Raw genomic sequence first — 60,948 nt, forward strand, 5'->3', positions numbered from 1 at the left:
ATTTGCAAGTATATCCACAATCTGTTTGTGAGCTAATTATCACCTACAACTTCTTAGATTTGCTATTAAGTGGAAGATTATGTGGAGCCCTAAGTGGATAGATGCTTCACCATGGTGTGAAGTTAGAGGAAGATTCAACAATGTGCAGGATCTTTTGAGTTAATTATACTTAAGGTATGTCTTAAATTTTAAGCTGGGGGAAACTAGCCCAAGGTGTTGCCATTTGCATGGGGTGTGACAGTCAGACCCCCACTTGCTTAAATAATTGTTAAGATTAAGGATGTAGAAATATTTCAAATTAGATTTTGTTTATGCTAGTTAAGCACTGAGTGGAAGAGACATTATATGTAACTTTACACAAATGCAATTAAGTATGAAAGAATTTAATTTTTTTTCATTAAAGTCCGATCTTGCAAAAGGTAAAGTAAATACATCTTAAAAAAGATAAACTACAAACTAAGTAGAAGGGAAAGTACATACATATATATATATATATATATATATATATATATATATATATATATATATATATATTCTAAGAGCTACTTAATTTTGAGGATGAGCTTGTCTTTTGCTAGGGCCTTGGTGGATTGGGCAGGTGCTGCTGCTGACGATGCTGGGCCTTTACCCTTGGAATCCTCTTTGGCAGGAATAGGAAGGTTGCTAGAACTAGCTCTTGGCTTTAGGAGACCACCTTCACCTCGGAGGAATCCTTAGGCACAGCTGGAGGCTTAGCAACCTCAGGAACCACTCCTTTGGTTACATCTTTTTTCTCCTCGATAGCTTTAACTTGTTCTACCTCCCTGGGAGGATCGGTGGAAGAAGGGAGGATTTTGGCAGGACTGTCCTTATCATCCTCTGCTTCTTTGGAGACAGTGTCAGCCTTGGGGTTTGAGGAGCTTGGAAGGACTGACTCTCGGATTGCGAGGGGATAGTAGACATTCTCTACTCTCCTAAGTGCAGAGGAGTCCTCAACCCCAGTCAGGTTGAGGGCCTCATTCCACACTTGAAAGCAGTGGGTTCTACACACCCCCAAGACCTCGGCCCTAAGTGCCTCTTCATTCTCTACTACCCCCACATCATAGCTGTCTTGTTTGACCTAGTCCTTAGCCTTCTCAGTCTTTTCCAGCTTCTTCTTTAGGACCTTTATGTGCTCTTTAGCTATAGCAAACTCATCCTTAGCCTGACGAAGTTGCTTGCGCTGAGTCTCTGCCTGCTTTTTCGCCCCTTACAAAACAGCCTCAGCGTTCTTCTTCTCCCTATCAGCCTCGGTGATCTTAGTATTCAGCTCTTGGATCTTCTTCTCTGCCACCTTAAAGGCGTCCACAGCAGCAATAAGCCTAGCCTCTTCATTCTTCATCTACCTGTGGGAGCTGTTCACCAACTCCTCAGCTCTGTGTGTAGCTTGGACAGCCTTTCAAGGATGGAAGTATAATGGTTAAAAAAAACAGTTATAATTTTGAATATGAGAAAGCTAGTTAATAGACTTACCATAGCAAGATCCCTCTTCAAGCTAAGGAACACTTCGTGTTTCCTTATTGACCTCAGGTCGGCTATATCTCCAAGCAGCAGAAGGGCCTGCTCTACGGCAACGGCCACATACCTGGCCTTCCCCTGTTGGAAGTCCACTATGGAAGCATTAGCTAGAAAGGGAGATCCATCCAGCACGAAAGAGGGGTTCTAGGCTGGCACCATGATTTGGTGGTCTTGCCCCCTCCCCACTATTGATCCTTCACTTGAAGACCTTGTGTGGGTAGTTTTAGCCGCTTTGGCCCCCTTTTGGGGCTCGGCCTCCTTGAGGAGATGGCCTTTTCCCTCTTTTACTACCTCTTTTCCCTTCGGATCCCTCTTTCTCTTCTTATTAGCAGGGTTGGGTTGGAGAGCTTGGGTGGATGGAGGAGTAGGAGGCTTAGTCTGGGTTGCCTTTCTTGGCACGTTGCCTCTAGCATGGGACCCCAGCAGCTCGTGAAGGCTTGATCTTGTTTTGCGTTGTAGCACCATGGCGTCTAAGATAGTGGGATCTTCCTAGGAATGGCTTACTTGGGCTGGAAGAAGGTGGCTAAAGTCACCAGCTGGAGCTTCTAGAATGGGACCTGGATTAAGGAAACCCGGTACGACGACGTTTATCAGATGTAGACGCCGGTTTTTGACCTTGATCACGCACTTTGGCGCCTAGAAGCTAGATGATATTAGATCGTAGCCGAGGATGAGATGAGCCGCCCTAAGTTGCCCGTCCCTATGGATAAAGACCTCAGCCTTGAGTATTTTTTCTAAATCTGGTTGGTTGACATGGTTTAGGTTCGGGACAGTAGAGTGCTTATCTACAAAATCATCAAAAACAGAAAAACACTGTTAAGAAAGCAGCACAAATCAAAGGAAAATTAAATTACAAGTACAAATAGAAGAAATGAGCATGGAAGATATTGGCAAGGAGAAGGGGTGTTATTAGAACAATAAACCTAGACCTAAGAACCCCACCTGGTGTCCCTTCTCTCGTCGGACAATGAAGGCCATCGTGCCACTTCCCTGAGACAATTAGGTAACCTTTATTCATGCCTTTGTTGGACTCAGGGAGGCACGAAATGAGTCTGACCTCAGGAACCCTAGTTTTGAGGTAGTACCCCTGCCCCCTTTTAAGTGATGACGGTTGTAAATCCAATTGACGTAGTGGTGGGTGCAGTTCACGCCCATCTTCTCATTGAGGGCGTCTACACTACCTAAAATTCTAAACATATTGGGGGCACACTGGGTGGGGGAAAGCATATGAGCTATTAGATAATCCCTAGTAACTCTACCCATGGGAATTCTCATCCCTCCCTCTATAAAGGCAATCATAGGGATTACTACTTCTCCCTCCTGTCTCATGATATGCCACTCCCCCTGTTTGTAATACCTAATAGAAACTCCTGCTGGGATTCGGTATTGAGCTTTAAATTTTTCTATACCTTTTGGAGTGTCTACTAGGTAAGCAAATCTACCCATGGAAGAGAAAAGGTAAGGATAATATGTGGACAGGGTGAAGTTAGACGAGTCGAGGAAGAAAGGGTTCTGAGTAAAGAAAAAGACATAAGAGATAAACGAGAAGAAAGGAGGAAGAAATTGCTAGAAACAACTTATGGGATAGAAAGGAGGCTCCTCGGACCAGCTCTTGAGTTTTGAGAGTGCAAAAAGTGAGGTAGTTGAAGCTTTTGAGCAATATATATATGAGAGAGAAAAGCAAGTGGGAAAACTCCTGCTCAAGTTCCCATAAAATCTCCAGCTGTTGGATCTCCATCGTACTGCAGAACGTGGGGAACGTGGAGCCGTAGAAATTAATTGCAAGCATGCCCTGGATGCCGAAACGTTAGGAACGTGCTTCTAGGCAGTTGAAAAGACACCTACACAAACATAAATGATGTAAGGGAAGAGCAGAATTATTATTATAATATCGAAATCCCCTTTTTTTTTAGGAGCAAAAGAAGGGAATTTCGAGGGGCTATTGAAGGGATGAAAGGCCCAGAAATGTATATTGGGTCGTAGGTTGTGGGCCTTGTCCGAAGATTTTTAATAGTCTGAGGACAAGTAGATGTTAATGAAGAAGTACGAGGCAGAGAGTTACAGAAGGATTATGACCACGAAGGCTTGGGAAGGTAGTTTGAGGAGGAATGCCTCCTCGGCTAAGCAAGACAGAGGTCAGAAGGTTTGATCTGCCATCAAGAGCAACACTCTGGAGGATTCTACTGATAAGGATAAACATCAGGAGAGAATAGGACAAAGGGAAGCTAAGAAATATTTAAGAGAAAGTTGAGAAATATCTAAGAGAAAGCTGCTACCACCACATTAAAAGCTCTACAGCGAATCCTCTGGCCGCATTAATGTGGAGGTGATACCTGAATAATGGTATTCAGCCTTACAACTACTCCTAGAGATTTCAGGAAAGTGCTAATGAGACAAAGATCAAAGTCAGCAACTTGACCTAAACGTGGAGGGTGGAGATGAAGAAAAATAGCAGAATATAAGGAAGAAAGGCCTCCTTGATAAAGATCTATTTGAGAATCTGTAGGAGGAACATGGTAGCAAAAAGAACTGAAATTGTAATCAAGTCTAAAAGAAATATATTCAAGAACTATTCTCCTCGGACTTTGTCAAGAAATGATTTCTTTGCATAAAGCTTATTTTTCTTTACTTTCTTATTATCTTTAGTCCATTGTGTGTATTGTTCAATTCATTGAAGCCTAGTTTTTAGCCCATTCTTTACAAATTCATTGTGTTGGGCTCTTTAGTCCTTAATCCTATTATCGGTTGGGCTTAGAATCCAAAACTTCCTCTTACAAGTTGAATTTGGCAAAATTTTCCCAAACTTATTGCAACAAAAACTAAATTACATATTTATGATGAAAGTGAAAAAATCTAAGAAGGTTTATAATATGAATATCTTGACATTGGACAAGCTACAAGGTTTCATTCTACTTACTTTTTCTTAAAAATGAATGTGATAAACAAACATGTGAACTATTTGAAGTAAAATTTTGTAGTTTCTTTAATTTTTTTTCTTTCTGAAGTACCTCGACATGAGTGTGAAAGAGATTTAGGGTCCGTTTGGTTGAAGTTGAAATAGGGAGGATAGAAAATAGGGGAGAGAAAAGTAGAGAGAAAACTGATTTTATGGGCGTTTGGTTGAAGAGAAAGGGATGATGGAAAATTGGTAGAGCCTAGGTGTTTTCTTCCTTGGCCCACCAAAATTTTGTCTCTCCAATTTATGGAGAAAATAGAGGAGAGAGGAATAGTTGCATCAATGCATATGATTGAACTATCATCTCTTTTTTATTTTGCTTTCCTAGGCGTGGCAGTGTGGGACTTGCTTGTCATTTTTTTCCACTTTTTTTTTCCTTTCTTTCTTTGGGGTGGATATGCTGGTTGCTCTTTTCTTTTTTCTTTTTTTTTCTTCTTCTGAGTGTGATATAAGTTTTGCTCTTCTTATTTATTTATTTATTTATTTTTGGATTTAACTAAACATGGATTTTTTTTACATGATTTTTCTTTTTTAATAAATTTAGGTGATTGCTTTTTTTTTTTTTTTTTTGGTTGTTTGTCACTACTTTGTTTTAATTGGGCATTAATTTTTAACAATGGCATATGAGTAAATTTATACAAACTCATTTTTTTTAATCTCTAAACTTTTCCACTCCTAACAAAACACAAATGATAGAAACTAAAATTTCTTCTATCCTCTCACTTTTTTATTCCTTCTCTATTTTCTATCATCTTACTTTTTCACCCCTCCAACCAAATGGACTCTTAAAAATCAATTTCCTTTCTAAAAGGAATAAAATCAATCAATAATATATATTTGGCTTCATGTTTTCTTATTGTAAACATCTTAACTTTTTTTTTTAATATACAGAACATTCTACTCTTGGCTGAAGGTGAAATTCAAAACCAAAAAAATAAAGTGGAGGCTGGAGAGTGAGATACAATTTTCATTTTTTTTTTACTACTCCATCGGTTCCTCTATTAATTACCACATTGACGAATAATTCACATATTTACATGTATGCATGCAGTAAGTTTTATGTTGTGGACAGAATATTCTGGGTAAAAATTGTCTTATTTGAAGAAAAAAGACATATTACACTCATTGTTATTTCTGTCATTAACTTATGTAAGTACTAAATAGTAAGTAGTAATCTTTTTTAACAGAATGCACATTTTCACAAAGTTGCATTAATTGTTATAATAACTTAAGGGAGGTACAATATTATGGATGATGAAGCTATGGGATACTTGCAAGGGATTTTCACCACTCTATGGGCAATATGGAAGCACAGGAACCCGGTTATCCATGAAGGTAAAATACCAAATCCAATGGAAGTGGTTTTAATTGCTCAAAACTTGTCTTGCAGGTATAAAGAATCCTATACCAGCATTCCAGTCACCAGCAGACAGTGCTGAAGACCAATCCCAGAGCCAACCTCAGATGCAGGACAATGCCATTTGATCATCAAAATTGCAAGCGTAAGGAGGAAAAAAGCTAGGAGGAGTGCATATGCTTTTGAGGCAAAGAATGTGCAGGGAGATATCATGTTTTGGGGAGTTGCTAGCAGCACAGCAAAAATAGATCATGGGGCCACTTTGGAAGCTATGGTGGAGGCTACTCACAAGGCCAAACTCTATGGTTTCCAACGCATTTTGATTCTAAGTACTTGCAGAAGGCTTACCCAAGTTTTGAATAGGAAGATAGTTCCTGACTGGTAAGAAAGGACTTTTTTGGCTGATATAAGTCACTTACAGATGTGCGGTTTAACTTTTATAGTGTACTTAGTCCCTAACGTAGTTGTGGAGCAGGTTTTTTCTGTAGCCTATAAGGCAACAAGATTGCCTATGTACCAATACTGGCATAAATCCTCTCTTTTGTAGTGTGTATAACTTTGGTTTTCTCCCTTCAATGGTATCAAAAAAAAAAAAAAAACCCTTAAGGGAGGTACCACTAAACATAACACTGTTCCATCTTGACATCAATTCAACAATGTCTATACCTTCAAATCCCAAACAAAACCAAATTTTATAAACTCTAGGATTGAATGCACACTAAAACTGATCTATGTTAACTTAACTAGTAAAGTATTTGAAAGTTGAATAAGAGATTTAGGTTTGATTCTTGCCTACACCAAAAACTGATTGGTGTCTTGGTCAGATGATAAAGAGTTATCATCAAGAACAGACGCTATAAGTTGAAACTTTCTATAAAAAAAAAAAAACCGATCCAATTAATAAATACAGTCGGAGAAGTGTTGGGAAAATTGATTTGTTTATGAAAACGTCAACCCCATTTTCTGTAACATCTGATAGTCACAACGTATGTCTGATATATTTATATCATCATTTATAGTTCAGAGAGGTCTTAAGAATTTGGATGCATTTCATGGTGTTTAAATTTTAAAACCCACACTACGAATATAACCCTACAAATAAAAACTAATAAAACAGCACTGAGATAACAACAATAGGAAAAGGTGACAGTTGCAGCAGCTGAAGAACATTATATACAAAATTCCAAAAACGCAAAGATCAGATCTCAGGTACGGGGAGATTTATTTTTCCTTTATTTGAAAGCTTTGTTTCTGAATTGTTAGGTTCTTCCAATACTAATTTTTTGAAACGTGAAATCAACTTTTTGGATTTAATATTTAAAAAAATCATATTGCAAATGATATATTTTTTAAGAAATGAAAAAACTCAGGTTTTTGTTCACCAAGCCTGAGCCTAATAAGAAAGTTGGTCAGTCCTACATCGGCCATCATATGAGAGTTTTTATTTTTATTCATTTTTACAATAGGGAGGGAAATTTAAATACTAAATATTTTTATTAAAAACACAAAAAATTGCCGATCAATGAAGCTACAAATCTCTTGGTAGGCCATTGTGTGAGTTTGGTTTATTGGGGAACACGTTTTCTCTCTCACGTTTTGGAAAGATCAATTAGGTGTTCACCTTCTTTCCTATAGCAAGTGATTTATTGAAACAGAATCCCATACATCCTACTTCCTATTATCCCTTAATTTTGATTATTACCCAAGTGGATTCTTTTATTAAAAATTTTATCTCCTTTGTTGAGAAAAACTAAAAAGCACAAGGAGGAAAAAAAGAAATATTTAATTAAATTTTAAGTTAAACATATTTTTATTAAAATATATTTTAAAATGATTTTTTGTTAAAAATAAAATGTAGGGAGACAGAAAATTGAATTATTGGAATAAAAAATAATATAATTTACTTAACTATTTTATCTCTTTCTTGTTTGAATGTTTCAAAAGAAATGAATGTAATGCACAATTAATTATCTTATTTAGGAATTTTTTACTGGAAAAAGATTATGAATCCTATTTTGTCACTTCTTTAATAAGATAAGACATTGAAAAATAAAAGGTGCTTATTGAAAAAAATAAAGAAAAATAAAACAAGCATTCTTATGGCATTCAATATCTTTCTCTCAGATTCTCAAAAAAAAAAAAATATATATATATATATATATATATATATATATATATTCTTTTCATTCCATTTTATTTAACGTCTCTTCATTCAAAGTTTCAAACAATCTACTAAGGAGAAGAATGTAAGTAAGAATCTCCATTTGAAGATGGGAAGTTGACAGCACATTAGTAATCAGTATTCAATAATTTCATTTAGGCCTTATTCTTTGACAAACTATAGGTTTAATTGGCTTGATTTCATAGTTTGCCAAACACTCCACGTTCAAAATCATTTACCCATATTATTTTAAGGTTAATACTTGCTACACATAGCGAACGTTTTCAATTATAATGGACAGTGTGTGCAACAAATAGTGCCCTTATTTTAGATACATACTTGATGAAGGAATATATAATACATGTAAATTGAAGTTATTGAATTTGACTTATCGTGGGTTCTAGCTAGCTCATCTGGTAAAATTTATGATAGTTGAATAAGAGATTTAGGATTCAATCTCCGCTTACACCAAAAACTGATTGGTGTCTTGGTTTAATAATAAAGAGCTATCAGGAATGGAAACCATAGGTTGAAAATCTCTCTCAAAAAAAATTTTGACTTATTTTAATGTTGACACAAAAATTTTTGAAAGGCGACATTGTTTTTCGTATTATTATTCCCCATCATAGTATTGTCATTAATAAACAATCTCATATAAAAATAAAAACATATTAATAACTATCACAAATATCAAATTATATGTATTTTAAAAAATAAAATAAAGACAATTGTATTTACTACAAATTTTATTACTTACTAGTTTTTTTTGGGGGGGGGGGGGGGGGGGTAAGCAATATTACTTGCTAGTTACTATATATATTGCCTTTTATATTTTATTTATTTTAGGTTTGCAATGGGAAAAAGAACGGTCGGGTTGGTTTTGATGCTTTGTTTGGTGGTCGGAATTGTTGTGGGTCAGTTTACAGCAGATAATAGGGAAAGTTGCGTTGACAATTGCGTCCTGGATTGTTTACGTGGTAAATCCGATTCTAGTCGTGCTGCTGCTGCTAGAGTGTGCTACACAAAATGCTCTAACACTTGTCCCATGAATTCCAAACCCTGTATTCTCTTTTGGTGCTGGAAATAAAGTTAAATATCTATATTAAAAGATGGATCCCAAATTTGGTGAATTCACAAAATGAAGACATTTTTTTTTTTTTTCTCAAAAAAAAAAGACTTTTTTTTTTGGCGAAAACTTGTAATAAGACACGTGTCATCTTTTAGAGTAATGTAATATAGCAAACAATGTACAGGTTTTAATTATTTTACACATCTTAATAAATTCCTTTAGAATAATGTTCCCGAGTGATATATAAACTTACAATGTCGTAATAACAAATAATGACTTGTACACATCATAAATGTTCCCAATCGTCCTTGGGAACATCTTCTTTTTTTTTTTTCTTCTTTTTTTTTATGTTTGTACTTATGGTCCATGGATCCACCACTATGTCAGCAAAAGTGTGTTCGGTTTTGATTTGAGAGAAATGGGGCGAGTGAGTATTGGAGGTTCTGGACTGGTGCGGTTTGGTTGGATTCCTACGGTAAGTGCTTTACTTACACAATTCAATGGTTTGAACATTCATTCAACCATGGTTCTATGGATTTAATAACTATGCAATCTATTATTGTTTATAAATAATCAGTTAACAAGTTTAGTGACACAATAAAGTTCACATTTCTCTTTACCACAATTATTAGGGTGTAAGTGTATTCACTTATCTCATCCATCTTCTCCCATATATATGTGTGTGTGTGTGTGTTTCTCAACAAAAAAAAAATTTGTTAGGGTGGAATGTTTTGATTAAAGAGGTATCAATAGTAAATATTTGTCAAATTAATATTGTAGCAATCATAACTTATCATTTTAACAAATTATGAAAAAAAAAAAAATAGTATAGTAACTCTAATATTAGGAGGAAGTTCGGCTATAAATTTGGTTGTAACAAAGGACTACAACTCCCACTAAAAAAATTAATATTACTATATATTTTGAAAATCTAACCATTAAATTGCATGTTTTCTATATTATTAACACACACGTCAAATTTCATATTAATCAAATCTTATTTACTATTCGATCCATAAATTTATTTTTTATGTATAATTTTATACTACAAAAATTTGAAATTTAAAATTTTTGATTAATGACATAGTTATTGATATTTGATTTTCTAGAAATTTTGCAAGTATGGAAGATATAAAAATAAAATGTTATATGGATTTGCCAAAATTTCATCTAATAAAAAGATATTGAGTAGAATTGTAGCCAAACTTTGTCCCTCATTGTTCCTTTAGAGAAAGCGTTACCTCATAGTAACAAATTAAAATTAAAATTTTAGAAAAGGTAAAATATGAAATTCTTCTTTAATAATAAAATTTTTTATTTAAACCATTAATCTCTATTTTTTTTTTATTCAAACTAATGTATTAAAAATGTGGGGAGTGAAAGGACCCAAATGGGCATATGGGCCTTTGGACTGTAGCATGAAGGGCCGACCTGCTCCAGAATTAAACTCTACGAATTGGCCAATACGCCGAGAGTCCAAGGGTAGAGCCGAGGACGAACTTCTCCTCGGACAAGCCTAAGAGAATTCAAAACTTCATTATGAAGGTCAAAGCTCAACTCTAGAAAGACTAATGGTTAAAGGGGGAAACCCTGAACTTTCTTGATACACCAGTATTAAGGAAAATATCTAGAGCAAAGGCTGCCACCTTCGCATTAAAAACTCTGCACCTACCTCCCTGGCCGCATTAATGGGGAAGTGACCCCTAAAACAGTAGGGCAGAAACTTCTAGTCAGGGTCCCAAAAGTCATCTAAAAAAGGGGTATTTAAGGGGGAGGAATGAAAAAGAAAGGGGATCTCTCTCTTTTTGGCTCTCTCGCTTACTCTCTCTCTCTAAAGAACAAGAAAAGAAATTAAGGATTGTAACCTGTAAGAAAGAAAGAGAAATAATAAAGAGGTAGTCTCGGCTAGGGTCCGAGGAGATCTATTTGCAATTATCGTTCGTTATTTATCTGTATTTGTTTATAAAAGCCTGTTATCAAGCTCCCAGCACTTCTAACCTAGGTTTCAAGCCCACACTCTACGAATTTTATTGTTTAAGGCTCATTGGGCCTGAGCCCATAATCTTCTTTGGGTCCAGGTGCAATTGTGCACTTACAAAAAATATCTTCTTCTTTTTTTTTTCTTTTTTTTTTAATTTTCAATGTCTTAGGTTCAAACTTCAGACACTTCATACCCTACCAAATAAATATGAAAAAAAAAAAACCATAAAAATGTATTGTTGTGACCCCCCCCCCCCCCCCCAAAAAAAAGAGTAAAAAGCTAAACATATTTTATCTTTTAAATATGATATCACATTGTTTAAAAAAATTAACTATAAATTTTTTATAAGATGAGATTTTAAATTATGTGACATTTTTAGATTGATTAAAAGCATGTGAATATTTATTATGAAATGGCTATGTACGAAGAGGATTGGATTTTTAAAAAAAAAAAAAGGAGGAATCTTCAATCATAATTCCTTTGTCACGTGGAGAGAGGAATCACTAATGCAAAAATCATTATTTTCAAATTTCCAATCCATAAATACTATATTAAAAAAAATAAATCCATAGAAACGAGAATCTAAATAACATTATTTTATATTAAATTGGACTTGAAACTGAAGATTGCGTTCATAGGCCACATCCAATAATGGAGGCCCAATGTTTTGAACGATTCAGTTTGTAGACTAATTATTTAGGATGATGTAATCTTAGCATGAGTTAATTGACCCACTATGGCCCATGGCCCACACACTGGAGAGAGCCCGTATTAATGGCTCAAAAGTTTTTTCTTTTTTTTCGTTTTTTGGCCTAAAAGAGTTTTGAACTACGAAAAAGCTTTTTTTTTTTTCAAACTTCAAACATCATTGGGCTAAGTTTTTGACATTTTGTATCATTGTCCTAAATGATGATTCAGATGATTGTACAAACTGAGTATAGCATTCACCATAAAGTAGTCAAAATAATTAAAAAGCTAGTTTAGCAACAAACGCTAAAAATACTCTTGACATCAAAGTTGCAATACCTATAAATTTTTAACTTTTAGCTACAGTGAGCTGCTAAAGATGATAACTCACTGTAGCTAAAAGTTAAATTTTATTATTATTATTATCATCTGGCCTTCTTTTTTCTCTTTTTAGTTTTTTGTAGTGTTTATTGCGTATGATATATTAGTTTATTGTGTTGTTTATATTATTTTAATGTGTTGTATGGTAAAACAAAACTTTTGATGTTGAGTGTATTGTGAAGTGAGTTGTTAAAATAGATAAAGTGGTTTTTTGATTTGTTAAAAGCCTTTTTTTTTTTTTTTTTACATGTTTTGCTGTGAATGCTCAACTGCATTTGGATTTTGAATCCATAAATTTGAAATGCCTTCATTTCAAGTTCATTAATTTTATATATCATTTCAAATTCATTGATTGTAGAGGATTAAAATTCTTGGTAGATTTGGTTGAATTCAAATATTTTATATTTTAAAATTATCCAAATAAGGTACTTGAATTTTAGTCATTCAAATCCAAATTCTGCTATCCGAACTCACCATTAAGAGAATTGATAAATGCAAAAAGAACTAGTAGAAAGACACGTGTGTGACTTACAAGAAGGAAACAACTTACTTCTTAAACTTCATACCATCCAATGAGATGGGTGGAAGCACACCAAATTAGCTTAGCGATTCATATAAAAAATCTTAAGAGAAAAAAAAAAAATGAAGTGTGATCAAAAGTCAATACTTTTTAGTGATGGTTTGACAATGGTATATATAAAGTGTTGGTGGTGAGGATTAGTGATCACTTCCTCATAAGGTGAAAGATGTCATGATAACATATCATTCCCTTAGGTTGGTTAAAGGGACATACTGCCCCTTAATGTTCTAGAGTGATGGCTAATGTCTTGTTGCATTTAATACAAACGGGGCGACGATTAATGTAGACAGGATGGGAAAACTAACGTATTATATCATGTATCAGCTACATTATATACTTTCTCCTTAAAAATATGGAGGTGCTTTGTCAATGAGTTTCAAGTGTTCGATCTAACTGAGTTTTTGGTCATCTAGATGTTCAACCAATCCTCTTTAAGGATGTTTCTCGATATGGTGCCATGGGGTCACCTTCTAGACATGACCCTAGCCTAACGGGTTTGTTTCCGTTTGGCTTGAACTTACAAGCTTTTCCTCACTCCAATTCTCATTTTTATATCTTATCCTTTTACAATGTATTTTGAGAAGTTAAGTCAAAATGAAGTTAAATTAGTGTTTTTCTTAAATGTATTCGGTTCTCAGTTGATTTCTACCAATTATTTATAATAAATTCTAGATAAAATAACAAAGCTACGTAACATTTTCGAAAATAAATAAAAAGGATTCAATCAAAAGGTAACCTTACCAATTTACAAATTAAAAAGTGCATAACTAGAGCTAGTTTATTATTATCAAGAGGTAACATAGATATTGATTATTATAGCAAATTTGTGGTGAAAATTTTCCCCAGAATAATTTTTTAAAAATAAAATAAAAATATTTCCTTGAAACTTCCGAAAAAGTGATTATAAAAGGTCAATCCCAAGGGAGCAAAAGAAGAAGAGATAATCATGAGATTGTATGGTGAGATCAATCTTGGATTAATCTTGACAAAGTTATATTACAATGAAATTTCTGACACATTATTGGTAATGTGAAATTTCCATAATCGTTTTATCACATTTTCCCTCTAGCATGTGTGAGCCTAATTTAGAATATTAGGATAGCAGTAACAGCTATCTTGTTTCAAGTTATAATTTGACAAAGTAATACGAAAATCATCATAGTTTGCCTCTAACCTGATATTCCATTTCTCTTCTTGCATGTTATAATTGCCTACCTTCTTTAAGACCTAATTTGGAATTTCAATATTTCAAGGATATACAACTCTCAAAAATTCATCATGGATATATTTTTTAAATCATTATTGATCTAATAGTGAATGGTCACTAGATATGTTAATTTTATGAAAATCCATAGTTTTAAACTTTTTTTAATTTGCTTCATCTCTAGAGTAAATAAGATAAGGGAAACTTGTTTGAAATTCTCTAATTTTATAATGTTGGCTTTGTGGTAGCATACAAAAAAGAATACAAAGTGTGAAGAAAATTTTTAAATACAATTTTTTTTTGGTAAACAAAATATAATATTTTATCTCTCAAACTTAAATCTTCATAAAATATATAAGATTCGGAGATGCTACAAGTCATAAAGCATTGGGACCACATCATAATGTGTTAAGGTGCAATCTCAACAATGTCATCTTGCTGATCTAAAAATTCAACTTAGTTCAATCTCACATAATTACAATAATGTTACAAATACAAATTATTTATAAATTATTATTGTGGAAAATTTTTACTGGTTTTCATATGGATCCATTGCTAACTTTAATTTTTCATTTACCAATAAACTACTTATTACATTAACAGTTTGTAAAAAAAAAAAATATATTGTGAAAAAGTTTATTGCTCTAGCCATGCTCAATTATTAATATAACCCAAAAATACATCTCTCTCTCTCTCTCTCTCTCTCTGCGTGTGCTTGTGCGTGTGCGTGTGCATGCGCACGCGCGCGCTTTCAAGCTAGACTTCAGACAAGTTCTAAGGTTGGGTGGGGTTTGGAAGAATTATCAAGGTTGTGAAGGACTTGAGAATTGATTTGGAAAATGTAGCTAGCTAGAGGAGCCATTTGCATGAGATGCACTAGATGGTATAGACAATAGTGAGACAATCCAGTTCAACCTCCGCTTGTGTTAATCATCCTTGTGGTTAATGATTTGCAATTGTAGCTTCTTTTTAAAGAGCACCTTAGGGGAGATGTAGGGGGCTAATTTGCGACCTACCTCATCGTTCATCGTAGCTTTAAGGTTCTCTTTTTCCTTGTTGATGTGATAGGTCAACGAAAATGGACTTCTTTTGAGGGCTAAAAGAAGATGTATATGGCTTGTAAATGGACTAACGATATGAGAGAGAGCATTGATTGTGTTTTGTTAATAATTGGGTGAGGTGATGATATATAAGCTGAAATTTAATTGAAGCATTGGTCTCTAATTAAGCCAACTAGGTCACAATTTATGGATTGCACCTTAACACATTATATGTGATTTGGACCTAAAAACATTTATACATATCCATAAAATGTTTTATTGATGTAGTGACATTTTCATTGATGTCATTTATACATACTTGATCGAAGTTAAGAACTCTTTAAAATGCACAAATTTTGTTATTCGGGGAACTCTTTAAGACTGAACTTTGGAAGGCTTTTTTATTTTATTTTTAAAATATTTTTATTTTTAGAATTCAATAATTGGTGAGAAAAGATTTGAACTCTTAATGTGTCTATTAAAAATACCAAGAGATTCTAATTAAGTTATAAGGCTCTTGATGATTGAAAGCAGAAGTTATAAAAACACATAATGGCTTTAAATTGGTGCTTGAATCTAAGTTGGGACTTCTTGTATAATTTGAAAGATTAAAAGGAAAAAAAAAAAAACCCTTGTAATTTACTTATTGTCAAAATTTTATTTTTTAAAGCTCAATAACTTGCAAATTTTAATTATCACTTTTATGGAGGTTAAGAATTTTTTGTTGAGTGAACACATCTTTATATGGGTTAAAATGGCGGTAAACATGAATAAAATGTTTTTTTTTTAGAGAAATACTATGTCCACAATATTTTTACAACACTTTTACAACAAATCCTAAGTGGCAGGTTTTTATTATTTGTTATGTGTGAGGAAAAAAGTAATTTAAATTATGAATTCAAATTATAATCAATAACAACTTACTACCTATTATTTGTTGTAAAAATATTGTGAACATAGCACTACTCTTCTTTTTATTAATGAGTAATTTTTTTCCCTTTTCTGCAACACATTTACATCATTCATCTTAATAAAATAAGACATAAATTTTTACTATTAAATTAAGAAAAAATCATATATCATAATAAATTCCCATTCCCTTTGTATTTTTATAATTAGATAGTTACAATAATGGGGTGGGGATATGAACCATGAACATTTTCATTGGAAACATTAGAAAATATTAGTAGAATTTGGCAAAATTTTCCAAACTTATTGCAACAAAAACTAAATTACATTTTTATGATGAAAATGAAAAAAAAAATCTAAGAAGGTTTATAATATGAATATCTTGACACTAGATGAGATACAAGGTTTCATTCTACTTACTTTTCTTAAAAATGAATATGATTAACAAACATGCGAACTATTTGAAGTGAATTTTGTAGTTTCTTTAATTTTTTCTTTCTGTAGTACCTCAACATCAGCGTGAAAGAAATTTGGGGTCTATTTGGTTGGAGTTGAAACAAGGAGGATAGAAAATAGAGGAGAGAAAAGTATAGAAAAAACTAATTTGATGGGTGTTTGGTTGGAAAGAAAGGGAAGATGAAAAATTGGTAGAGTGTAGGTGTTTTCTTTCCTGACCCACCAAAATTCTATCTTTTTAATTTATGGATAAAATAGAGGAGAGAGGAACAGTTGCATCAATGACCGAACTATCATCTCTTTTTCTTTTTCTTTTTCTTTTTTTCTATTTTGCTTTCCTAGGCGTGGGACTCGCTCGTCGTTCTTTTTTCACCTTTTTTTTCTTTCTTTCTTGGATGTGGATATGCTAGTTGCTCTTTTTATTTCTTTTTTTTTTTTTTCCTGAGCGTGATACAATTTTTGCTCTTCTTATTTATTTATTTTTTGAATTCAACTAAACGTGAATTTTTTTTTAACTTTTTTTATACTATTTTTCTTTTTTAATAAATTTAGGCAATTGCATTTTTTTTTTGGGTTGTTTGTCACTCTTTTTTTTTAATTGGTCATTATTTTTTAACAATGGCATATGAGTAAATTTATACAAACTTTTTTTTTTTTTCAATCTCTCAACTTTTCCACCTCCAACCAAACACAAAAGAAAGAATCTAAAATCTCTTCTATTCTTTCACTTTTTTATTCTTTCTCAATTTTCTATCATTCTACTTTTTTGTCCCTCCAACCAAATGGACCCTTAAGAATTAGTTTCCTTTCTAAAAGGAATAAAATCAATCAAATATATATATATATATATATATATATATATATATATATATATATATATATATATATATATATATTACTTCATGTTTTCTTTAAATATGATGATGGGGTATAAAAAAGGATAAAATGTTTTTTTCTTTAAGAAACAGGATAAAATGTTTTTTTCTTTAAGAAACAGGATAAAATGTTTTGTACTACAATTTCTCTAATCATGATTATAATATGATTCTATGTTTTCATTTCCTTTTTTTCCATTTTAATGGTAGGACAATTAAAATTTATTAAAAATTTTATTGCTAGTTTACAGGGTAAAATATTATTTTGGTTCATAAACTTTATTAACAGTTTGTTTTTATCTCTAAACTTTAAGAAGTTCATTTTTCGTCTCTAAACTATTGAAAAATTCATCTTTCATCCCTAAACTATTGATAATGTTTTATTTATATCCTTAAACTTTATCAAAAGTTTGTGTTTCGTCCCTAAACTATTGAAAAAAATTCTTTTTTCATCCTTATTCTTATTTCTAAATTATTGCAAAAACTCTTTACAAAGTTTAGGGACAAAAAACAAACTTCTTAAAGTTTAGAAATGAAAAACAAACTTTTAATAAAATTTAAGGACTAAAATAGTATTTTACCCCGTCTATAACATGTTCTTGAATTAAGTGATATATTTGATATGTCATCCATAGAGGTAAACAATGTTACATTACAAATACCAATTTTTAGTATATATATATTTTGCATTTCTGCTACCATGTGTGCTATTGTATTATAAAACCTCTTAACAGCTACGATACAAAACAAACGCTACTACAAAATTACAAATAGATGCATGTCGCAATCCATCTATTTTTGGTGCCATCTATTTGCTAGTTTAGAGTGCAAATGTTTTCATATCATGGGAATCTCTCAATTTTTCATATTCTTCTTCCCCTTTAAACATTCAAATCTATTACATAAAATTTTGTTTCTAATGCCGCCCTTTGCCTCAATATTCAATCACTTCAAGTTTCACTTTTATTCAAACAAAAGCATTAGTTCCAAATCTCTAGTAACCAAATATAGCTTCTATATAAAGACCATTTTTTTATACAATACAAACTAGTTTTGACCTTTTGGCTTTTCAATCACTTCCTCACACTTATAGGACAAAATGATCTTTTAGAGCTATGTTTCTAATGCCGCCCTTTGCCTCAATATTCAATCACTTCACTTTCATTCGAACAAAAGCATTAGTTCCAAGTCTCTAGTAACCAAATATAGCTTCTATATAAAGATCATTTTTTTTTTTTTATTCAATACAAACTAGTTTCAATTCATGACCTTTCGGCTTTTGAATCACTTCCTTACACTTACGGGACAAAAGGACCTTTTAGAACTATTTCGAAGACGGGGTCACCCTTTGTCACGTTTCTCCAATAAAATTGCTTACTTAATTAAGATAAGAGATAGGGGCTTTGCTTGACAACTTGTATTTTGTCTCTTTGAACCAGCTAATAGATGATGATGATGGTGCATTTGGGACTTTTAGGACACCCAGTTAAATACCAAAAAAAAAAACTAGTACTATATAATATCTTAAACTTTTATTATATTTTCCTCCTTCAAATAAGATATAGTTGACCTAATAAAATTATAATATTTAATTAAAATATATTTGACCAACGCTAATATCTAACTCTTAAGAATAATTTATATTTGACCAAAGAAACAGCCACTTGCAAAGAATCCAACAAGTTGAAATGTGAACAGACAAAAAAAGAGTATCTTGCGTTTGTCTCGTGATAAAAAAAATATTAAAGCAGCTTAACCGGAGCCTGTCACGGTGAGTAACTTATTATAAGGGCCTTCCAAACATGGATCCGACAACTGTCGTGCCCCACATGATGGGTCCAAAAAATTATTACAATATCTTTTTTTTTTTAAACTCCAATATTTATTTAAATGATAGAACATTTTTAGGCTATTTGTTTTGATAGAATAATTTTCGGCTATTATTATTTATTAGTGGATATGAAACTTTTGGGTTATGTGGAAATCAAGCCGTTAACCTGTTGAAGAGTCATCAATTAACAAAAAATGCACATTGGATACTCTAAAGTATGCCTTTTTTCTTTTTTTTTTTAAGTCGGCCATTCTAAAATATGCTAAGGAGACAGTTCTCTTAATTATTTGTTACAAACTACAAGGCAGTTTATATCAATTATTAGTATATTATATATATATATATATATTATAATTTGGAACCAGAAACAATAATCCACACTTTTCGCCCTCCCCAAAATAATAACCCCCAGTCTTGGAGAATATTTAGGAGATAAAATAGGCATCTTTATTGCAAAAGGAATTGTTCTTTTACCTTGCAATAAATATTTTTATATAATATAATAACATGAAAGTCCACAAATCAGACAAAAAATCTACTATCAAACTGGTAGTGATACGAATAATTTTCAACTATCTATTTCTTTCCCCAGTTAATTGAACTATCCTTTCCTTTTCCTTGCTACAATCCTCTAATTGGGGATTGTCTTAATCTTAATTATGATTTTAGCAATAATAATATTATAATTAATACATTAAGCCAGCAATAAAAAGCCGATTTCTCATGTTGTAGATTGGTGGGTGATGCAGCAAACTTATAGTACTCAAATTTGCTAGCTAATTATGGTACTGAATTTGGACTTTGGAGCATAAAGCTCAATAGCCTACGATAACAAGGACTAAAAAAAGCTGAAACTCAAAACGGTCTCATGATTTACCTTGGTAATCATAAAACCATCCAGACACCCATAAAATCATCATCACAGTATGCAGCAACACAACTCACATTAAGCTAGTAAAAGCTAAAAGGAAAAGTGCGAGCATAGGAATTGGATCACTCTAATTGTCTTTTACATTAACAAAAGGACTTAAAACAGAAACCTATGGATGAAAAGAGATTATTCCCTCCATCTTTTTTTTCTATGCTATGCTTGTTTGGTGGCCAAAAAGAAAAAAAGAAAAAAAGTACTATACAAGAAATTTCCATGCTCACTTCTAAAAAACCAAAAATTTAAATTATGAAAAATCCCAAATTTAGAAGCAAGTCTTGAGTTTAGTACTTTTGTGCACGCGATCCGATAAAATGCTGCTACGTGTCGAAATCTCAACACCCACCTACCGCTGCTGCGGATCCACACGGAGCCCAAGAAGAACCCGAACTCGCTCCTCCTCGAGGGGTAGAACCACCGGAGAAATTGTCCCCGGACCCTCCGCCAGGGCTGTTACCATAACCAAGTTCTTGAAACCCCATGAAGATGTCCTCATTCATCGCTATGTTTGGAATAAGAATGTCATCATCCTCATCATCATCAACCATTTCCTCACTCTCTTTATCGTTCCCGTCGATCATCTTATCAGTCTCTTCGTTGATGTTGTGGTTGGCTGCCTCTTCATCTGTTTGTAGCACTGTCAGTGGTGTTGTGGGAGAGAGGCATGAAGCTGACTGTGGAGAAAAGCATGAAGCAATATTACCATTGGTATTGGCAGCGTCTGTGGACTTAAATTTATTGCGCACACTGCCAGCTAGTGAGTTTCGATGAGTGGGACGAGGGTGAGTGTGTTCGCCTGTGTAGGTGATGATGAAAGTGTTGGGGTCAGTGTTGCTTCGCTCTACTTGTTTTCTTGCAGTACACCCTTTTGTGCTACTGCACCGGTAGTAGTTTCTGCGTTTTGAGAAAAAAAACAAAAACAAAACCGAATATTTAGGCCAAAATTGACGCAGACCAAAAAAACAAAGTAACCATCTTTAAGAAAAGAGCGAGAAAAGTGTGTTTATTGGAATTAAAAACCTTGGATATGGAGAGCCTTTGATGGGCTTTTGTCCGTATTTACGCCATGCCCACACATCCGCAGAGAGATTCTCTGCGGTTACATGTCTCACTGTTCTCTTCTGCTGGTTCTTCCTGCAAATCAAAACAAGGAAATTCAACCATTTTAGCCATTGGAGGCATAGACATAATGTAAAGTTTTCATTTTTTTTTTTTTTTGTTTCTTCCTTGTAAACAGAAACAACGTAATGGGAAAATTTTGAAATACCTTTTTCTTGCCCTGGGGACCTGAGATTGCATGGTTGGTAAAGACATGGAAGAGCTGGCTTGAGGCTTTAGAAATTCCTGTTGATAGACATGTTGTTGTTGTTGTTGCTGTTGTTGTTGAGGACCTTGCAGTCGTTGTTGATCTAGGATTCCCCGAAAACCAAAAGAGGAGGATCCATGTAAGCGATGTTGTAGATCAGAAATAGAGGAATTGGGTTTGATACCATGACTTGTTGTGGTGGTGGTGGTGGTGGTGGTGGTGGGGAAAAAGGGTTTGCAAAGTTCTTCTAATTCTTGGAAAGCAGTGGTTCTGGGCTCTACAAAGTGAGGAAAAGAAAATGAGTCACTTTCTTCCTTAAAAGTTTGAGAAGCCAAACAAGACAAAGGGTTTTCTGAAGCAGCAGTGGTGTTGGTGGTGGTGGTGGAGTATTTGCAACTACGCACCACCGCATTTAGATCCCAATCAGTCATTTGTGAGGGCACTATATACGGCGGAGTTCTCTCACCTAAATATTGTAACACACAAAATATAATTTTTTTTTTTTTCTAGGATTGTTGCTAGTTGTTATCCCCTTAATTCTCAGCCCATATGAAACAATTGGGTGAGTGAGCAACTAGGCAAGGCAGAGAGACAGGAAGAGTGGACAGCGCTGACTTCTGGGGCTAAAAAGAAAAAAATATATATTTAGAGAAAGAGAGAGAGAAGTGAGAGGAAATGAATCAAATGATGGAGTAGTGACTTGGTAATTGTAAATCACTAAAATTGTTTATATAAGGGAAGGAATAGTTATCAAGAGAAAGAGAGAGAGAGAGATAGAGATGTGTTTTTGGTGGGTGGGGTGGGGGTATGGTTTTAAGGGATCTGAGGTAGTACTTTCCATGTGTGAGAAAACCCACTTTAGGTTTGCTTTTTCATTGACTTTGAGAAATGTCAAAGTGGACCTAAGAAATGTGCCAAAGAAAAAGGGGGGAGAGAGAGCTTTGGTTCCCAAATTGCCTGTGAAATTTGCCTTATAGACATGCTTAACAATATTGTACTCGATATCATATTGGATTAGCTTGAGCGCAACTGATTCCGTCACGCACTTACCAAAAAAAAAAAAAAGTGATTCCGTCACGCGCTCTGTCTAGGCGTGCATACACTTTGCGGGTACATGTGGTGCATTGGCTTAGCATGTCGTACAACTGGGCTACATTCCATTTGTGTTTCAATCACTCTTTCGAGGGCGTGGGGCTGTCATTACATAGTGGTTGGAATAAAGAAAAGAAGCTTAGGAATAATGGAATGTGGAGCTAGTCCCGCACTACAATCCCACTCTCTTTACCAAGGGTTACAAAACACTAATATGGTTCACCGGTTTAAGATGGAGTTTCAATTTTGAGTTCAAAGGTTCTCAATTTTTTTTCTTTCAAAACTGATTGCTTAATCCAAATTAAGATACTTGATATATATTTATTGTGGAAAAAAGAATGAAGTGCAGAATTTTAAATACAATTACTACTAATGTTAAAGCCTCAGGTTGAGAGTACTTTCTCTTTAATTTTCTTTCTATTTTTTCATCTTTAATTAAAATCAGAGTTTTAATAAGCCTCTTCTCGTCATTTAAATAGTTTATATTTACATAATTGTAATGTATGGTTGCTTGAATGTTATAAATTGGGTAAGAGTTTTGTATTTCAATTAACACTTCTTAATTTTTCAACGAAGATATTCATAGATTAAATCTTCTATTTCTCATTGTAACTATTGAATTATTAATAAATAAATAAAATAAAGAAGGTTATAAATTAGAACAAGTTTAATTGTATCTCAACCATTAGTTTCCAGGGTTTTTATATCACCGAGTAATAAAATCTTAAAATTAACGGAAGCTTATATGGTAATATAAACATAACAGATGATAAATATCTTATCCATGTTTATAATGACATGTAGATTGATGTGTTCCGAGATCCACAACGACTACTACCAATGTCATGCCAAAATATTAGGCGCTTCATGACAAGTGTCGATTTGCCTTGTAAATGGGCACCATTTACATTTTTGTTGTTATTGTTGATGCCAATGTGATGATAGGATTTATATTACATACATCTAAGATCTCTTACCGTTAATTACCGTTAATAGGATATAATGTCACTTTTACCCCTTTTAAATATAAAAAAGTAGCACTTGTCTTTTACCTATCTTTTTGAAGTAAGGTTGATAATATGAGTTATGGGAATCTAACGGTAAGAACTTTAAGTGAGTAAAAGTGTAATTTGCACTAAAGTTTATATATGAGAAAAGTTAACGGATATCTTAATGACTTTTTTTTATGAAATATTTTTAGAAAATTTTTATAAAAAAATAAATTAAAAAATAAATAATTTGTTAACAACTTTTTATATTATTATAAAAATTGTATCAAATGGTCAATTACCAGCCCTTTATGTATTGGTAATATAAATTTTAGGGCTTAATATCACATTTATCAATGCCTAGTGCCTTCAAAGAAAAAAGTCAAAAGAAAAAAATGTCTACTGCTAATGCACGCGCTAAAGTGGAGCGTAAATATAGTTCTTGTTCAAGATTAATACGCGCGCGTCAAAGGTACAATACAACATAGGAGGGAGGAAACAGAGCCCAGCAGTGGGTATAAAGACCACACCTTCTGGCTTTTGGCAGTAAATTAATTTTCACATCTTAATTTTTTTTTTTTCAGAATCACGTCTTAAAAAAATGGTAATACTTTTTTTGATGAACAATGGTAATACTAAGATATAATTAAAGACATAATTTGTTAAATGACAAGTTATCAGTGATGAAATTATAAACTTATCACTTTCATTTGGTCACTTACAATGACAAGTTATGACTTTAGTTACAGTAATAGTATTTTTGAAAAAAAATACCTTGTTTTTTTTTTTTTTGATAAATCTCAATAATGCAAAAGCACTTTTTTGGTTCGCCACACCTATAGCCCAAGAAAAAGTCTACATAAGAAAATTTTGACAATTATTGATGTGATAATAAATAATGTAATGACAAGGTAAATAAGTAACGAGCCCAAATGAAAATAAGTATGAGCTATGGCAGCTCGACTATGGTAAATAATGTTTTCAAACTTTTGTGGACTCCAATTAACTCAATTAGCAAAATCTTGGATAGTTAGATGAAAAATCTAAGATTTAATTCCTACCAAAACCAAAAATCTATTAGCAACTTAATCTAATGACAAGTAGTACAATCGTCGTGGACCTTATATATTTAAAATTCTATACAATTTTCTAATAAGTTATAAAAAAAAAACTTTATAAATAAATAAAGAGTTTCAAACTTTTTTATTTTTTGGTACATAGCATTGTTTGTAGGTCCAAGGGCTTTTCTGTTGAGTTGTACCATGATTCCAATTAATTCAATTAGTAAAGTCTCTAATAATTAAATAAGAGATCTTGAGTTTAATCCCTACTTAAACCAAAAATCTATTAGTAATTTGATTTGATGACAAGAAGTATAATTAGGGATGGCAATAGGGTGGGACAGGTCCAAAGGATGGGGTATTCACCCCTGCCCTGCATGGTTTTGTCTTACTCCTTGCCCGCCCTGCCTCGCATGACGGGAAAATTTTTTTTGCCCTATCCCCCGCCCCTTAGGGCCCCGTGAAGCCCCGTCCCACCCTGTAAAACTCTACTTGTTAATTTGCCCACAACTATTGCAATTATTTTCAATAAAACTTGTTTATTAATAAAAATATACTTGAAATTAAAAATAAATTTAACCCATCAAATCAAACTAATTTTTAGCAAAAATTAAATAATATTATTAAAGTGTTTAATAAGACAATATCACAAAAAAAAAATCTGATGATACAAAATCAATGATTCAATATTATATACATTTGTTTATAATAAAGACAAAAGAAAATGTTAAAATTGGTATCTTATTTTCAACCTTGCTAGAGAAAAAAAATGCAAAAATCCTTGTTAGGTAGAATAAAATAAGTTGATGATATGTTTGTTTAAATAGCAGGGTTTCAGGGTATGAAAAGTTTACAATTTAACCTTTATTAATGCGGGGCGGGAATGAGGCGGGGATGGAGCGGGTTGAGTCTAAAAAATCTAAACCCATCCCTACTCCAGCCCCGTGATGCGGGGCTAAAATCCCACCCCATCTCCGCCCCATGACCTTTGTAGAGCGAAAAAAACTCGCGTGAGGCGAAGCGAGGAGAGACGGGTCATGTGGGGCAGGGCAAAATTATCATCCCTAAGTATAATCATTGCAGATGTTATATATTTAAAACTCTCTAAAATTTTCTAATCGGTTAAAAAAAAAAAAAAAACTTCATAATAAATAAATAAATAAAGAGTTTCAAACTTTTTTATTTTTTTATTTTTTTGGTACATAGCATCGTTGGTAGGTCCAAGGGCTTTCCGTTGTACCACGTGAAACAAGAGAATTCTGGCCGTTAGATACTACTACCTATGTCTCCAGTCGAGACAACTTTTTCTTTTGGTGGCCCCATATCATACCCGCAAAGAGACAGATTTGGGAAGAGAAAAATGTTCCTAAATTAGTTGCCTTGTAAAACAAGTTTTGTGATTCACAATTTTTTTTTTCTTTTTTAATATTACTTTCGGTTTTGATTTGTTGGTGGAAGCATACTGATCGCTAAAAATGCGTGTTATTATTATTATTATTAAAGTTACTTTTTTTTTCTCAATTTTAATTTTAAATTTTTTTACGTGGGAATCTTTTTTTAATCTTTTTACGGTGTGTGAATCAGAGGGTATTGTGTGACTGAAGATTGGTCATTTTGGGCCATGTTAACCTTTGGAATGGAGAATAATCAAGTTGGTGAGAAAGCAAAGACATATGGGAATGAGTGTCAGTGTGTGCTCAAAATTTGTTTTTTCATGAAATGCTAAATTCAAAAGAATGCTTCTGTGGCTGTGGCACCACCACCTAATCTGCATGAAGAGTCTATGCTTTTAAAAATATATATTATTAATAGAAAGAAGGTGAAGTGCTTTGCCTTGATAGATGGCATAAAATGAGTGGAAGGTATATCTTCTTTCCCACGTGAGCTTTTATTTATTATTTTTTGGGGCGGTTTTGTTGCTGAAAAGTCTTATGTTTGTAATATTTTGACAACAAATAATATATAGTTATATAGTTAGTTGTTATTTGTTTTAATTTAAATTTATTAAAAATTATTAATAATAACTTGTCACCTAAAATTTGTTATGAAAATATTGTGAATATTTTTTTTTTGGGCAAGTTTGGAGCTTTGGATTAAAGTTTTTGTTTTATGATTACCATCTATAAAATATTGAATTTTCCTAATTAGAGAAAATTTGAAATAAATTAAGAGAAATAATATGTTTACAACATTTTTTACAACAAATCTTATGTGACAAGTTGTTACAGGTTGTTATTAATGAAGTAGAAAAACAATTTCAGTAGTAGATTCAAATTAGAACCAATAACAACTAACTATTTATGATTTGTTGTGAAAATATTGTGGATATAACGCCTTTTATAAATTAAATATAGACAAAACCAATTAATTAAGGAAGGTTAATCATGTCTACATCTACATTTAAATATGGTATAAAATGAAAGTCCGTAACTTTTTGTTGACTTCTTGGTTTAAGTGATAACTCAATAGTAAATTAGTAATGGGTTAATGATAGCCTTATACTTTTTTAAAAAAAAGGGAAATGATAGCCTTATACTTTAGAGTTCCATACGTCCGTGAATCAAATCTCACTCTCCCACTCCCCTAACACCTACCTAATAAAATTGTTAACTTTCTTCTAATGTTATCATATGATAAAATTTTGAAAATCCAAATTTTCATATCATTATATATTATATATTATTAATTGATTTTATATCTATAAGCATTACTTATAATTTATAAAATATCATATAATTATACGTGCATTATAATATTGCAATATAATATTTTCTTTAAATGATATAACACACAATTCATGCAGTACAAACACAATGACAATAAATTCCAATTAATAATCTCCATTGCAAGTATATGGATTTAACTCTCATTTGCTTACCCCCACGAGTTGAATGGAATTTGATAATAATAATAATAATAATAATAATAATAATAATAATAATAATAATAATAATTGTAAGGTCACAATTTGCACCCAAACCCAACAGTAAGAAGAGGATAGGCCCAAAAAGCCCAATACAATGAAATTTGTAGAGAGTGGGCTTGAAATCTAGGTTATAGCGATGTTGGATAACAAAAATGATGGGTTAAATCACCACATCACATACAATGAACTGTTTATGTAACAGAATTTCTCCTCAGACACAAGCCAAGGATGATTTGTATTATCTATAGATTACAATTATGGATGATGGTGTGTATAGTGTTTTCTTTCTCTCCTCTCCGATCCCCTCTCCTGAACGTCTTCATTTCCTTTTATATCCTCCTTCTTCTTTTCCTCATCCTTCACGTATGGATCAGATTCTTAGTTTAGATACTTATCCCATCCACCTATCCCTGAAATCTTTGGAGGTAGCTGTAAGGCTGAACCATGATGCTCAGACATCACTTCCCTATTAATACGACCAAAGAAGTAGTTGCAGAGCATTCAATGCAGTGGTAACAGTTTTATCTTAGATATTTCATAGCTCTTCTTCTTATCTTATACATCCACCATGCCTGTTCTTACTTGTAAGATTTCTTAGAATATCGCCCTTGGATGCTAGACGGTCTTCTCCTACCTCAACTTTACATAGCCGAGGACATACTCCTCCTCGGACCACCTTCGTGTATATACTGGACCAAATATCACTTCTTTACATATTAGTATTGCTTAGTGGGTTGACGTTCCTACATCCTCAGACCATTCAGCGTCCTCGGATTGGGCCTTTAGCTAAACAAGAACTCTTGGGCCAACCCAACACGTATTCCTGGGCTCATTGAGCCTACAACAACAACAACAACAACAATAATAATAATAATAATGATTTTTAATAATAAAAAAATTAATAGAATTCGAGGATATGACAAATGTCACCATTCCTTATTATTATTATTATTATTATTATTATTATTATTATTATTATTATTATTATTGTAATGACGCAATTTGCACCTAAGCCAAAAACAAGATGGGTATAGGCCTAAAGAGCCCAATACAATAAATTTATAAAGAGTGGGCTCTAAATCTAGATTCTAATAAGTTGAGTTAATGATGATAATGGGCTAAAATTACAGTGGGATGAAGATGGAATAGTTTGTATAGTGAGATTTGTCCTCGGACTCAAGCCAAGGAGATTGATTCTTACATTTCTCTCTTCTAAAGACAAATTGCAGACATTGTTATTGAGTCTACAGTGTTTTTTCTCTTCTTTTTTCTGATCCCCCTTTCCATGGGGGACCTTTTATCTTATATAGACCATTTCAGATGATCCTGGCCTTCCACCTGTTGATTGCATAGGTCATTCCCCCAATTCCAGTCCAATCTAGGTCTTTCTTCAAGTTCCCGAGAGATGCAGCGCCCGATGCAATACTGTTCAAAGGTCTTCTCCACATAAATGCGGCCAGAAGGTTTGGTGGGATGCATTAAATGTGGTGGCAGTTTCTAGCTTTTCAATCACGTCAGTGCCATCGCCCCTCCCAAAACCCATTTTGTACAGTAGAGCCTCCTCTGATAGCGCATTGATGACGTGATCATAAAATCTAAGGACGTGACCTCCTCGGCTCACCAACTATCCTTCTCGGCCAAGCGTGACACGTGGTGCGATCACCTTACTCGAAATTCTCATACCCCACAATTATTATTATTATTATTATTATTATTATTATTATTATTATTATTATTATTATTATTATTATTATTATTATAACTGAAACTTCTGAAACTTTCACAATTTTTCACGTCAGCACAACATTTAAATAAAATTATCATTTTATTTAAATAAAATTATTTTTGTTTAGTTCAAACTTAGCAAGGAGTGAAACTCTATCTCTCAAACAAATCCAACTTAAACACAAACTCATCATTTTTTTTAAACAAAATTATTTTTGTTTAATCCAAACTTAACAATGATGTGGCATTTGGTATGGGGTAATGTTTTAGAATTTTCAGGAATGTTTAAAGATTCCCATGTTTGGTTGCAAATCACGCTAGGGAATTAGATGCCATGGGAATTTGAATTCCCCCCTTAAACCCCTCTCAGTAGGAATGTGGATTCCCTTTAAAATAGGTGGGAATCCAGATTCTCAAGCTTAAAGAAAATTGTGTTTTTTTATAAATTGACATTTTTAACCATTTTCCTTATCATTTAAGCAATTAAGATAAAATATAAAACAATCATCAATATCTTTTCCCTTGTCTTTATTCAAGTGCTCACAAATGTAGGGGCAAATACATTATATATGTAATAGATCGCATTTGTTTCATTGTTGATGAACTACTTTTACTTTTATTGCTACTTCTATGGTCTTATTGACCTAAACGTTGTCAGGTTGTTTTGTTATAGATTAAACTCTTCTAAAAATTATTATTAAGAATAAAAGCATTTGATAATTTAAATAGTTATTTTTATATTGTACTAGTTATTTTTATATTGTACTTGTCATTTTGAAATGTTATATTATAATTTTAATGAATTTGTCATAATTAATAGTTTATAATTGGGTTTTCATTATTTATTTAGAGGAATATTTTTTTTAAAAGGACTTGGTAGTTCATATTCAAATCTAAGGATAGAATAGGAAAAATAAATAATTCAATTAAGATTCCTGGGAATAAACTAAACATTATTATCTCACATTCCTACGAATCTTAAGAGATTCTCAATAAAACCAAATATAGGATTAGCTACATTTCTAGGAATTTGGATGCTAAGAGTAATGTGGATTCTCCCGTACCAAACGCCACATGAGTGAAACTCTAATTATCATTTTTATTTAAATAATTTTTTTTTAGTTCAAACTTTTAAAACCGAAGTCTCTAAAACTCTCGCAATTTTCCACGTTAGCACAATATTTAAATAAAATTATCATTTTATTTAAATAAAATAATTTTTGTTTAATTCAAACTTAACAAGGAGTGAAATTTTATCTCTCTAACAAGTCTAACATTAACTCAAACTCATCATTTTTTTTAAACAAAATTATTTTTATTTAATTCAAACTTAACAAGGAGTGAAACTCTAATTATCATATTATTTAAATAAAATTATTTTTGTTTAATTTAATCTTAACAAGGAGTGAAATTCTATCGCTCTAACAAGTCCAACTTTAACTCAAACTCATTATTTTTTTTAAACAAAATTATTTTTGTTTAATCCAAACTTAACAAGGATTGAAACTCTAATTATCATTTTATTTAAATAAAATTATTTTTGTTTAATTCAAACTTAACAAGGAGTGTGTGCGTACCCAAATTATGGTTATTGGGCTCACAATCTATTTGTATCGTGGGTTTAGGATTTTCTACTATGGGTGGTCCTGTGCTTGGTGACCCCCATGCTTTCCAGTTTCAGCAATCCCTCCTCTAACAAAGTTGCTTTCCTTTCTCTCTTAGTTTTGTCACTCTTTTCTCTTAGTTCTCCCTCCCTATTTTTCCAAAACCTGTGCTTCTCATCCTAGTCTCTTATTTATAGCGTAAGGTTAGTGGGAATGTCATGATTATTCCTGATTATTAGTGGAGATGGGGGTCCAATTCCATTGTTTTGAAGTGGATGTTTGATGGGAGTGGTAGTAGTGGCATTGGAACTGGTTCCCACCTCCTATAGGCTGTTTGGCGGTGATATGCCCCAAGGCTCTATTGGATAGCCAAGATGAGTTCCCCCAAGCAATCACGTTCCTATCTGAGACGCAGTTGATCGAGATCACAGGCCCAATGCGCCTTAGGCCAAGCATCACGACACGATGCTCGGGCCCACGGCTTTGTGGGCTTGAGGCCCTGCCTTGTACAAGGGGTTGGGCCAGAGACCGTTCCATAAGGCTAAGGTCGAAGGCCCAAAAGACTCAAGGATCTCGTACCGTACATTAGCCCCCCCTTGATCCGTGTCCAGCTACCGAGAACGAATCAAGGATGCTAAGAGCTGGAAGCTCTTTTGGAAGTTTAATAGTGATTTGCTGAACGGATGGGACATTCATTAATGCGCTCTTAAAAGATGCATTGTGCCAGACCGTCAGATCCAATCCTCATCATAACCTGACGATTCGTGAACTGAGGCGGCATGCATGGCAGTTAGCAAAAGAATTCGTAAAGTTTTCTCGCCCTCTGTTTTCATTAATTGCTCTTAACCCCCTCTGGACCCAATAAATAGTTGCCCCTGATCTCTCCCATCACTTTTTGCATCCTCTCTTCCTCAAATACTTTCTTTGTCGAGCATACCTCTCCCGTGCACATATTATCCAGCCTAGATCATTGTTTTCTAGAGCCACTAGTAAGTTTTCTTTTACTCTTCCATACTCGTTCAGTTTTTCTTCACTCCATAGTTTAGGAATGGGTTATTCTCATCTTTTTGCACCTGGGGCTGTCTTAGCTAACTTTAGAGCAGCCTATGGCATCCCTAAGGACATCGATATCACCTTTTGTAACGAGGGTGATATTGCTCTCGCGAGGGGCTCTAGTCCAAACGTAGCATTTTTCCCCTTAATGTCAATACTAGAGGGTGGGGTTAGGTTTCCCGTAGACCCTCTCATTGTAGGCACCCTTAAGTTCTATGGCCTGTGCCCCGACCAACTCCCCCCCAATTTTTACCGAGTGGTGAGTTGTGTCAGTAGACTAAACCAAATATTCAGTCTACAACTAAATCATCACAATATCAATTTTATGTATAGTTTGTGCGGCAATATTAAGACCGATTACAATTTAAAAGTTAGGGATGTGCGGTACGGCTCATATCATGCCTTCCTGACTCCAACAGAAACTCGATAAGAGAATTCGTCCCGGTGAGCGGCAATTGGCTTGCCGATGAGCTCCCCTGTCCGCTTTCGTCGCGTGATGTTGGTCGGTACTCAGTACTTTTACTTGTTTTAAAATTTGATAATTTTGCTCGGTTCACTTACTTAGGTACTAACCAGCCCATTTATTGACTCTTTGCAGAAGGGAAAAGATTTAGACCGAACCCTAGAGCTGTGCATGTGAGGGACCTCAACTTTGTACTAAGGTCAGAGATCTTTGTGCACACGGACGAACAGCTCCGAGCATCCCATCTAATACTCGGTTGTAACCCCGTGTACTCTACCTGGCAGCCGTTCAGCCAAGCCTTACTGGTGAACAGCCCACTTCTGTCATACATCAATGTTCGGCACGCCAATCTTCTTCCGCCCTCCTTAACAGTTGGTGAAGCTCGGGACCTCGGTCCCAGATATACTACGGCAAAGGATCTTGCACCGGTGAGGGACGAGTCAACTAAATGTGTGTCTCAAAGCCGTAAAGTCTCCACGTTCCTATTAAACAGCCCGAAGCTCAAGCTCGAGCAGTTGAGCCAGAAGCAGCCGAGGCTGATCAAGACGTAGACATGGTGACAAGGCGAAATATAACCGCTGACCGGTTCTTGCTCTGCACTCGTCCTACGACTCAACCTTAACAAACTCAAAGCAAGGAGCGAACTCCTCCTCCTCCTTCTACCGGTCGTGCCAAAAAGAAACAACAGGTTACAGATCAACCAACCTGGATTACAAGTGGTGCTCCTTCAAAGACCCCGCCTCCAATATCGAGCGGGATCACTATCCGGGAGTCAGGGGGTAATGTCCGACCACCTCCCTAGGTTGGCATTGATGTGGCGTCCTCGTCTCGACTAGAGGCGAGTTGGCAGCCCACCTTCAAACTCGGCGACGGGCCTCTGCCAGCGTCCACCAGCCTGAGGACCTAGGCCTAAGGCCAAGGGGGACGGATGGCCCAGAGCTTGGTGCACGTCCTTCTACTGCCCGAGGATGTTCACTTCTTCTTGAAGGGAGATAAGGAATCGCTCGCTAGGCGGTTACAGTGGCACACCATAGCGGTAATTTTCTTTCACATTTATTTTAATGCATGTGTATTCTTTTGACCTTCACACTGACCACTAGTACAATATCAGGCTGCGCAACTAACCTACGTCCTCAACGCGAGGCTGAAGGAGCTCGTCGAGGATGCTGAATGAGAGAAGGTCCTGAAGGACATCACTGCTGCCATTGCAAAGGAAAAGGGCAAAGCTGCTGAGGCCGCCGAGGACAAGGCTTAGTCTTTGGAGAAAGCCCGGTTGGCGTTAGAGAGAAAATTGGCTGAGGCGGAGGACAAGCTGGGGGAGGTCAAGCTTAAACTGGCGGAGGCAACTAGCCTAAACCTGGCCCAAGCTGACATTATGGCTGATCTGAAGGCGGCCCTGAAAGCTTGTGAGGATAAATGGTACGTCAAGGGCTTCGCGGATGTTGAGAACTTCATGGAGCCTGTTGTCCACCAAGCCCGGGTTCATGGGTTTGGGGAGGGATGGCTGGCAGCCCTTCAAGCAATGGGAGTGCTCGAAGATTCCCCACTGAGGAATCCAGAACAGATCCCGTACCCAGCTCCTAATCTCCCCATTCAAAGTCAAGCTGGTTGCTGACGAAGAAGATACCCCCAGTATGAGGGAGCTGGTCCAAGCGATTGACGCCCATGTGGAAAGTGTTGATCTCAAGGTCACTAGCAACCTTAATGTGGCTGAAGGAGCACAAGTCTAGCAACCACCAACTGAGGACATTCCAGGTCGGTAAGCCGATGATGTAGCTCATGTCCCTCCCACCGATCCTGCTGTTTGATAATTATGCTTGTAGCTTGCTTTTATTTTCTATCCATGTTTACTTCTCTTTTATTTGTTCGGTTTGCCTAAAGTCATCGGGTTGTGGTGACAAAATAATGATTTGACTCTTAATTTACTAAGCTTTATTTTCCTATAGTCACAGGGTTGTGGTGACAAAACATTGTTTCGATTTCTATTCGTTTGCTTTATTTGATCCGGGTATGATGACCAGACGTTTGTTTTGACTAGATTTGTGTATGATTACCTTATTGCTATTTAGTTGTTCGTTTGCCTCTGACCAGTGATTAAAACTACTCACTTGTTTCTAATAGGATAGGTTGTATCTTTGCATACATAATGACCGGGACTGATCTGGAAGAAGTTGTTTATACCTTAGGAGTTGACTTTCTGATAATAAGAACTGAATTTGATATATGCTAACTTAATGAAGATGAACATTCGGTGATTGAGCCTAGCCAGGACAGAGTTTCCTTTTGTTAGGAGAATTTAGTGTAAGTTTCTTACCTCCCCGATGATTAAGACCTGACCTAGGAGATCAGTTTTTGTTCTTAAAATAAGTGAATGTAAGGTTTCTGCCCTTATATCAAATCTGAAATTAGGTTTCCACCTGCCCAGTGATGGAGATCGAATTGGGAACAGGTTTTTGTCCTTAGATAAAATCTGAAATTAGGTTTCCACCTGTCTGGTGATGGAGATCGAACCGAGGACAGGATTCTATCCTTAGATAAAATTTGAAATTAGGTTTCCACTTGTCCAGTGATGAAGATCGAACCGAGGGTAGGTTTCTATCCTTAGATAAAATTTGAAGTTAGGTTTCCATTTGCCCGGTGATGGAGATCGAACCGGGAACAGGTTTCTGTCCTTAGATGAAATCTGAAATTAAATTTCCACCTATTCGGTGATGGAGATCGAACCGGGGACAAGTTTTTGCCCTTAGATAAAATTTGAAGTTAGGTTTCCACCTGCCTGGTGATGGAGATCGAACCGAGAACAGGTTTTCGTCCTTAGATAAAATCTGAAATTAGGTTTCCACCTGTCCAGTGATGGAGATCGAACTGGGAACAGGTTTCTATCCTTAGATAAAATCTAAAATTAAGTTTCCACCTGTCCGGTGATGGAGATCGAATCGAGAACAAGTTTCTGTCCTTACGATAATTAGACTCAATTCCCCTCACGTTCGTTGACTGGGTTAATGTTGGAAAAATACATGTTTGTATCGCATACAAAACATATGCAGGGATAATTTAACGAATCTACTTCACTCACAATTGATAACATGCACTATGTAAGTTTTAGAATTTAAGAACAAGAGAGCGTACCTTGGTGTAGTGAATTTCAAAACAAAGATCAGAAATACTTGGGAACACTTTTAATCTTCACTCCAATTCTACTTTACGCCCAATAAGTATGGTCTCTCAATCAGTTTTCAAGGGGAGAATTAGAGAGTGTCTCACATGCACATACACACCATTTCATACTCCTACATAAAATTCTATTTGTTTCTCCCTTTATAACTAACTGATTATCTAATTAGACTGGCCTATTAGGCTTTTTCAATTGGGCTTTAATGTGTGGCTTGAAGTGGGACCAAAAGGGACCAATAAGAAATTAGCTCCAATGGGCCTTGGGCTTTTCTGTCAACTCTTGACAAATCCAAAATTACCATTAATTATATTTAACACTATTATATAAATATAATTACACTCTACGCCTTATTTATAAATTATATCCCAAGACTTTATTATACATGTAACTCCTTCATAAAATATTCATAGCAATACAAAGTCATGAAAGTAGACTGTCACTTTGTAAACTACTACATCTTAATTTCTTGAGTACCCGATTTAATCCTTTAAAATTATTCATCATATATTTATGAAATCTAATTTCATAAATATATACTTAAGTAACTTCTTACCAAAGTGGTTAGGTCTAACTCTCTGAATAACTGAACCCATTAAACTTATCTCAATGAATTATTTTATATCTCCATTAAGAGACTATGAATTCCATCTTGAGAATATATGTTCCATCAACACTAAATGTGGCTGCCTAACATACTGAGGTTTTGACCGTTACTTTAGATCTCACTCCTGATATATTAAAGCAACTTACACCTCATGATCAGTCCATTATTCTCTCAGGATTAAGAGTTCATGCAAATAGAAGTCGTGAGTTTATTATTCATTTGACAGTCGTTAGGAGAATAATAAATCTCACAACGGTCTAGTTCAATATGTTTTAACTCTTAAAACATATCAACATACCAACTAGAAATCTCTATTTCCATGATTAAGACAAATCATCTTAGTTGATACGTTATAATCTTCGCAGATAAAATGCCCAATTTCATTACCGACTACAAACTACAATTTTGAGTTTACAAAGAACTTGTGATTTATATCTTCTGTGACTAAGTTACATAAATCACATATTATACATCTCATGGACTATATGATAATGTCTCATATTCATGTTACCATCATTTTAGATAATAATAAAACAACTTTATTAATCACAACATAATGTCATACATAATGTCATACATAGCATCATACAATAGGATTTAAGGGCACTAAACCTAACAGTTAATGAATTAACAAACAATGGTATTATGGGTATAGATAGACCTGCATGGATAAACATCACCTTCGTATTAATTAACAATATGCACATACAACATTATACTAAATCCGTGCCCCTGCGGACTAATAATCAATGGTAAAATTTCTTCAGATTGTGGGCATTCTATGGCCAGGGAAGTGGTCTTTTGTCCAAATCTTCTAGATAATATGCCCCTGCGCCCGCAATGGTGGTGACCTTATAGGGTCCCTCCGAAGTCGGTGCTAACTTCCCTGCGTTGACATCTTGCATATTCCCAACTGCCTTCCGAAGCACCAGATCTCCTGCTCCAAATTCCCTTTCCCTCACATCCCTATTGTATCTCCGGGCAAGTTTTTGTTGATATTTTGCAAGCCGTATAGTCATCGATTTCCAGCGCTTTTCCAACAAGTTCAGCTGCTTCAGCATCAATCTCGAGTTCTTAGCGGGGTTGAATTTCAAAACCCGAGCACTACACAAGTTTATCTCTGCCAATATAACTACTTCCGCTCCGTATGCTAGAGAGAACAGAGTTTCCCCTGTGGACCTTCTCGGAGTTGTTCGGTATACCTAAAGAACACTAGGTAACTCCTCTGCCCACCTGCCCTTAGCACCTTCTAATCTCCTCTTCAACCCGTTCACGATGGCCTTGTTGGTAGCCTTGGCTTGGCCATTGCTTTGCAAATATGCCGGAGTGGAATACCAGTTTGTGATGCCGAGACTGCTGCAAAACTCGCGGAAAGCTCTGCTATCGAATTGCAACCCATTGTCTGATATTAGAGACTTTGGTACCCTGAACCTCATCACTATATTTTTCCATACAAACTTCTTAACATCCACATCTCAAATGCTCGCCAACGCCTCGGCCTCCACCCACTTGGTGAAATAATCAATGGCTACTAAAACGAACTTCCGATTCTCTGTAGCTCGGGGGAATGGACCAACGATATCTAGCCCCCACTACGCAAAGGGCCAAGGGCTACCAATGGAATTTAAGCTCCCCGCCGGTTGGTGGATCAACGGGGCATGCTTCTAACATCACTTACATCTCCGTGTATACTTAGTAGCATCCCTTTGCATTCGCGACCACCAAAATCCCTGAGTCATTGCTCGGTGTGTTAATGAATGTCCTCTCACGTGACTACTGCACACTCCTTCACGTAGCTTGGCTAAGAGTTCCTCAATCTTGCTGGAGTGTAAACACTGTAGGTAGGGCCCCTCAAAAGATCTTTGATACATCTTACGATCAGCTGACAATAGGGGTGTGCAAAAAACCAACGAACTGAAAAAATCAGCCGAAACTGATCGAACCGATGTCAAAATTTCAGTTCGGTTTCGGTGCGGTTCGGTTTTAGTTTCATTTTTTACCCCGAAACCGAACCGACCCGACCGAAATATATATATATATATATATATATATATATATATATATATATATATATATATATTTATGTAATTTTAAAACATAACAAATCAGTGGCTTAGAGGTATGCTTCTTGTGGTTTGCCTACCTGATCCTAGGTTCGAGCCTTCGCGCATGGGACGTGGGTTTTTTTTAGCTATTTAATTCTTTAAAACCCTAGAGCATGTAAAGATTGAAATACCCCCTCTTATTTTCTTCCCTTTTCTTTTCTTCAACCGCCCCCTTCTCCAACTTCATCTCTCAATTTTTTCTATCTCTTTCTACCTTTCTCTCTCGTTCTAGCTTCAGTTGACACACACACACACACAGAGCAAAATGGAAGAAGAAGCTTTCTCAAGCTTTCTTCACTCAAATTATTCAGTCTCTCTGACTCTCTCTCTCTCTCTCTCTCTCTCTCTCCGAGTTTCATCTCTTCGCTTCAGATCGATAAAGACCAACGATAAGAGATCTCTACTTCCTTTTTCTTTCGAATATCTGAGATTCTTATATAATCGGTGAATTTTTTTTACACTTTAGGCTGTGTTTGTTTTGTTTCGTTTATACTGTGATTTTTTTTTCAAGTGAACGGTGATTTTCCTTGTGAGTGTGATTTTATATCCTTTGAACCCTCTCTCTTTTTTGTATTTTAGGTTTTGTTTAATACTGAATCAATGCTATTTTCTGTGAATCTGTGATTGTGATTTTGAGTTGTTATTTTCTTATTGAAAAATCGATAACCCCGTGTGATGTTGAGTTGTTTTTTTCTTTTTGTGACTGTGAATCTGTGATGTTGACTGAAACCGAATACCGATCGAAAAACTGACCGAAACCAAAACAACCAAAATTGACGGTGTTTCAACTATTTCGATCGGTTTCGGTTGACAATTTTGGAAACCGAAAATTTCGGTTTCAGTTGGCCAGTTAAAAAAACCGACCAAAACCGAACCAAAACACCCCTAGCTGACAACCAATACCGAGTAGCTGTCCAGCGTACTCTTTCCGCTTCCTTCTCATCAATAGGCAATTGATCTTCGGCTAAAAAGTCGATGATCGGATTCATCCAACATGGTTCAACTATTGTCACCTGTGAAACACCTACCCCTGCATTAATGCTTGGTTCTGCTACTAACTCTACTTTTATTAATCGAGGAATCTCCTCGGTTGATGATGACGCCAACGTGGCCAAGGAGTCAACGTGCCGATTTTGGCCCCTGGATACATGAACCACTCTAACGTTTAGGAAGCGGTCCATAATTTGTCTTACCGTCCGTAAGTACTCCACCATCTGGGGATCCTTGGCCTCAAAGCTCCCATGTACCTGATTAACTACCAACCAAGAGTCCAAGTAGACCTCTACTTCTTTGGCACCTAGGTTTGATACAACTCTTAGTTCGGCCAGCAAGGCCTCATACTCGGCTTTGTTATTAGAGGCCTTAAAGCCTAACCTAAAGGAATGCTCCAATTTTATTCCTTTTGGGGTGATGACTACTATCCTAGCTCCGGCCCTTAAAGCGCTGGACACACCGTCTACAAATACCTTCCACAGGATTACTTCTATAGAGCAAATGATCTCCCCCCTCTTCGGGGAAAACTCTGCAACAAAGTCGGCGAGGACCTGACCCTTCACCGAGCTTCTAGGCCTGTACCTAATGTCAAAAGAGCCCAGCTGAGTTCCCTACTTAGTTATTCTTCCCGTGAAATCAAATCTTCTCAATAGCAACTGTAGAGGATACTCGGTCAATACATAAACGGTATGAGCCTAAAAGTAGTAGGGTAGCTTCCTAGTGGCGTGGACTAATGCCAGTACTAACTTCTCCAAAGGCAAATACCTTATCTCGGCATTGACCAAGGTCTTGCTGATATAGTATATAGGCTAATGCACTCCCTGATCTCTCAGCAGCACGGCACTGACAGCATGCTCGGACACCGAGAGATACATGTATAAGTCCTCCCCAGGCTCTAGGGCTGTCAACATAGGGGCCCGCGTTAAATATTCTTTCAAGCCTTAGAAAACCCTTTCACACTCTTCGTTCCATTGGAATCCCTTTCATTTTTTTAGAAGTTGATAGAATGGACGACATTGATTGGCTAATTTGGAAATAAACCGGTTAAGGGCAGCTAACATACCGATCAGTACTTGGACTTCCTTTGGATTGCTCGGTGGTTTGAGGCATTTTACTGTTTCAATCTGGTCGGGGTTGACTTCTATTCCTCGGGTAGTGATCAAATACCCTAGGAACTTGCCGGCCCCTACTTTGAAAGCACATTTGTCGGCATTGAGGCGTAGCTTGTGCCGTCGAAGTACTTTAAACACCTCTTTGAGGTCACCAATATTTTGCGTCTCCTGTTTGCTTTTTACCACCATATCATCAATGTAAACCTCGACTGTGCGCCCAATCTTGTCTTTGAACATTCTCGTTATCATCCGTTGATATGTGGCTCCAGCATTCTTTAACCCAAATGGCATCACAGTATAATGGTAGTTAGCATCAGGGGAAATGAATGTCGTCTTCTCCTGATCCTCGGCAGCCAGGGCGATCATATAATAACCCTGAAAAGCGTCCAAAAAACTCATTCTCATGTGTCCATAGGTGGCATCTACCAGCTGATCAATCTTCGGCATGGGAAATGGATCCTTTGGACATGCTCGGTTCAGGTTAGTGAAATCAACACAAACCCTCCATTTGTCATTTTTCTTTTTCACCACCATGGTATCGCAAGCCACTCTGGAAAAAATATCTCCTTTATAACCCCGGCTTCCTTCGATTTCTTAACCTCTTGCCTAACAGCAACGACGTGCTCCTTAATCAATCTCCTTGGCCTTTGCTTCTTGGGAGGGTACAAAGGGTCCATGTTGTGCTTGTGAACTATGAACTCGGGGTCCACCCTGGGCACCTCTTATGGGCTCTAAGCAAACATGTCCACATTCTGCACAAGGAATAGCAGCATCCCCACCCCATTCTCGTCCTTCATACTTGCTCCTATCTAAAAACTTTTATCATAGTCCGGTAGTATCCTTACCTTTATTAATTCATCGGCACCATAAGCCCCCTTATCCTCTTAGGGCTCCAGTAATTGCTATAATGAAATTTCCTCAACTAACTCCTTCTGCTTGATTTCCCGGTTAATGGCGGCCACTAAGCATTACCTGGCCACTTGCTGACTTCCCCTTACTATGGTAATACCCTGCTTAGTACATAATTTGACTTTCACATGCAGGGTGGATGGAACTGCCCCCATTGCATGAATCCAAGGCCTTCCAAATATTGCCGTGTACGGCGAAAATAAGGCGACCACTATGAACGTCACCGTTATCTCCTTGCCTTCCATGTTCACAAGAAGTGAAATCTGCATCTCTAGGATCACCATCTGCCCATCGAACCCCACCAGAGGTGTGTTGTATTTCATGAGATCCTTGTTTTTCAACCTTAGCCCCCTAAATAGGTCGAGATACATCACTTCAACACCACTCCCTTGATCTATCAATACCCTCTTCACTATGAAGCCATTTATCCGGGCGGTGACCACTAGAGCATCATCGTGTGTTGGATTGTTCCTTCCAAATCATCATCATTGAAGGCAATGGGCTCCCAAGTGAGCTTTAACTTCTTCTTAGATGGTTGTTTTCCTAGGAAACCTTTTGTTGGGACCACAGCCAACACCCCTCTCCTTTCGAACACCATAATACCCCTTGAAGCGACATGAATGACCTCTATCACTCCCAACGGGGGTGGGAGAGGGTTTCCTTGAGGCCGAGCTCCCTATCCAGCGTCTTCATTTCTCGGGTCTACCACAAACTCTTTCAAGTATCCTGCTTTTACCAGCTGCTCTAGATGGTCTTTCAACACTCTGCATTGCTCAATGGTATGCCCCTTGTCCTTATGGTAAGTACAGTACGTGTTTTGGTTTCTCCTCAACGGGTTGCCTTCTATCTTATTCGGCCATCGAAAGTATGGCTCGTTTTTTTATCCGATCAACGATTTTGTGTACCGGCTCTTTGAACGTCATGTTTACCTCCCCAACCTGTGTGCTCGGCTCCCGAATCCTCAAATCCCTTGAAGGCCTTGATTGAAAACCCACCTGCTAAGGCTGGCTCACGATTAGAGCTTTGCCCTTGTTCTGTTGCCGGTTGTCCTCCAACCTCTTGTATTCCTCAATGCGCCTCATTAGTTGCCTCATATCCTCAAGTGGCCTCCTTGTCAAGTGGCCTCATTAGTTGCCTCATATCCTCAAGTGGCCTCCTTGTCAACGAGTCTTTTAGTTCGGAATCCTCTGGCAACCCTAACTGAAAGGTACTCACTGTGATTTTCTCATTACCTCTGCCAATTTCGTTATACAGTTCCTAATATCGGTTAGCATAGCTGCGGAGGGTTTCCCCTGCCCCCATCTTCATCGATAGTAATGCATCTACGGGTTGCTGAACTCAATTGCATGTCATGAACCGAACACTAAACTCTTGAATCAACTCAGAAAAACTGTGTATCAAGCTTTTCCTTAACCCATTGAACCACCTCAAAGTAGTGGGACCAAGACTTGAAGGAAATACCTTACACATCAGTGCATCATTATGAGTGTGTAAAGACATCATCTGAATGTAATGGCTTACATGTTCCATCGGGTCGGCCTTCCCATCGTAAGAATTGAACGGCGGCTGTGTAAATTTGCTTGGCATAAGGGCTCGTTTAATGTCCCTTGAAAATGGTGATCGGGCGGCAGGTTGGCGTAATCCGCGGCTCATAGCGTCCATGGCGGCATTTCGGGGTTGTCACTCCTCCAGGGAAATCGAGTCCCAGTCTGCATACTCCTGGGTACGATCTTGGTGTCGATGAGATCCGGACTAGTAGGACTCGGCCCCACAGCGACCTCCCACGCTATCCGACCCTTCTTCTCGCTCCTTATGGTCCCTTCTTTGGCACCTACCTCTCGCTTCGAACTTCAAATCCCTTACCAACCCACGTAAACGTTCAAGCTCCTCGTCCCTTCGCTCGAGCTCTTCATCCCTTCTGTCGAAACGATTGCACCCTGAAGCACCAGACATTGTTTGGTGCATTTGAAACAACCCTTCTCCGAGGCCAGACTGCCCTTCTTCCTCATACTCCTTATCTTCTCATCCTTTTTGCCTTCTTTCCCGCCAAGTGGATCCCCGAGAAGACCTCCCTAAGCCATTCTCAACATAACTCCTTGATTGACCTCCAGACATTTTCTTATTCACGTCTTGGCAGAACCACAACTTTGTAGGAAGGCCCCACTGTGGGCGCCAATTGTGCGTAACCAAATTATGGTTATTGGGCTCACAATCTATTTATATCATGAGCTTAGGATTTCCTACTATGGGTGGTCCTGTGCTTGGTGACCCCTATTTTTCCGACCCCTGTGCTTCTCATCCTAGTCTCTTATTTATAGCATAAGGTTAGTGGGAATGTCATGATTATTCCTGATTATTAGTGGAGATGAGGGTCCAATTCCATTGTTTCAAAGTCAATGTTTGTTAGGAGTGGTAGTAGTGGCATTGGAACTGGTTCCCACCTCCTATAGGTTATTCGGCGGCGATATTCCCCAAGACCCTACCGGACAGCCAAGATGTGTACCCCCGAGCAATCACGTTCCCATTTGAGACGCAGTTGACCGAGATCACAGGCCCAATGCGCCTTGGGCCAAGCATTGCGGCACGATGCTCGGGCCCACGGCTTTGTGGGCTTGGGGCCTTACCCCATACAAGGGGTTGGGCCAGGGACCATTCTATAGGGCCCGGGTCGAAGGCCCAAAGGGCTCGGGGATCCCGTACCGTACAGAGTGAAATTCTATCTCTAACAAGTCCAACTCAAACTCAAACTCATCATTTTTTTAATCAAAATTATTTTTGTTAAATCCAAACTTAATAAGGAGTGAAACTCTATCTCTCTAACAAGTTCATCTTAAACTCAAACTCAAACGTTGATAATTTATCTCCAAATTTGCAAAATTAATCATGAACACTATAAAATAGTGCAAAACCCAATATTTAAAAAAAAAAAGTGATTTTCATCTCCATACAACTATTACCCATCCCCATACGTTGGTTACACGCTACATTACCCTTTTAGATAAGAAGAAATAATATGTTTCAGCAATATATAAGCCAAATTTGCCGTTTATTCTCAAAAAGAAGAAGAAGAAGAAGAAGTATATAAGCCAACATGCATCAAGTTGCTTACTTTCATGGAGAGCAATACTTAAGAATAAGTAGGTTTAGAGTCAAATATACCATATGCATGATTTGAGAATTGTTTGTGATGCCTCAAGCTTCGCAGTGTTGTAATATGCACTCAATAATTAAGCTACACCTTTTCTTTTTTTTCTTTTTTTTTTTTGATAATGAAACCTGAAAACTATATAGTTTGATGTAATGTAATGTATGCAAAATAAATGAGCGACCGCAATATGTCTTTGACGTTTTATTTTGAATGATATTTGTGACTGTATATGATTTTTTTTTTTTTTTTTATCGTTTAAAGTTTAGACCTATTAAAGTTTAAAATTTTTTGTCTTATGAGTTCGTGTATTTTTTTTTTTTTTATTTATCATTTGAATAGTCATATATTTTTTAAATTGTTTCAACAACTTAATCTTTAATTATATATCTTTTTTGGCATTTTGAAAGTTTTAACGTATGAATTTATATTAGTTTTTGCAATATTTGAAATATCTGAATTTTTTATTTTTTTTATTGTTGATTCACCACCAATCTCCTCTTTGTACCTTCTTTTCTCTTTTTTTCTCTCTTTGGAACACTAGCCATTTAGGTTTTTCTCTCTCACTCTTTGGGTTTTCAGTTTTGGTAGATATATTAGATTCCAATTGCTTCTTAATTTTTTCGCTCCTACTTAGAGTTTTGATTTAGGTTTTTGAATTTTTTGATAACATTTGTAACATCTGAAACTGTCTGAAAATTTTTTTATAAGTCATTGGACGTTCAAGCAATGGCTTCTTCATCAAATTATAATACAAATTAAAGTCATACAAGAGCAAATCATGCAATGGTGTAATTTTTTAATCAATTTAAAATTTTATAAAATTAATTTTAGTTCATCTTACAAATAGGTAGATTTCCGTGTATAGCACGGGTTAGCGATTAGTTATTATTATTATTACTTCAATAGAGGGAAACAAAGTCATTGTCAGGCAAATTAGAGGGTTGGTTTGTACTGTATTCTTAAGAAAATTTTCATTTTGTGTCTTTAAGAAGAGGAAGTATTACAATTACTTGGGTATTTGATTTTTTTTTTCTTTTTTTTGAGAAACAAATACACGAGAGAGAGAGAGAGAGAGAGAGAAAGAGAGGTATCTGATACTTGATTAACAAGGCACTTGTAGTTAGCATAAGGGTAAATATGAATGCAAGCATATAGATTTAACTTTTTTTTTTAATAGATAAATAGATAGTATTTCAAAACCATATAGATTTTACTTTTAAGCACTTATCTTTGTTATTTTTCAATGTGATTATCTTTCTTAATTTATTATGGATGGGATTATAGGAACAAATCAATCTTGTTTGTCTATGACACACGGTTTAATTGAGGAGACTCGAAAATTGGGTAGCCTCTCGTACTAACAAGAAGTGTTTGGCATCAAAGACTTGATTATGATTTATGACCAAAGCTAAGTCAAAACGGAGTATTATAAAGGCAGAAGAAACAATAATGATGGTTGCCAAAATTATTCGAATCACCATCCTTACTTTCTCGACTGTATTTATTAGTTAAGGAAAAAATATTGACAGCAGGATTACCCACAAAATTATGGTATAAATGGATGAAAGAAGTTATTTCTGGGATAAAAAAAAAAAAAAACCACATTTAAAGAAATATGACACTAACCCCAAATAAATGAGAGGTGCTACGTCCACAATATTTTTACAACAAATCACAGGTAATTAGTTGTTATTGGTTCAAATTTGAACCTAATACTAAAATTACTTTTTTCCCTCAACAATAACAACCAGTAATAACCTAACACTTAAAATTTGTTGTAAAAATATTGTGGACATATCATTCCTTCAAATAATATGGAGATGTTTTTTTATTTAGTCAATTAAAATTTTCTACCAATATATAATTATCATACCTTATTTAAAGGATGTAGAGACCAATAACACTATTTATGACATATTGTATAGAGATTCTCCAATACCGGGTTTCCCAAACAAAAGCACAAGAGGGAAAAAGCAGAAGAAGCAATAAAGAGTGAATAAGAGCACTAATATTAGTGGTGCTAAAAAGTTATATGGCTATTTTTAGCACTACCAAATACAAAAATGAGGGCTAAAAAGAGAATACAAATTCGCTATACCATTTTTAGTATTCCACTTTATGTTCCACCAATCACAACTTACTACATTTTTTTTTTTTGGGGACAAAATGATAGAATACCATGTATTTGTTTAACTTTTTTTGTTAAATAGCCAAAGTTTAAAATGGAAAATAATAATAATAATAATAATAATAAACACATAACACGTTGTGATTAATGGAACATAAAATGGAACACTAAAAATGGTACAAAAGATTTGTATTCCTAAAGAGAGAGGAAACAACTAACAAGAAATGCTTCTAGAAATTAGGATAAAAGGTTAGAAAATAATTTTTTTTTTAATTTTAATTTCATTTATGGATTATGTTAAGATGAGAAAAAATAAAATTAACACAAATTTTTTTTTCTCAAATAGAATTTTACTCTAGCCTAATTTATATATATAAAACCGAAATCTCTGAATCTCCCATAATTTTCCACGTTAGCACAATATTTAAATAAAATTATTTTTATTTAGTCCAAACTTAACAAGGAGTAAACTTTATTTATCTAACAAGTCCAACTTAAATTCAAACTCATCATTTTTTTAAAACAAAATTATTTTTGTTTAGTCCAAACTTAACAAGGAGTAAAACTCTATCTCTCTGACAAGTTCAACTTAAACTCAAACTCATCATTTTTTTAAACAAAATTATTTTTATTTAATCCAAACTTAACAAGGAGCAAAGCTCTATCTCTCTGATAAGTCCAACTTAAACTCAAATTCATCATTTTTTTAAACAAAACTATTTTTGTTTAATCCAAACTTAACAATAAGTGAAACTCTATCTCTCTGACAAGTCCAACTTAAACTCAAACTCATCATTTTTTTTAAACAAAATTATTTTTGTTTAATCCAAACTTAATAAGGAGTGAAACTCTATCTCTTTAACTAGTCTAACTTAAATTCAAACTCAAACTCAAACTCAAACGTTGATAATTTTTCTTTAATATTTTTTGGTCTTTCAGAAGTTTTAATATCTAAATTATTGAGTAATTTTTTTGTAGTATCTGAAATTGTTAGACATATTTTTTGTAAGTCATTGTATGTTCAAGCAATGACTTCTTCATCAATTTGTAACATAAATTGAAATTATACAAGAACAAATCATGCAATAGTGTAGTTTCTTAATCAATTTAAGATTTTATAAAATTATTTTAGTTTACCTCACAAATAGGTAAGTTCCCGTGCATAGCACGGGTTAACGACTAGTATAAGTATATATACGAGTATGAAGCTCTCTCTTGGAAACTTGAATCTTGATCCTTACCCCTTATACCCCACAAACACTTATACTCATGGAATGACTATCACACAAAAAGTATGTTGTAATAAATTTTATTTTTTAATACATGTAACATGAGCTACCAAATTGTAATAGGAAACTATATATAATAATAATAATAATAATAATAATAATAATAATAGGCAACTCATGGTCTTGACTTGTGATTTATGGATTGTGAATTTGTGAGAGAGGAGATGGGCCCGTGGTACATTGATAATTAGACTTATATGCAAAAAAACAAAAAATTCTTTGTTGAAATAATGAAGCTAGATGGGTGGATTAAAAGGACGCTATATATATAATTTAGGGGCCACCACTACCACCTCTGATGCATACAACTCCTGTTCTTTACTTACGGAGGGTCCAAAATTTTAGTTTGGAGAATAAGATCTTTGATTGATTATTATTCATGCCTATTTATCTTTTGTTGGTTGGTTGGTTTTGTCAAACAAAAAGCCTATACCCAAAAACTCTCTCTCTCTCTCTCTCGGTCTAAGCTACCAATTTTAATTCAAACTCCCAGAATTTGCTTAAATGGCCATAATTATCTCATACATAATATATCTAATATATACATCATCATTCTAATAATGTATAGGATTCACACAAAAGTAAGACCCATACAATCTAATAAGAAATATGCATACACTAGATACATGAGATACTCTTAAATAGACGCATTTTCAACCTAATTGATAAGTTTGGATAACGTCAAAAATATTTATAAGATATTATTAATCCTCATTCTATATCATTTACTTTTTCTTGATCACGAATTTTATAAAGTTCTAGTATAAAATGATTATATGTCTCAAACCCGAAAACTTTATATGCTAAGACTCTTCTCACCGAGTAGGTCAGTACAAATAAATAGCTAGACTATACTTTTTTTTCTTTCTTTCTTTATTGAATTTGATAATTTTAGACAAAAATCTGAGTAATTTTGGTACCATATATAAAAAAAATAAAAAAATAAAAAACCATAATTTTTACTACAATTATTATTTTACATAACAGACTGTGATTGACTTATTATTATTTTTACATAGGCTCACAATTTTTTTTTCCACCATTTGCAATCCGTTTCGTGAACAATATTAGTTTTTACATGGTCTTAATTTTTTTTTTTTTGCTAGAAATATAGATGAAGGATAGCTTTTATGCCTTGATGTCTGGCTTAAAGGTGATAGAAGATATGATTGGCAACAATTTGTCATCATCATCATGTGATCTTCCAATTGAGAGAGAGAGAGAGAGAGGTGGGTTTGACAACATGAAGAGGGGGGGACGGGGTTGTATGGGTTTGGCAGGAGGGCATCTCAATGGTCATAAAAGAAATCCATGTTGTCCCAACTCATTCAAGCACTCTCTCTCTCTCTCTCTTTTGTTCTAGTACTTATTTTTATACATTTTGTTCAAACTATCTGGATGTATCTTCCTTTCTCATCAAATATGTTGAGACTTGAGAGAGAAAGAGAGAGAGAGGGGGGGACTCCCCCCACCTTTTTAGTGGGAGGGCCACACATAGAGGGCACCCGAAAAGCACCAAGAAACTATCAGTACCACTAACTATCGCGTAGTTCCAGATAGAAACAATTGCCACTATCACCAAGAAAACCATCTTCTTGCTCATGATTTGTTTTCTTTCTTGTAGCAGTAGCAGAAGTAGTTCACTTCTTGAGAGACATTATTGGTCTTCGTTTGTGCTTCTTACTTACATCATCAATTAGTCACAAAATTTGTTACCAGAAATGGAAAACCTTCTAGTCCCCCACAGCCCATGTGTTGCGCACCTTCCAGTCAAGTTGTGGTGGTGAATCTAGTGATCTCAAAATCCCATTTAAGTGAAAGCTCAATGCTACAAAATTACATAATGTTCCCTTAAGAAAATTTCAACATTATCATTATGAGTGTACATGCAACCCATCAGTCCGAAAAATTCAACTTAACCCGATGTTTCAAATTGGTTTTTGAGTTGGATTAGGTTGGATTCTTTTTTTAAGCCTTAGGTTGAGTCAAGTTTAAGTTGTTAGTGTTTTCAACCCAACCTCCCCTACTCACACATGTATATAAGCGTATTTTATCACTCTTATTTTATTTTATTTTTTATTTTTTTTATATTAAAATTTTTAGAATTAATTTCAATGAATTTGAAATTTTGAATATAATTTAGGTATATATTATAATATTTGTAATAATTTATAGGAAAAAAGTACTCGAATAATCAATTAAAGCCCAATTTTTTATAAGGTATAAAACATTAAAGCCCAACTCGTCAACCTAACTCAACCCAATCCAACCACGAGGTGGGTTGAGAATTTCTCAACTTGACAAAGTCAAATAATATTTTAAAAAACCATTCAAACCTTCAACTTAATCCATGTACACCTCTAAATCTAATTGTTATGGATCATCATGGATAGATCGAATTTAGCGTCAACTAGCCAGTTGGTCCAATAACATAAAATTTGAAAATATTCTAATATGACTTTTTGAAAATATCCAACCACATTGTGCTTAACTGCTTTAACGCTTATTAAGTGATATGAGCCGAGGTTTTAATTTGATAAATTTTCAAATCTTAGTGTTTAATTTATTACTTTTTTTGGGGGAGTGTTGTCCTCCTTTTTTTTTCTTTTTTTTCTTTTTTTTTTTCCAAATTGAGCTTAGCAATGGCGTCCAGAAGACCAAAGAAAACAATCACGTGGAGTTTGTAAATTAGATTGGGCCATGATTTGGAAGAGCCACCTGCAGAGAATAAATTTTGGTGATAGAGAAGATGACATTTATTTCCCTCGCTATACTATTGGTTAAGCCTCCGATTGGGAAGCGCGTTTTGCATTTTTCAGCTATGCGTTTTTTTTAGTATGTCCCGTACACTGTTCATGAGACCCGCAAACTACTTTTTTCAAAAAAAAAAAATTAAAACTAAATCTCACAACACTATTCACATGTTTAAAAATTATTTTACTACAATATTTTTGATTTTCAGCAATAAACAATACCTAAACAAACCCTAAGAAACCAAAACCTTGGGGGGCACTTCATCTCTGAAAAATAGGAGCAAAACCTATTTTTGACATGCACAAGCACAAGTCAAAATGATCAATTCTAGCTCATTTAAACTCTAATAAACTGCAATAATATCCAGCTCAATGTAGCATGGTAGAGATATACCCTATGTTTGGATGGAGGGAAACGAATACCACCCCCCCCCCCCCCCCACCTCTCCTATCCGTACGAATTGCAGAGTCTGAACAACTCCAACAACTTTGAAAAGAAGGTAAAACCGTAAAATGTCTAGCTAATTACTCAACTTTCTAACAAACACATTATAATACAATTAATCCTATTCTTCCCAAAAATACCTCACTTATATTCATGACCATGAATGCTCACCATGGCCATAAGAACAGCAGACATATAAATATTAATACTCTGTTATACAAGCATCTAACAATTTACTAGTATTTTTACCACATGAAAATTAATATCTATTTAGTCACTCTACACATTGATTAGATGGCAAAATGTGAATGCAGCCGCCCGAGAAGCTGGCATCCAAGCAAGAAATATGATGAATGGATTACCATATTAACCATTTTTTTCCTTGCCTTCCTTTTTGGTACGGGAGTATTTGCTCAAGAAATAAATATTCACAATTAACTCCAATAAAATCAGTTTTATCTCCTCAAGCAGTCCCTTTAATTGTTTCTACCACGAACCCAACGTGCTGAACCAGTCCTTGCCAAGCCAGAATAGTAATCGCCCACATTTGCCACAAATAGTGGATCCCTGTCTCCATTTTTGAACTCACTACTACTACCTGTGGCACTTCCCTGCTCTGTCTGCTCCAACTCTTTTGTTAGATCCTCCATTGTCTTCTTTAAACTGGCTTTGCTCATCTGACCTGCCTCCCCAGTTGAGATTCCTACCATTGTAATCTTTGGAAGAAACGGATTTGGCTGTAGGTTTTGAGTTATACATTCCCTTGATGATTCTTCTGTTTGGCGTGACTTTTTGGACCAGGGATGACTAAACAAATCTCCAAAAGGTAACCTGAAATCAGGATTGTGTCCTCGGTTTTCTTGAATATTATCTTTTAATGCAAGATCTGACCTCCCTTGGTGTTGAGAATCTTTACTATCATTTTCCATTTCAGAGTTGGGAAGACAGCCACTTGATCCATATGCTCTCAGAACAGAAGCTGCACTTCTGCAACAAAACAATGAAAAAGTTGCCATAAAGGTACTCAAGAGTTACAAAACCTGGTGCTACATAATAAAATGAATCTAAAAGTCACAGTTGCACATAGGTTTAGTTATGCCAATAGGTAAAATAGACAGCATTGCCCACCAAAAAAAACTTTGCAGAACAGATGGCATAGTTGGAAGTTGGAACAGTTTTTAGCCAGTTAATACAAACACAGACAAGGAAACTGACATGAGACACGAGGATTATTGATAATTTTGGACACATGGCAGGGACACAGCCATTAATGAAATGATATTTATATATTTTAGGTATGTTACACATTTTAAGCATACTATATGTTTATTTTAAGTTTGAGAATTTTTTTTTTTTTTGATAATTAAGATTGAAAAATAATTAGTAACCATTACAATGTTTGAAAACATATATATAATTAATTTACAAGCAATAATTGATTACAAAGGAGGTACATATATACCCATAAAGTGATTTTTAGTGGTCAAACTTTCAGTAGCCTTTTTTTTTTTTTTTCTTTTTTTTTTTGATACACCAATTGTTGGAGGTGGAGGGATTTGAATCCTGGTTGTCTTTGTTGGAAATACCATGGGATACCAATTGAGCTATACATTTTGGGCAAATTTTTAGAAGGCATTAAAAACTATAATTTTTTTAAGAGTAAACATTTTCTAGTCAAGTTTTCTTAATAACAGAATTTTCTTTAATACCAATAGAATTTTTTTAATTATAAAAACTTTTTGTCATTTTTTCTTAATAATAAACATTCTAAAAAATAAAGGATTCTGATGGCATACAATAACATAATAAAGAAGTTAAAAAGAAAGAAAAAAAAAATTACAATTGATATGTTTCTTTCTCTTCAGGGAAATAAGTTTATAATTTTAAATATTAAAGTTGCAAAACATAGATAATTTCATTTTAAACCCAATTGTTTAGGGCATGTAACAAATTAAACCTTTTTTTTTATATAAGAAAAAAAAATTAAACCTTGTAGTTTCAAAAGTAACAAACTAAACCATATAGTTTCCAAAATAACAAATAAAACCTTGAAATTTCAAAAAAGAACAAATTAAACCTCAACCCATTTAAGTCAAACAAAATTGTGCAGCTGAACCCCCCTCCTCAAATTAAACCTCAACCTCAACCTCAAATTAAACCTTTTTAAAACTTCAACGTTTAATCTGTTACCTTTGAAACAATAAGGTTTAAGTTATGACACCCCCAAACAATACGGTTTAAAATGATAATTCCCCCATCCACACACCCCCCCCCCCCCAAAAAAAAAAGGAAAACATAACAGTAAATATCGGTCAAAACTCAAAAGTGAGTGGAGAAACTGAAATATGATGAACTTTGGGCAGCTGATCCCATCCGAGAGAGAGAGGCATAGCTGGTTGAAAAACCACTAAAGAGCTTTGAGCAGCGCAGCCAATCTAAGCATTGATTTGAGGTGGAAGGGTTCTAAATGGTCGATGAAGTGGCTAGAGACCAGATCAACAAAGAGAGAGGGAGAGAGAGCAGACCTGGGGTTGATGGATAGCATTGACTGTGCCTAGTGATCAAAATCTATTTAGCTTATATATATTTTTGTGGTTGCGTTGCAATTGTGTCCCCACCATGTCTTGACCATTTCTAAAATAAAAGGCTAATTTTTTTGCGGAACACCACACAGAAACACATGCAATATCTTAGATGTGTTTGTCCATGTCAAACATGAACTCGCTGGGATTTTTGCCGTGCCTGTGCTTTATAGCAGTTACTTCAGACTCCGTTAAAATGGTGTTAAAATGATTTTATAGAAAGCAATAACAGAACTGCAATCACGAAAATTTCTTGTGTTGTTATGTAATCTTCGATTGTCAGAAATTTCTAATAATATATGCAATCAAAAGACATACTATTGCTTTGTATGCACAAGATGAAGGGTGCTGATTAAGTGACTAAAGAAGGAAGTCCCTGAAAGGTCCCAATACTAGAATTTACTTTCCAGCACCTTCTTGAGCACATCTAATGACGCAAAAGATCAAATGCTCTAGTGTTGTTGATGTTTGTATGTTTGTGCTTTTTTCCCCACTTCAAACGTGAGTGTCTTAAGCTTTTTGAGCATGTAACTTCCCCAGGATTAAGAAATTCCCTTGTCCCAAGCACACTCGGTATACAAGGAAAAATACCTTGGGGCCCAAGATGCTAGTTAGAAGTTTTGAACCTAGGACCTCATAGGTCTCATAAGGCCATGGGAACCACTAGACCAACCCCTTGGGGTTAATGCTCTAGGTTATTTAATCAGCTAAATATAAGCATTTAGAATCTATTGGCAGGGAAAATTGAGTGGTTAATTCTGCATAATCTACATATAATCTCTATCATTAAAACAATGGCCTTCAAGGAGTAAGGTTATACAATTATCTAACATGATAAACATTCATAAGCAATAGGTGAAGCCAAAGAATGGGAATAGACATACCTTTTCTCAAAAGAGTCAACCATATATGGAAACTTTGGTTGTATGCCTGTGGCTCTCCGCAACCACCTGTTACCGAGGATCACTTTGTCAACTGCATAAAGGAGCTGCATTTCTGCAGCCTTTGAAATAACACTTAAAGGAATTCCAGGATGGCCCATCTCATCCAGCAGTTCTTGGACCTATTAATATGCCAAAATAAAGAAAAGATAAGTTCTAGCTTTACATGATGACTCTATGCTCAACTCCTCCACCCCCCTTTCCCCCTCCCCTCGTTCCTTTTATATCTTTTTTCATTCAAATATAATTTCTATTTCAAAGCAAGTCTGGGTCACTTCTGGCAACCATATGTGTTGAGCATACACAACCAAATATAAACCTACAACAATAACTGAAATAGCTATCACATAAAGTGATTATAACTTTTTTCTGGGATAAGTAATATAATTACTGCAATCATTCATTAGTCACAAAGTTTGTGAAACAAAATAGTCATAGAATGACCACAAGATATACAGATCTCCCTGCCAATATGTTTACCACTACTTTTTTTGACATTTGATGCTATTCCAACAAGTAGTACCAGACCAAAGGATTTTGTACCTCTGGAGGCTCCCACAAGTTATCACCAATCTCTTCAATCACTTCTGCAGCCAAGTTGTCATCAACAACATCCCGTCGGCGCTGCATGTGCCGAGTTTGAATTAAAGAATGGAAATGTTGATCAACAGATTCTTCAAGAATGTTATCAAGCATGTTTTTGTCAAAGAAGTAGGGAGTATACCTGATGAAGAAACATCAAAACATCAGATATTCAAAAATACAGAAGAACCTATGGAAATAATGATGCAATAGAAAGGTTAGCCTAAAAAACAGATATCTTGAAGTTATCTTTATATAAATTAATTAAAGTAAATTACACTTTTCAAGCCTAAAATTCACTCCATTTACGATGCCACCCCCGCCCCCCCCAAAAAAAAAACTATTAATTTGCTCGATTGACACCCCAGTTTTAAAGAATTGTATCAATGTGCCCCCAGCTGTCTAGGTTGGGTGTTAAATTGGACGAAAATTAGGTTTAATCACAAAATTACTCTCATTGGCTGCATTGTAAAACCACAATGTCTGTTGAATTTAATTCTCAATTTCAAGAGTAAGGGGTGTATTGTGACAATTCTCTCAAAGTTGGGTCAATCAAGCAAATTGATAGTTTAGAGGGGACATTGTAATTGAGGTGAAAGTTTAGGGTGGAAAAGTATAATTTTCGCAAGTAATTATGGCAAAGGACTATCAGACAATAAAAAGAACAATCAGTATTTCTATTTCCTACAAGATAAAGGCTAATACACCTGTAATAATAAAGAGGGTGGGGGAAGGGGAGAACTAAGGTGGGACTAACTTTAGCCATCAAAATACTGGGACAATTTGTCAATTTGTATGAAAAGAAAAGATATTTATAGCATATCAATTGAACAAACGCTACTATTTTATTTTATTTTGATACATAGCACTACTATTTTATTAAACAAAATGAACAAGAAATAATCAAAATTTTCAGAAATTAAAAATTGAACAAGAAATACTCTAAAACTACATAATGGGCTCACAGATGGCAGAACTTACCACTTAATCCCATCCATTGTTGCTATCGCAATATCCAAGTTTTGAGCACTAAAAACTGGAACACCATCAACCTTTTTGCTTCCCCCATTCTGTGGGATTGTCTTCAAAAGCTTGTTTGCAGCCTTGACCTGCAGAAACAGAAAATTTTAAAGACAGAATGATAAATGCTACTTTGTAACAGTACATGAACTCCGTATAATACCTGCTTTTCATTTGGAACAAACTGGAACAAATGAGGCTTTTCCTGCATAGCACACAGTGAAAAAATTTTAAGAGCTAATCCAGAAGAAGACCACTATATGAAATTCTACACCAAAAAGAAACCCATTGGTGTCTTGGCCTGAGGGAAAAGAGCAATCATCATGAAGTAGACGCCATTGGTTCAAATCCTATCGTATCTATAAAAAAAAGATCATAAAATGAAATTCAACACAACAAGCTATGTCTAAAGACTTACGTTGAAAATTTAAACTCATTACTCCCACACCTTTGGTCTGACTCATTTATATGCATTCTATAAAACACACAAATATAATCTTCAAGAAAGAGCAGATTCAAAACAACAAAGCCTTGCTCCATCCATTTGGATTGGAAACATAAGCCTTGTTCCACAATTTTGATGAATAACCTAGTTTCTGTCAAAAGGCAACATAAGAAGTTTGCAGCATTATCAAGGTTCCAAATAGTGATATCATGAAGCTCACTAGGTGCAGGTGAAAAAGCATCCGGCATGTGTATATTTATATAAATATGAATATAGAAAGAGGAATAACAACAGGCTAATAAGAATAGATTTTCATTTCACACTCCGATTGGAAAAATACATTACGTAAACATAGTTAGTTCATTCAAAGCAAATGAGCAAGTACCTTGAAGTGTTCGTATGCTAAATCAAGTCGACAGGCACCCACCACACCACTTGGAATATTCAACCTTTTAACATATGACACTAGAACAGAAAGAAACAGAAAGAATCACTATGGAAGCAATCTCTAATAAGAAATAATTTCTTGTTAAGAAAATGGGGGAAAGAATGAAGTCAAGAAACATGAAAAATTTAAATCTGACGATTGAATAAAAAACGATTGAATTAAATTACGAAAACTAACAATGTGGTATTATTTGTGGAAACATGCCTTCCATTTAGTAAATTTTTTTTTTTTTTTTTTTTTACTCAAAATCCACAGAACCAATATAAACTAGAAGTTTCAACTTTCACTAATCAAGTTGAATACAATATAGCCGGTACCACAGAAGGCAGAAGGAAAAAAGAACAGAAAAAAGAAGAAGCTACAATCAATTATTAAAACATACCTGCATCACCTAAATCCATAAAAAAGCGGAATACAGGACCATTCCTTTCACTCTTAGTAACCGTCGCAAACATTTTCTTAAGCCACTCGGGTGTTCTACATATCAAAGAGAATCAGCTCAAATTATTTCTCTTCCTTCTCAAAACAAAAAGTTTCTTAATCGTTTATAGAGCGGACGCCAAAAAAAAAGGGGGGGCGGGGGTTAAGAGTGGTGTGTGTGTACCTTTTGGAGATGAAAGGGATGTCGAAGTGGGTGGAGACGGCCATGAGGCCGGTCCCAGAAAGGTCACACATACTGAAGACCTGGCCGACGAAGGCGGGCCCGCTGGCAGTGCTACCGTTGGAGTGGAGGCTGGAAATCCTGACCGTTGATGGGAAGGGGGAGGAGGAGGTGGTGGAGTCGGCAGATTGGACGGCGTTGATGGCGGAGGATTTTGAATTGGAATTGGAGATAGAGTCGGAGGAGTCGAAGTGTAAGAAGTGCATAGGGATAGGGAGGGCCAAAGGGACGCAGATTTTGGAGGCGGTTAGGGACGACGAGGAGGAGGAGATGGACGACGTCGTTTTGGGGGTGAAGATGGAGAGGAGATTGGATGTGGCGGATTGGAGGAAGTGGGATATGGGCTCGGTTGGGGAAGCCATGGGTTTTTGGATTTTGGGCGTGTCTGTCTATGACTCTATCTATTGTGTTCTCTCTTCAATCAGGTTTTGGATTTTTTTTTTTCTTCAGAGCTCCAGGTGGTGCAGTAGCAACTAGCAAGGCAAGTGGGTCTGTGCCTGTGGTGAGAGTGTGACCCGTTGATTTAACTTTTAATTTTAATAGCAATCCTATCCTACTCGTGGTTTTAAAACTTTTTGTCCTTCCTAGACAAGGTTTAGGAAAACGAAGCACCCAATACTCTTGCATTATTTCATTGGCACCGGTCGTTCCCCTTATTTATTTATTTATTTATTTTTGAAAAATTCAATAATAATTACAATAAGAGAGTGTGGTGATTTGAATGTCCAATGTTTCAATTTAAAATATCTAGACGTTGAACTACAAGACTTTTGGGGATCTCATTTATGAACTCTTGACGTTTTATTTTCAATCATAAAATTCTAAAATATTCTATTATGTGGCATTTGGTACGGGAAAATCCACATTACTCTTGGCATCTAGATTTTTAAGAATGTGATTTCTAGGAATGTAGTTATTCCTATGTTTGGTTTCATTGGAAGATTCTCAGGAATATGAGATGATAATGTTTGGTGTATTCCCAAGAATCTTAAATGAATTATTTGTTTTTCCCATTTTGTCCTTAGATTTGAATGTGAAGTACCAAGCCCATTAAAAAAAAAATCTTCCTTTAAATAAATAATGAAAAAATATATATAAACTATTAATTAGTCCTTTAAAAAAATATCTTACTCTAAATAGATAGATAAAAAACATTATATAAACTATCAATTAGCAACACATTCATTAAAACTGTGATCTAACATTTCAAAATGACAAAAATAATACAAAAATAACTATTAGCAGAGTTATTTATCCTGTTTATGTTATTTTGGCAGGAAAAGATAAAGACAAGAGAGAAGATATTGATAATTTGTTTTATAATTTATCTTAATTGCTTAAATGATAAAGGAAAATGGATAAAATTGTCAATTTATAAAAAATACAATTTCTTTTAAGTTTGAGAATCTGGATTCCCACCTGTTTTAAAAGGAATCCACATTCCTATTGAGAGGGGTTTAAGGATTCCCCTGGCATCTGATTCCCTAACATAATTTGCAACTAAACATGGGAATCTTTAAACATTCCTGGGAATTCTAAAACATTACCCCGTACCAAACGCCACCTTAGTACAAATACATTCTCTTATTCTTCGTAAATATTATTTAGGATTTGGGAAATCAAGTGTTTGTACAAAATGTGTGTTCTAATTTTATAGAAGAAGTGAAGTGATTTAAATAGACTGAATTGGACCAAATGAAACAAAGTGGATACAACGGAGAGAGTAGGACTGAATGGGATCAAGGTGGACCAAATAGGACCGAATAGATTAAATAATAATAATAAATTGACCAAATAGGATCGAAGTGGACAAAATGGACTGAATGAGACCAAAATGAACCAAATTGAATTGAATTGGATCAAAGTGGATAAAATGGACCGAAATGGAGCAATGTAGACTGAATAGGACCAAAGTGGATAGAATGGACCGAATTGAACCAAAGTGGACATAATGAACTGAATAGGACCAAAGTGGACCAAATGGCCCGAATATAACTGAAACGAATCAAAGTGGATAGAATGGACTGAATAGGACCAATGTGAACCGATTAGGGCCAAACAGAACCAAAGTAGTTAATGGACTGAATAGGACCAAAGTGGACAAAATAGAACCAATGTAGACCGTATAGGACGAATGTGGGCTGAATGGACTGAATTAGACTGAAGTGGACAGAATAGTGGACTGAATAAGATCTAATGGGCCGAATTGGACCGAATAGAACTTTAGTGGACAGAGTGGACTAAATAGGACCCAATGGACTGAATTGAACCAAATTAGACTGAAGGATAGAATGGACCGAATAGAACCAATGGACTAAATATGACTTTTTAATATTTTATCATTTTTATTGCATTTTTTCTTTTTTAGGGCTCATATTTCTAATTTATAATGTCTATTTTAGTATTTTTCTTTGTATTTTTCAACTCAAAACTAAAGAGTTTAGCCCAAATATAATAAAATTTCATAATTCTTAACCCAAAAAATGAAGAAAAAAAATGAATTTTTGAGCTAAACTTGAAAAAAAAAATACAAATAGAATCAATTTAAGACTCAATTAGTTAAAAATTGACTGAAGGAGACCAAAATTGACTGAGTGGACCGAATTAGACTGAAATAGACCTAATTGAACCAAATAAAAATTGTTCAATTTTTAGGAAAAACAAATTATCTTATAAAATTTTAGAGAAAGAATTATATATTATATTACAATACAAAATAATCATTTATTCGCACGTATCGCGTGTGTCTGCAACTAGTGTGTTAAAAAAAAGGATAGTTATGCCTGAAGTTATTTGCTAAGGAAAATATCTACATCACTTAATATGAAAATTTTGTTAGACTTAATTATAATTAAATAAAATTTCAAATCAAAATGCAGCTTGCATAGGACTAATTCATTATTATTATTCTTTAAAAAAAATTCCTGGATTACACACTCTTATGTACGCATATAATTGTAAAATAATTATGCATCTATGTACCATCCATTTTCAAAATGTAATTTGACATTATGGAAATGAGCATGAGATTACAATCCAGTTATATTTGGAAACCAACTAAGGAGTATCCATGCTGTTTTGGATACAAAGTGAACTAATTTAATCCTTCCAAGTTTGCAAATTTTCCATTTAGTGAGTTACTAAATTTGCATATTTACGTGTGTGGTGATACTTCATACACCAACCCCAAGGAATTTTTGCTTAAATACCCATTACAGATTAACCCTCTTCTCTAATATCCACCACATTACTCAATCTATCTCAATGTTGCCTTGGCATATCACCCCCCTAACCCCCTCCTTCAGGAGCAAATTTTTAGATCAATTCCTAAAAAAATTGTGTGGGATATTGAGATCGGATCAGCGATTTACCTGCCAAGAATTCCACAATGAACAAATATAAAAGTAAACTTAATGGCAAGTTTATTTTATATTGCTA

At 35.1% G+C, this 60,948-nt stretch overlaps 4 protein-coding genes across 5 annotated transcripts; all 4 read right to left on the reverse strand.

The window, feature by feature from the left end:
• Positions 1-19,853: 19,853 nt before the first annotated feature.
• On the reverse strand, positions 19,854-21,988 carry LOC142620941 (putative WRKY transcription factor 27). Of its 2 annotated transcripts, XM_075794263.1 has the most exons (4): positions 21,219-21,988; positions 20,972-21,085; positions 20,655-20,845; positions 19,854-20,576 (listed from the first exon to the last, which is right to left on the reverse strand). In XM_075794263.1, the coding sequence occupies exons 1-4, from the start codon at positions 21,686-21,688 to the stop codon at positions 20,287-20,289; spliced, it is 1,065 nt and encodes a 354-aa protein (XP_075650378.1). In that variant the 5' UTR covers positions 21,689-21,988; the 3' UTR covers positions 19,854-20,286. The 2 variants fall into 2 exon arrangements, with proteins under 2 accessions (XP_075650378.1, XP_075650377.1); XM_075794262.1 differs by having other exon boundaries at positions 19,863-20,845; positions 21,219-21,982.
• A 14,740-nt stretch (positions 21,989-36,728) lies between these two features.
• On the reverse strand, positions 36,729-37,385 carry LOC142620162 (uncharacterized). Its single transcript, XM_075793575.1, has 2 exons — positions 37,183-37,385; positions 36,729-37,053 (listed from the first exon to the last, which is right to left on the reverse strand). Exons 1-2 carry the CDS (start codon positions 37,383-37,385, stop codon positions 36,729-36,731), a joined length of 528 nt encoding a protein of 175 aa, XP_075649690.1.
• Positions 37,386-38,842: 1,457 nt separating this feature from the next.
• Positions 38,843-40,693, reverse strand: LOC142620163 (uncharacterized). Its single transcript, XM_075793576.1, has 2 exons — positions 40,089-40,693; positions 38,843-39,629 (listed from the first exon to the last, which is right to left on the reverse strand). The coding sequence occupies exons 1-2, from the start codon at positions 40,691-40,693 to the stop codon at positions 38,843-38,845; spliced, it is 1,392 nt and encodes a 463-aa protein (XP_075649691.1).
• Positions 40,694-50,955: 10,262 nt separating this feature from the next.
• On the reverse strand, positions 50,956-58,023 carry LOC142621027 (uncharacterized). The gene is made up of 8 exons (XM_075794349.1): positions 57,454-58,023; positions 57,232-57,326; positions 56,787-56,866; positions 56,120-56,161; positions 55,918-56,045; positions 54,898-55,078; positions 54,298-54,476; positions 50,956-51,818 (listed from the first exon to the last, which is right to left on the reverse strand). Exons 1-8 carry the CDS (start codon positions 57,870-57,872, stop codon positions 51,308-51,310), a joined length of 1,635 nt encoding a protein of 544 aa, XP_075650464.1. The 5' UTR covers positions 57,873-58,023; the 3' UTR covers positions 50,956-51,307.
• Between the last annotated feature and the right edge of the window lie 2,925 nt (positions 58,024-60,948).

This window comes from Castanea sativa, chromosome 12 (assembly GCF_040712315.1).
Source record: "Castanea sativa cultivar Marrone di Chiusa Pesio chromosome 12, ASM4071231v1".
In the NCBI taxonomy this organism is placed as follows: domain Eukaryota; kingdom Viridiplantae; phylum Streptophyta; class Magnoliopsida; order Fagales; family Fagaceae; genus Castanea; species Castanea sativa.

What these genes read in the sequence shown, in the direction of transcription:
- LOC142621027 (XM_075794349.1), bottom strand. Translation starts at nt 57,872, where the DNA reads ATGGCTTCCCCAACCGAGCCCATATCCCACTTCCTCCAATCCGCCACA. An exon ending in TAGCATACGAACACTTCAAG is followed by an intron (nt 56,162 to 56,786) that starts GTACTTGCTCAT and finishes TGTGCTATGCAG; the next exon opens with GAAAAGCCTCATTTGTTCCA. An exon ending in ACTTGTGGGAGCCTCCAGAG is followed by an intron (nt 54,477 to 54,897) that starts GTACAAAATCCT and finishes GCATATTAATAG; the next exon opens with GTCCAAGAACTGCTGGATGA.
- LOC142620163 (XM_075793576.1), bottom strand. Translation starts at nt 40,693, where the DNA reads ATGGTGGTGAAAAAGAAAAATGACAAATGGAGGGTTTGTGTTGATTTC. An exon ending in ATGTTAGCTGCCCTTAACCG is followed by an intron (nt 39,630 to 40,088) that starts GTTTATTTCCAA and finishes TTTTGACATTAG; the next exon opens with GTACAGGCCTAGAAGCTCGG.
- LOC142620162 (XM_075793575.1), bottom strand. Translation starts at nt 37,385, where the DNA reads ATGAGGTTCAGGGTACCAAAGTCTCTAATATCAGACAATGGGTTGCAA. An exon ending in TTAGAAGGTGCTAAGGGCAG is followed by an intron (nt 37,054 to 37,182) that starts GTGGGCAGAGGA and finishes AAACTTGTGTAG; the next exon opens with TGCTCGGGTTTTGAAATTCA.
- LOC142620941 (XM_075794262.1), bottom strand. Translation starts at nt 21,688, where the DNA reads ATGACTGATTGGGATCTAAATGCGGTGGTGCGTAGTTGCAAATACTCC. An exon ending in GTCCCCAGGGCAAGAAAAAG is followed by an intron (nt 21,086 to 21,218) that starts GTATTTCAAAAT and finishes TTTGATTTGCAG; the next exon opens with GAAGAACCAGCAGAAGAGAA. An exon ending in AAAGGCTCTCCATATCCAAG is followed by an intron (nt 20,846 to 20,971) that starts GTTTTTAATTCC and finishes CTCAAAACGCAG; the next exon opens with AAACTACTACCGGTGCAGTA.